The sequence below is a fragment of the Oncorhynchus tshawytscha genome, linkage group LG16, assembly GCF_018296145.1.
Source record: "Oncorhynchus tshawytscha isolate Ot180627B linkage group LG16, Otsh_v2.0, whole genome shotgun sequence".
NCBI classification, from domain to species: Eukaryota; Metazoa; Chordata; class Actinopteri; order Salmoniformes; family Salmonidae; genus Oncorhynchus; species Oncorhynchus tshawytscha.
The window spans coordinates 1,012,335-1,073,282 of NC_056444.1; the positions used below are offsets into that span (position 1 = coordinate 1,012,335).

Sequence of the window (60,948 nt, forward strand, 5' to 3'; positions counted from 1 at the left end):
GGCACGCATCCAATCTGGAGCACAATAAAACAGTTACTGTTGATATTTAAAGCTCTGGCTTTATGATTTAATATCCTGTTGCATTTCAAATAAGAGTGTTGGGCCTGTCACCGAAAGACTGTTGGTTGAAATCCCAGAGCCGACTAGGTAAAAGAAATCTGGTCTCAGCTTTCAATAGTGCAACAAGCCTAGCCCAGGCTATATGTAAAACGTGAATGAGAATGTCAGAGCAGCAAAGTCCTGTCTCAGCATTTTCTTAGTCTGGCAGTGAGCCATCACCGGGTGGTTGTTGACGCGTCTTACCTGGTTCTCTGTTGATCTCCACATCAAAGTAGCACTGAGGACGCTCCTTCACCCCCATCCTGACCACAGAGCAGACTGGGACACCTGCAAGGCAGAGTGAGAGAAGGGGGGAGTGAGAGCGAGCGAGAAAAGGGGGAGGGAGCGAGAGAAAGGGCATTACTACTATAGGCAGACCTTTACGTCAATAATATTTTTGCCATATTTGCACAGTTGAGGGAAATGTACGATCTCCCCGCATCTAACTTTCTTTGACATCTTCCGAAACTATGTGCCACTGAGGCAATTACACCTGCACGCGAATTGTATATTTTCATGTACCTCGCCCCTGGCTCCAAGAGTTTGATCTCTTTACAGCATATGACTCTGTATCCATACAACATTTGAAGGAGACCTGGGAGGAAGACCATGGTATGGTGATTACTGATGACTGTTGGGCTGATTGCCTTCGAGATATTCACTTGTGCTCCCGACACAAACAGTAGATCTGGTGTGCTCCCAAACAGTAGATCTGGTTACAAGGAAATGATAGCGGAGGTTCCCTGGTGGGATAAACCGGTATCGCGGCTTGGTGGACAAAAGGGGAGTGGGGGTCGACTGAGATACAAGACACTACCACGTGATAATTATAACAATTGAATGCTAATCCTTTGAACGCTCAATCATTCAGGAATAATTGCAATCAATATATATATTTATGCTCAGTGTGTCGTCGTGATCTCTGTTGGAGAGTTTGTCCGCCCTCCAGCTCTCTGCCGTGGTTAGAATGGATTGTTCAGAGTAACATTCAGCAATGTTGTTATAGAATAGATGTTTCAGCGGTTGTTGGTCTTCATGTTCAATGATACCGAATTCCTAGCTGCAGACTAGTAATTAGTATCAAGGATTTGTTCTTATTCTGTCGGTTCGATAGTCTCAGAGTTTAACCACGTGGTATGGATAGGAATTCAGCAATCGTCTGAAACCTTAGCCCTCTTGTAATTGAGAGAAGCATGGTCTCCAGATAACCCCACCTTGGGAATTTATATTCAGAAGAGCAGAAAGGGGCTGTACTATGACGCCAGATCAATGTCTGTGCTCATGGGGCGGACCTATGATTTAGTTAAACTCCAAAGGGAATTGGAGTTTCCTTCATTAAACAGTTTAAAATCACATTACATAATTTCACAAATATTTTCATTAATCTTTACTCATTCATTTTTATACAACAATTAGATGCGATCCTCACAACTGAGACTCATGTATAAACAGGGTTATGGTAATGTGGCTGTACTGTCTCTGAGTTTCACAAAATTGTACCAAACGGACAAGTTCGTAGCTGGCTACTTCACCGACCGTTTATACATTCTCCAAAACATGAATATTGTTCAGTTCAACAAGTTCTGTGAGGTGGAAGAAGTTACTTTGTTCGCTCTATGAAAACTCTCTCTCTAGACTGTCTGGCCATGAGGAAGAATCTCCTCCAGGAATGTATGACCTGCCTAACAGAGTCTGGTGTAGGGGGAAAGAGAGAGAGGGGTGGTGCAGAGAGAGGGGGATGGTGCTCGCTGTACCCAAAGAGGGCAACGTCATGACACTCCACTATTCCTGTACCAAATTACACACATTCTACTGAAAATCTGCAGAGGGTACCCTGGGTCACCTCTTCTGGTCATGCCCCAAACTGCACACATTCTGGCAGGATATTTATATAAGTGTTTCTCATTAGTATACAGCTGTAACCTCATACCAGCCCCGGATACTGCTGTTTTAGGAAGGTCACAGCACCTAACGACTTTAACCAACTGAGAACAGAAAACATTACAATATGGCATGTTTATTGGAAAAATAAAAATTTTGAGCCTTTGGAATAAGGAGACTGTACCGGTTTTTAATACCTGGTTAGCTGAAGTCACTAGCTTGCTACATGTAGAAAGGATTCGACATGGCAGATCTAATACATTTGTTAACTTCTCTAGGATAGGGAGCAGCATTCAGAATTTTGGATGAAAAGCATGCCCAAATTCAACTGCCTGCTACTCATCCCCAGAAGATAAGATATGCATATTATTAGTAGATTTGGATAGAAAACACTCTGAAGTTTCTAAAACTGTTTGAATCATGTCTGTGAGTATAACAGAACTTATGTAGCAGGTGAAACCCAGAGGACAAACCATTCAGATGTTTTTGTTTTTGAGGTCACTCTCTTTTCAATGGGAATCCAAATTTGTAAGGGATCTTCTTGCAGTTCCTACTGCTTCCACTGGATGTCAACAGTCTTTAGAAATTGGTTAAGATTTTTCCTTTGTGTAATGAAGAAGTACAGCCATCCAGAACGAGGGTAATTTGAAGTGTACTGTTAGATAGAGGCGCGTGACCAGAAAGCTAGCTACAGTTTGTTTTCTTCCTGTATTGAACACAGATCCTCCCATCTTCAATTTTATCGATTATTTACGTAAAAAATACCTAAAGTTGTATTACAAAAGTAGCTTGAAATGTTTTGGCAAAGTTTACAGTTAACTTTTGAGATATTTTGTAGTCACGTTGCGCAAGTTGGAACCAGTGTTTTTCTGGATCAAACGCGCCAAATAAAATGGACATTTTGGATACAACAAACAGGTCACTGACCATCTCGAATCCCACCGTACCTTCTCCGCTGTACAATCTGGTTTCCGAGCCGGTCACGGGTGCACCTCAGCCACGCTCAAGGTACTAAACGATATCATAACCGCCATCGATAAAAGACAGTACTGTGCAGCCGTCTTCATCGACCTTGCCAAGGCTTTCGACTCTGTCAATCACCATATTCTTATCGGCAGACTCAGTAGCCTCGGTTTTTCGGATGACTGCCTTGCCTGGTTCACCAATTACTTTGCAGACAGAGTTCAGTGTGTCAAATCGGAGGGCATGCTGTCCGGTCCTCTGGCAGTCTCTATGGGGGTGCCACAGGGTTCAATCCTCGGGCCGACTCTTTTCTCTGTATATATCAATGATGTTGCTCTTGCTGCGGGCGATTCCCTGATCCACCTCTACGCAGACGACACCATTCTATATACTTCCGGCCCGTCCTTGGACACTGTGCTATCTAACCTCCAAACGAGCTTCAATGCCATACAACACTTCTTCCGTGGCCTCCAACTGCTCTTAAACGCTAGTAAAACCAAATGCATGCTTTTCAACCGTTCGCTGCCTGCACCCGCACGCCTGACCAGCATCACCACCCTGGATGGTTCCGACCTTGAATATGTGGACATCTATAAGTACCTAGGTGTCTGGCTAGACTGTAAACTCTCCTTCCAGACTCATATCAAACATCTCCAATCGAAAATCAAATCAAGAATCGGCTTTCTATTCCGCAACAAAGCCTCCTTCACTCACGCCGCCAAACTTACCCTAGTAAAAATGACTATCCTACCGATCCTCGACTTCGCCGATGTCATCTACAAAATTGCTTCCAACACTCTACTCAGCAAACTGGATGCAGTTTATCACAGTGCCATCCGTTTTGTCACTAAAGCACCTTATACCACCCACCACTGCGACTTGTATGCTCTAGTCGGCTGGCCCTCGCTACATATTCGTCGCCAGACCCACTGGCTCCAGGTCATCTACAAGTCCATGCTAGGTAAAGCTCCGCCTTATCTCAGGTCACTGGTCACGATGGCAACACCCATCCGTAGCACACGCTCCAGCAGGTGTATCTCACTGATCATCCCCTAGCCAACACCTTATTTGGCCGCCTTTCGTTCCAGTTCTCTGCTGCCTGTGACTGGAACGAATTGCAAAAATCGCTGAAGTTGGAGACTTTTATCTCCCTCACCAACTTCAAACATCTGCAATCTGAGCAGTTAACCGATCGCTGCAGCTGTACATAGTCTATCGGTAAATAGCCCACCCATTTTTACCTACCTCATCCCCATACTGTTTTTATTTATTTACTTTTCTGCTCTTTTGCACACCAATATCTCTACCTGTACATGACCATCTGATCATTTATCACTCCAGTGTTATTAATCTGCAAAATTGTAATTATTCGCCTACCTCCTCATGCCTTTTGCACACAATGTATATATACTCCCCCTTTTTTTTTCTCTACTGTGTTATTGACTTGTTAATTGTTTACTCCATGTGTAACTCTGTGTTGTCTGTTCACACTGCTATGCTTTATCTTGGCCAGGTCGCAGTTGCAAATGAGAACTTGTTTTCAACTAGCCTACCTGGTTAAATAAAGGTGAAATAAAAAATAAATAAAATAGACGGAATTAATCAAACAAAAGGACCAATTGTGATGTTTATGGGACATATTGGAGTGCCAACAAAAGAAGCTCGTCAAAGGTAAGGCATGAATTATATTTTTATTTCTGCGTTTTGTGTCACGCCTGCAGGGTTGAAATATGCCTCTCTCTCTCTGTTTACTATGGTGCTATGCTCAGATAATAGCATTGTTTGCTTTCGCCGAAAAGCATTTTTGAAATCTGACAAGTTGGCTAGATTCACAACAAGTGCAGCTTTAATTTGGTGTCTCGCATGTGTGATTTCATGAATGTTTGATTTTTATAGTAATTTATTTGAATTTGGCGCTCTGCATTTTCACTGGCTTTTGGCCAGGTGCTAGCATCCCACATATCCCAGAGAGGTTAAGACATGGCAGCCGTTTATCACGCATCTTTCACGTGATGATGGGAAACAACAAACAACCAACCCTGATCCACAGTAATTATTTTTAATGCAGGGCATAGTACTTACACTGTCAAATATCAATGAAGCAAGGTGCCAATCCCTTAATGCGGGCAAACTTAAATCAGTTTTACTAATAATTGAGACAGTAGATCTAGCTGGTCTGTCATTATATAATAGAGACAGTAGATCTAGCTGGTCTGTCATTATATAACAGAGACAGTAGATCTAGCTGGTCTGTCATAATATAACAGAGACAGTAGATCTAGCTGGTCTGTCATAATATAACAGAGACAGTAGATCTAGCTGGTCTGTCATAATATAACAGAGACAGTAGATCTAGCTGGTCTGTCATAATATAACAGAGACAGTAGATCTAGCTGGTCTGTCATAATATAACAGAGACAGTAGATCTAGCTGGTCTGTCATAATATAACAGAGACAGTAGATCTAGCTGGTCTGTCATAATATAACAGAGACAGTAGATCTAGCTGGTCTGTCATAATATAATAGAGACAGTAGATCTAGCTGGTCTGTCATAATATAGCAGAGACAGTAGATCTAGCTGGTCTGTCATAATATAACAGAGACAGTAGATCTAGCTGGTCTGTCATAATATAACAGAGACAGTAGATCTAGCTGGTCTGTCATAATATAATAGAGACAGTAGATCTAGCTGGTCTGTCATAATATAATAGAGACAGTATATCTACCTGGTCTGTCATAATATAACAGAGACAGTAGATCTAGCTGGTCTGTCATAATATAACAGAGACAGTAGATCAAGCTGGTCTGTCATAATATAACAGAGACAGTAGATCTAGCTGGTCTGTCATAATATAACAGAGACAGTAGATCTAGCTGGTCTGTCATAATATAATAGAGACAGTAGATCTAGCTGGTCTGTCATAATATAATAGAGACAGTATATCTACCTGGTCTCTCATAATATTATAGAGACAGTAGATCTAGCTGGTCGGTCATTATATAATAGAGACAGTAGATCTAGCTGTCATATTACAGTTCGTAGAAACATGTCAAACGATGTATAGAATCAATCTTTAGGATGTTTTTATCATACATTTTCAATAATGTTCCAACCAGATTTCCTTTGTCTTCAGAAATGCAATGGAACACAAGCTAACTCTCTCGTGAACGCGCGTGACCAGCTCATGCCACTCAAATCAAATCAAATCAAATCACATGCCTCTTGTGTCTGAGCCGTTGAATTGAGATTCTACTTTGTCTCTGTACTGACGCTTAGCTTGTTTAATGGCCTTGCGGAGGGAATAGCTGCACTGTTTGTATTCAGTCATGTCACCAGACACCTTGCCCTGATTAAAAGCAGTGGTTCGCGCTTTCAGTTTCACACGAATGCTGCCATCAATCCACGGTTTCTGGTTAGGGAATGTTTTAATCGTTGCTATGGGAACGACATCTTCAACGCACGTTCTAATGAACTCGCACACCGAATCAGCGTATTCGTCAATGTTGTTGTCTGACGCAATACGAAACATCTCCCAGTCCACGTGATGGAAGCAGTCTTGGAGTGTGGAGTCAGCTTGGTCAGACCAGCGTTGAACAGACCTCAGCGTGGGAGCTTCTTGTTTTAGTTTCTGTCTGTAGGCAGGGATCAACTAAATGGAGTCGTGGTCAGCTTTTCCAAAAGTGGGGCGGGGCAGGGCCTTATATGCGTCGCGGAAGTTAGAGTAACAATGATCCAAGGTCTTTCCACCCCTGGTTGCGCAATCGATATGCTGATAAAATTTAGGGAGTCTTGTTTTCAGATTAGCCTTGTTAAAATCCCCAGCTACAATGAATGCAGCCTCCGGATAAATCGTTTCCAGTTTGCAGAGAGTTAAATAAAGTTCGTTCAGAGCCATCGATGTGTCTGCTTGGGGGATATATACGGCTGTGATTATAATCGAAGAGAATTCTCTTGGTAGATAATGCGGTCTGCATTTGATTGTGAGGAATTCTAAATCAGGTGAACAGAAGGATTTGAGTTCCTGTATGTTTCTTTCATCACACCATGCCACGTTAGTCATAAGGCATACGCCCCCGCCCCTCTTCTTACCAGAAAGATGTTTGTTTCTGTCGGCGCAATGCGTGGAGAAACCCGCTGGCTGCACCGCCTCGGATAGCGTCTCTCCAGTGAGCCATGTTTCCGTGAAGCAGACCTCTGACTCATTCAGCTCCCATTCCCCCCTTCTTCACAGTAGAAGCATCAAACAAAGTTCTAAAGACTGTTGACATCTAGTGGAAGCCATATGAAGTGCAATTTGACCCCATAGACACTATTTTTGATAGAAATTAGTTGAAAAACTACAAACCTCAGATTTCCCAATTCCTGGTTTGATTTTTCTCAGGTTTTCGCTTGCCATATGAGTTCTGTTTTACTCACAGACATCATTCAGTCTTAGAAACTTCAGTGTTTTCTACCCACATCTACTAATAATATGCATATATTTGCAACGGTGCATGAATAGCAGGCATTTTACTCTGGGCACGCTTTTCATCCAAATGTGAAAATGCTGCCCCCTATCCCAAACAGGTAAAAGTCCCCAGCCACTAGACACGCCGCTTCTGGGTGAGCATTTTCTTCTTTGCTTATGGCCTTATAGAGTTGGTTGAGAGCGGTCTTAGTGCCAGCTTCGTTCTGTGGTGGTAAATAGACGACTACGAATAATATAGATGAGAGCACTTGGTAGATAGTGTGGTCTACAGCTTATCATATGGTACTCTACCTCAGTATGTCAAGAGTTCTTTAATATTATATAACACGCACCGGCTGTTATGACAAATAGACACACACCCCCACCCCTCATCTTACCAGAGGTAGTGTCTCTGTTCTGCCGGTGCATGGAAAATACTGCTAGCTCTATATTGTTCGTATCGTCGTTCAGCCACATCTCGGTAAAACATAAGCCGTTAGGACGTTACAATTTTTGATGTCCCGTTGGTATGATAATCTTAATCATAGGGCATCAACTTTATTTTCCAATGATTGCACGTTAGCAAGAAGAACTGATGGCAGTGCGAGCTTACTCTACGGATTCTCAGAAGGCTGTCCCATCTGTGGCCCCTTTTCCTGCGTATTTTCTTCACACAAAAGGTGTGGATCTGGGCCTGTTCCAGTGAAAGCAGGATATCCTTCTCGTCTGACTCGTTTAAGGAAACAGTTTAATCCAGTCCGCAGTTGAAACCAATGCATTGAACGGTATTTTTTGCAAAAGCGTTAGTCTAAATCATGACTATCCAATCTACTCATCACAGTATGAATAGTAGGCTATCTTACATAGGTCTGCAAACACAATGATGCATGGACTGCTTTATTATAAAGGTGCATTGTTATGGTGAAAATGTGCTTCCCCAAACTCACACACAGCCTATGCATAGGTTAGTGATTTTGCCATTTGTTACTTTTCTTATTGGCCGAGGAAAATTAAATGTGGGGGACCCCCACTGTCAACAGCAGCAGCCAGATCACCCCACCCAAACAGAGTGACACCCCACCCAAAATGGGCAGGGTTTGAGGACAAGGAAATTGATTTGAATACCAGGGAGGACCCACAGTGTCTACTTTGTTGTATTTAACTAGTCCATAGCCTATTGAAAGTCTGCTAGATTGGTAGGGAAAACACTTTGCCACGTTACATGACACCATAGGCCCTTTTTGAACTGGGCAAATGTGTTTGATCAAATTGTCGACCCTAGCCCAATTAAGGAGTAAAGTTAGGCTCCTTTGGCAGCCAAAAACGCCATCTAAACACGAATGAATTCTCAATTGCTTTAAGGTTCATGAAGCCCTCTACTTTCATATTGTATCAAAAAATAATTTCACAAACGCAAAATACATTTACTGTACATGGTTTTAACATTTGCAGCAGACGGTACTTCAGTGACAACGCATTTGTGGCATCCATCTTCCGCTTACACACGTGTTCAGAGATGCAGATGTTAATTACCGTCTGTTTTCCGTGAACAAGCGCTGTAACATGAAAATATGGCCGTGTGGGAACCCCAACCCCGTAAAAAGCTGCAATAACTGAACCTTGTTTTTATTAGTTCTCGCTAATATCAACGACATGTTCCTTGTTTCCAAAACCGTAACGCGAGCGATGCGTTTAGATTTAGAGCAAGCGTTGAGGCACTCAACTCAACGACCGGAAAATACCATCTTCATTAAACACTAAAGATAGTTACAGTCGCGCCCATTGTTGACCTACTTTCACTTTCAGTTAGGATATTGTCTGTAGCTACTGCTAAGTACTGAGCCATGGTTGCGAGGTTAACTTGTGTTGGAGTTTGAACAATTATAGTACCAGCACATAGTATGCCTGCTAATCGACATATCCGCCGTGACTTGATATGCAATGTTTACTTGGCTGTGATCTGGCTATCTGACTTGTTGTTGACTGATCTGGCTACCTGACTTGTTGTTGACTGATCTGGCTATCTGACTTGTTGTTGACTGATCTGGCTATCTGAGTTGTTGTTGACTGATCTGGCTATCTGACTTGTTGTTGACTGATCTGGCTGCTGCTGTTGACTGAACTGGCTGCTGTTGTTGACTGATCTGGCTGCTGCTGTTGACTGATCTGGCTGCTGCTGTTGACTGATCTGGCTGCTGTTGTTGACTGATCTGGCTGCTGTTGTTGACTGATCTGGCTGCTGTTGTTGACTGAACTGGCTATCTGACTGTTGTTGTTGACTGACTCCATGGCGTTTGTCAGTGTGTTACCATCTAGCTCTGTTGGAAAGGCACAATACATAAGATACAAATGTGTTTTATCAAGCTGGTTTTATACGCCAACAAGCTAAAGACTCCGTAGTAGGCTACTAGCACACGTTCATTAGCTAGCTAACGTTAGCAATCTCAATTTAACACGTTAGTTAGCAAGCCAGCTAACCTTGCGATGTCCAGGCCGTTTGTTGAGCTAAACAAACAACATCGGTTGTTTATTGATTCCCAGAGGTTGACAAGAAGCCACCATTAATTTAAAAAATAATAATAATAAACAATACCGTTTCGATGAAGCAACCTACGCAGGCTTTACCTACCTGTGATCTGCGCACCGTAGCTGGACGCTGTATGAATGCAACAGCCGTGTGCCAGGATCAAAACCGCAATGTATCATGGGTAATTTGTCTGACTGATCAACAAATAATGAGCTGTTATTTGATGCAAGGTGATTTGTAGATCAGTCAATCGACCGTCGCCTGTGTCATGTTAAAAAGGTCCGTGCTAAAAATCTTCCCAGCGTGATATTAGTTCCGAGGCGTTCTGATCGTGACGACATGTTGTAACTTTTTACATGACACCATGCAGCGGTTTCGATGCCTTCTAACACTGTATGGTGAATGCAGCTAAAATAAGATGTATTTCCCGCTCGAGTTCGTTAGGGATGAGCCTTTCGAGTATTTTCTGTGAGCCGGCTCATTTGGTTAGTTCACATTAAAGAGCAGGGACTTAGTTCAAAATCGACCTAGAACCATGAACAAAATTGCAAATCTCCAATGTTAAACACAGAAGGTGGGCTACCATGATGTCAGATCGTGAAAAAATACAAATACATTTTTACCTGGCCAAATTAATATAAAATAATAATACAGAAACGCACACACAAAAAAAGAATCAGCGTGGACGAGATTGAGGTGCTCTCCCCACCATTTATTCTTTCTTTAGATATTTACTGTGTAACTTATCTGCAGAAAAACGTTGTTCTGAACTCAGAAAGCAGTACTAGCGGTATGCAAATCAGGGAGCCAAATGAACGGCTATTTGACCGACGAAATTCGGTTCCCGACTTTAACCAAAAATATAATTTAAAAAAGAGCCGAACGACCCATCAATAGATCCCGTAGGAAACAAACTCTTCACAATAGAAAATAACAAATCAATCAAAGCGGCTACCAGCCTTTGGAATAAAAGTCTCAGAGGAAGCACTGTAAACTACTGAAGTACAGTATAAAAATAACTGAATAATGCGTCCAAGATGTCTGACCATTGTTTAAGGTGATCTACTCACACTCGCATACACCATTCATGGACTGTCTACATCCAAATCAAATTGTATTTGTCACATACACATGGTTAGCAGATGTTAATGCGAGTGTAGCGAAATGCTTGTGCTTCTAGTTCCGACAATGCAGTAATAACCAACAAGTAATCTAACTAACAATTCCAAAACTACTGTCTTATACACAGTGTAAGGGGATAAAGAATATAGTTCCGACAATGCAGTAATAACCAACAAGTAATCTAACTAACAATTCCAAAACCACTGTCTTATACACAGTGTAAGGGGATAAAGAATATGTACATAAGGATATATGAATGAGTGATGGTACAGAGCAGCATAGGCAAGATACAGTAGATGGTATCGAGTACAGTATGTACATATGAAATGAGTATGTAAACAAAGTGGCATAGTTAAATTGGCTAGTGATACATGTATTACATAAGGATACAGTCGATGATATAGAGTACAGTATATACGTATGCATATGAGATTAATAATGTAGGGTAAGTAACATTATATAAGGTAGCATTGTTTAAAGTGGCTAGTGATATATTTACATCATTTCCCATCAATTCCCATTATTAAAGTGGCTGGAGTTGAGTCAGTGTCAGTGTGTTGGCAGCAACCACTCAATGTTAGTGGTGGCTGTTTAACAGTCTGATGGCCTTGAGATAGAAGCTGTTTTTCAGTCTCTCGGTCCCAGCTTTGATGCACCTGTACTGACCTCGCCTTCTGGATGATAGCGGGGTGAACAGGCAGTGGCTCGGGTGGTTGTTATCCTTGATGATCTTTATGGCCTTCCTGTGACATCGGGTGGTGTAGGTGTCCTGGAGGGCAGGTAGTTTGCCCCCGGTGATGCGTTGTGCAGACCTCACTACCCTCTGGAGAGCCTTACGGTTGTGGGTGGGTGGACCAATTCAGTTTGTCTGTGATGTGTACGCCGAGGACCTTAAAACTTACTACCCTCTCCACTACTGTCCCATCGATGTGGATAGGGGGGTGTTCCCTCTGCTGTTTCCTGAAGTCCACAATCATCTCCTTAGTTTTGTTGACGTTGAGTGTGAGGTTATTTATTTTCCTGACACCACACTCCGGGGGCCCTCACCTCCTCCCTGTAGGCCGTCTCGTCGTTGTTGGTAATCAAGCCTACCACTGTTGTGTCGTCCGCAAACTTGATGATTGAGTTGGAGGCGTGCGTGGCCACGCAGTCGTGGGTGAACAGGGAGTACAGGAGAGGGCTCAGAACGCACCGTTGTGGGGCCCGAGTGTTGAGGATCAGCGGGGAGGAGATGTTGTTGCCTACCCTCACCACCTGGGGGCGGCCCGTCAGGAAGTCCAGTACCCAGTTGCATAGGGCGGGGTCGAGACCCAGGGTCTCGAGCTTGATGACGAGCTTGGAGGGTACTATGGTGTTGAATGCCGAGCTGTAGTCAATGAACAGCATTCTCACATAGGTATTCCTCTTGTCCAGATGGGTTAGGGCAGTGTGCAGTGTGGTTGAGATTGCATCGTCTGTGGACCTATTTGGGCGGTAAGCAAATTGGAGTGGGTCTAGGGTGTCAGGTAGGGTGGAGGTGATATGGTCCTTGACTAGTCTCTCAAAGCACTTCATGATGACGGAAGTGAGTGCTACGGGGCGGTAGTCGTTTAGCTCAGTTACCTTAGCTTGGGACAGGAACAATGGTGGCCCTCTTGAAGCATGTGGGAGCAGCAGACTGGTATAGGGATTGATTGAATATGTCCGTAAACACACCGGCCAGCTGGTCTGCGCCAATGCTCTGAGGGCGCGGCTGGGGATGCCGTCTGGGCCTGCAGCCTTGCGAGGGTTAACACGTTTAAATGTCTTACTCACCTCGGCTGCAGTGAAGGAGAGACCGCATGTTTTCGTTGCAGGCCGTGTCAGTGGCACTGTATTGTCCTCAAAGCGGGCAAAAAAGTGATTTAGTCTGCCTGGGAGCAAGACATCCTGGTCCGTGACTGGACTGGATTTCTTCCTGTAGTCCGTGATTGACTGTAGACCCTGCCACATGCCTCTTGTGTCTGAGCCGTTGAATTGAGATTCTACTTTGTCTCTGTACTGACGCTTAGCTTGTTTGATAGCCTTGCGGAGGGAATAGCTGCACTGTTTGTATTCGGTCATGTTCCCAGACACCTTGCCCTGATTAAAAGCAGTGGTTCACGCTTTCAGTTTCACGTGAATGCTGCCATCAATCCACAGTTTCTGGTTAGGGAATGTTTTAATCGTTGCTATGGGAACGACATCTTCAACGCACGTTCTAATGAACTCGCACACCGAATCAGCGTATTCGTCAATATTGTTATCTGACGCAATACGAAACATCTCCCAGTCCACTTGATGGAAGCAGTCTTGGAGTGTGGAGTCAGCTTGGTCGGACCAGCGTTGGACAGATCTCAGCGTGGGAGCCTCTTGTTTTAGTTTCTGTCTGTAGGCAGGGATCAACAAAATGGAGTCGTGGTCAGCTTTTCCGAAAGGGGGGCAGGGCAGGGCCTTATATGCGTCGCGGAAGTTAGAGTAACAATGATCCAAGGTCTTTCCACCCCTGGTTGCGCAATCGATATGCTGATAAAATTTAGGGAGTCTTGTTTTCAGATTAGCCTTGTTAAAATCCCCAGCTACAATGAATGCAGCCTCCGGATAAATCGTTTCCAGTTTGCAAAGAGTTAAATAAAGTTCGTTCAGAGCCATCGATGTGTCTGCTTGGGGGGGGATATATACAGCTGTGATTATAATCTAAGAGAGTTCTCTTGGTAGATAATGCGGTCTACATTTGATTGTGAGGAATTCTAAATCAGGTGAACAGAAGGATTTGAGTTCCTGTATGTTTCTTTCATCACACCATGTCACGTTAGCCATAAGGCATACGCCCCCGCCCCTCTTCTTACCAGAAAGATGTTTGTTTCTGTCGGCGCGATGCGTGGAGAAACCCGTTGGCTGCACCGCCTCGGATAGCGTCTCTCCAGTGAGCCATGTTTCCGTGAAGCAAAGAACGTTACAGTCTCATCCAGGTTGCAGCCGGTGTATACATGCCAACTTCACATGTGTACTCAGGGAGCAGCGATGACGTCATCCAAAAACATGGCAAACATTGGTTGAATATAAAATGTTAATATCCTCCTAACTGTGAGTCATTAAATAAATAAAAATAATCTGCTTCGCAGCAATTATTTGAATAATTTAATTTATGTTTTGAACACAAAGGTGATGACTAAAGTGTGTTATTAGGAATTATCCAAATCTGACTTCTCTATGGAAATTGTCTTTCTGGGCCGGGCGTCAGTTAAACGGCAGTACCAAAGCAAAACTATAGGATCAGTCGAAACTGCTTGCTTCGAGACTGAAACCCTGGCCCCTTGCTGTAAAAGCATTTATATACACACTAGATGACAAATAGGGGGCGCTATGTTGAAGCTGTAGTGCCTCCATCTTGGCACTCCCCTCACCGTTGTAAATAATATTTTGGAAGCTATAGAAATCCATTTATTAATGTCTACATTTGTTTTATACCATGTGTATTATATTATAGACACCTCAGTGCATACTGTAATGAAACAGCAGGGAGCAGGTCTCGAACCCTCAACCTTCTAGCTTGAGGTCCGGCGCGCTATCGACTCTGCCGCAAAAGCGTGCTCGTGTGTGGCAGGGTCGATTTCCACGCTTATAAACCCAGGGTAGTTACAATACTTTGACATATTATGTGAGCTAAACATAAAAATAAAATACATCAAAACATTTTCTTAACATTTTTTGACATTAGTAATGTTACTGGCCCCACTACAAAAAAATAACTTAAATACATGTAATTTTGTCATTGAAACATTTAATTGAAATACTGTAGAATTCCATTCATTCCTATGGGGAGTGCCAATATGGCCGACATGTGGGTTCAAAGCCTCTCAATGGCCAATACATAGCATCAGCAATACAGGGTTTATATACTGTATCATTTGTGTAAACATTGAAGCATTGAGTTTATAAAGAAGAGAAGGCTGGTAGCAGCAGCCAGAGTGTGGGTGAGTGGGTGTGTCGAAGAGCGTGTGAAAAGTTGTGGGTGTGTGGAACAGGCTCTAGCAGTCAAACAAGGAAATGGTTCCAATCGTTTTTCCACCATTCATTTTTTTCCATAGGGGATTTTAGAAACATGAAATAAAAGCTGTGTTTTGTGTACACTAGGCAAAGGTAATCTCTGGATTCACTAATGTTAGCTAAATTTAGTAATGAATAAATTGACTAAATGTCTTTGAATTGACAATTCTATGAACTGTATTGTGCATGCTTTAAATTGACACAATACCTGTTAGCAAAGGTGTCAGCAAGAGATAACATGCAGGAGCTGGCAGGGATTTGTAGTCTTGCATGATGCCTACTTTGATGCTAATTAGTATTTTCGAATCAGAGTAGAGCCTACACAAAACACAGCCCTTGTTTTAAGTGTTTCTAACATTCCCTATGGGAAAAACGATTGGAACAATTTCCCTGTTTGACCGCTAGGTTTTATGACACCTTCACTGTGGGGCTTTATAGGTTAGATGGTTTTGATCGAGCAGTGTTTTTTATTTTATTTTATTTACCACGCGACTACCACAGAGTTTCTAAACCCAGAGGCTAAAAGTCACGAAACTTCCGGGAACGCTTGTGAAACAGACCAAGCAGACCAGGCTGAGGTTTGGGAAATCAATAGCCGTGTTTGAGAGCATCAAATACATGATGCATTGTGGGCAAATGACTGAAGGATCGATCTACAAATAATAATGAATATTTATTTATGATCCAAAGTTATATGTAGATCGTCAGTCCCCTGCAATGTCGGCTGTAATGTCGAGCAAGCCCATTGAGAGAAGTAAAAAAATAACAATCTGAAAATGCATAACCTAGATTTGAGCCAATTGGCGTGTGACTGACTGATCTACAAATAATATTGAGTAGTTATTTAGGAAGCAAGGTCATTTGAATATCAGTGAGTCTCAACTCGCCTTTAAAGTCAGGTGCAATGTCAAATGCGTCAAATGTCTTAAGTAGTTGAACATGTTATTACTCCAACCTAGTGAAAGTGACAAACTGACACTTTTTTAGTTGTTGTTAAAAACAACTTTATACTGTATATCGGAGTGCCTTTGATTTGACGGCCCATACATTCGCAATTCGGTGCGAGATGACTGTTTCTGTGCATGAGTTTAGCTAGCCGTTGCCACATTCAAAACAACTGGGAACTCTGAAATCTTCAACTTCCAACTTTTGGACAATTGGGAACTTGAGGGGAAAAATTAGCTCAGACTGGGAAAAATCGTTTTGAACAGTCATCCAACTCAACTCGTTTTTTTCCCCAGTTGTCTTGAAAGCACCATTAGGCAAAGTTGGATAGCTAATCTCATGTGCAGAAACACATCATCGGGTCTAACGGTCGTCTCACACCAAACTGCGCATGTGCAGGCCATCAAAATCACTTGTTCCAAATCAAGTCGTTTTTGACAAATTAAAACGTGTCAGTTTATCTCTTTCACAACGTTTGAGTAATAACATGTTTAACTTCTTAAGACATTGGGCTCGTTTGAATAGTGAGGTAAAAGCAACCGACTGTTGACGAAAGTCTAGGAGAGTAGTTGGGGCTAGAGCAATATGACTAGGTCCCTGGTATACAGAAAAAACCCGAGCCCTGAAGCTTGTCTTCATGCCTGCTTCGCTGACTTGCTTCCTCATATCGTTACCGCTCTGCTTTAGCTGCCTCCAGTTCCTCCCTTGGACGGCGATACTCCCCAGCCTGTCTCCAGAGTCCCTTTCACCACGCTGCTTGGTCCTTTGGTGGTGGGAAGTTCTGTCACGGCCGTCGAAAGCAGTGTGGTGAGCGTACATTTTTCCTTCATTTAAAATGACGCCAATAAAACAATAAACCATACAAAACGACCGTGAAGCTTAAGGGCAAAAGTGACACAAACAAAGACAACTTCCCACACAGAAAGGAGGGAAAAGGGCTACCTAAGTGTGGTTCCCAATCAGAGACAACGATAGACAGCTGTCCCTGATTGTTTTGGCCGGGTATGGTTCTCAAAGTAATACAAAAACATAGAAAATAGAACATAGAATGCCTAACCAAATCACACCCTGACCAAACCCAAAATAGAGACATAAAATGCTCTAAGGTCAGGGTGTGACAGTTACTGACTTTCCATTTGCATTCATTATCCAAAGTTGTTCTAACAAATGGTCTTGGTAGGGGTCATATTGCATTGTGCAGTGGTACTCTGATTTTGCTCTGCCAGCTTGAGGTATATGAGCCTGAATAAACCTACCCCACTTCCCTATGGTTCTATTCACTTCTTCCTCACTGCTGCTCGCTCATCCTATTTTCCCAACTTAGTTGAGGGGAATAAAGAACAATACAACATTTTATTTTTGATACTGTCGCAAACCTAACTAAAAAGCAGCATTCCCCAAGAGAGGATGGTTTTCACTTCAGCAGTGATACATTCACGAAATTCTTTGACGGAAAGATCATGATCATTAGAAAGCAAATTACGGACTCCTCTTTAAATCTGCATATTTCTCCAAAGCTTAGCACAACACTGCCAGGACCTAGGATCAAGGGTGACACTCAAGTTTTTAAATACTAGATCACTAGACACATTGATGAAAACAGTCTTAGCCTCTAAACCTTCAAGCTGCATACGAGAGCTTATTCCAACTAAACTACTGAAAGAGCTGCTTCCTGTGATTGGCCCTCCTATGTTGAACAAAATAAACGGCTCCCTATCCACTGGATGTGTGCCAAACTCACTAAAAATGGCAGTAATAAAGCCTCTCTTGAAAAAGCCAAACATTGAAAATATTTTTAAAAAACTATTGGCCTATATCAAATCTCCCATTTCTCTCAAAAATCTTTGAAAAAGCTGTTGCGCAGCTGCCTTCCAAAAAACAATGCATACAAAATACTTCAGTCTGGTTTTAGACGCCCATCATAGTACTGAGACTGTACTCGTGAAGGTGGTAAATTACCTTTTAATGGCGTCAGACCGAGGCTCTGCATCTGTCCTCGTGCTCCTAGACCTTAGTGCTGCTTTTGATACCATCAATCACCACACTCTTTTGGAGAGATTGGAAGCCCAAATTGGTCGACACGGACAAGTTCTGGTCTGGTATAGATCTTATCTGTCGGAAAGATATCAGTTTGTCTCTATGGATGGTTTGTTCTCTGACAAATCAACTGTAAATTTCGGTGTTCCTCAAGGTTCCGTTTTAGGACCATTATTGTTTTCACTATATATATTTTACCTCTTGGTGATGTCATTCGAAAACATAATGTTAACTTTCACTGCTCTGCGGACGATTCACAGCTGTACATTTCGATGAAACATGGTGAAGCCCCAAAATTGCCCTCCCTGGAAGCCTGTGTTTCAGACATAAGGAAGTGGATAGCGGCAAATGTTATACTTTTAAACTCTGACAAAACAGAGATGCTAGTTCTAGGTCCCAAAAAACAAAGATATCTTCTGTTAGATCTGACAATTAATCTTGATGGTTGTACAGTCATCACAAATAAAACTGTGAAGGACCTCGGCGTTACTCTGGACCCTGATCTCGCTTTAGACGAACATATCAAGAATATTTAAAGGACGCGCACCGATGACGTCGTCCCCACAGTGACTGTACGTACATATCCCAAACAGAAGCCATGGATTACAGGCAACATCCGCATCGAGCTAAAGGCTAGAGCTGCAGCTTTCAAGGAGCGGGAGACTAATCCGGACGCTTATAAGAAATCCCGCTATTCCCTCAGACTAACCATCATAAAAGCGTAAACAAAGCCTCCTGTATTCCCCCTGTCCACCCACGACTGTGTGGCCAAACACGACTCCAACACCATCATTAAGTTTGCCGATGACACAACAGTGCCAGGACCAACAACCTCTCCTTCAATGTGAGCAAGAGAAAGGAGCTGATCGTGGACTACAGGAAAAGGCGGGCCAAACAGGCCCCCATTAACATCAACGGGCTGTAGTGGAGCGGGCCGAGAGTTTTAAGTTCCTTGGTGTGCACATCAACGAACTCTCGTGGTCCAAACATACCAAGACAGTCTTGAAGAGAGCACAACAAAACCCCTTTCCCCCTAAGGAGACTGAAAATATTTGGCATGGGTCCTCAGAAGGTTCTACATCTGCACCATCGAGAGCATCCTGACCGGTTGCATCACCACCTGGTATGGCAACTGCTCGGCATCTGACCGTAAGCCGCTACAGAGGGTATTGCGAATGGCCCAGTATATCACTGGGGCCAAGCTTCCTGCCATCCAAGACCTACAGTTGAAGTCGGAAGTTTACATACACTTAGGTTGGAGTCATTAAAACTCGTTTTTCAACCAATCCACATATTTCTTGTTATTAAACTATAGTTTAGGCAAGTCGGTTAGGACATCTACTTTGTGCATGACACAAGTAAATTTTCCAACAATTGTTTACAGACAGATTATTTCACTGTATCACAATTTCAGCAGGTCAGAAGTTTACATACAATCAGTTGACTGTGCCTTTAAACAGCTTGGAAAATTCCAGAAAATGATGTCATTGCATTAGAAGCTTCTGATAGGCTAATTGACATCATTTGAGTCAATAGGAAGTGTACCTGTGGATGTATTTCAAGGCCTACCTTCAAACTCAGTGCCTCTTTGCTTGACATCATGGGAAAATCAAAAGAAATCAGCCAAGACCTCAGAAAAAAATTGTAGACGTCCACAAGTCTGGTTCCTCCTTGGGAGTAATTTCCAAACTCCTGAAGGTACCACGTTCATCTGTACAAACAGTAGTACGCAAGTATAAACACCATGGGACCACGCTACCGCTCAGGAAGGAGACGCGTTCGGTCTCCTAGAGATGAACCTACTTTAGTGCGAAAAGTGCATATCAATCCCAGAACAACAGCAAAGGACCTTGTGAAGATGCTGGAGGAAACGGGTACAAAAGTATCTATATCCACAGTAAAACGAGCCCTATATCAAAATCAAATCAAATTTGATCAAATGCGAGTGTAGCGAAATGCTTGTGCTTCTAGTTCCGACAATGCAGTAATAACCAACAAGTAATCTAGCTAACAATTCCAAAACTACTACATTATAGACACAAGGGGATAAAGAATATGTACATAAAGATATATGAATGAGTGATGGTACAGAGCGGCATAGGCAAGATACAGTAGATGGTATTGAGTACAGTATATACATATGAGATGAGTATGTAAACAAAGTGGCATAGTTAAAGTGGCGAGTGATACATGTATTACATAAGGATGCAGTAGATGATGTAGAGTACAGTATATACGTATACATATGAGATGAATAATGTAGGGTATGTAAACATTATATTAGGTAGCATTGTTTAAAGTGGCTAGTGATATATTTTACATCATTTCCCATCAATTCCCATATCGACATCATCATCATGAATCAAGTCGCCAATCTACTGGCAAATTATTTTCAATCCTTGTCATATATAGAGAAAATATAGATAAAACGTACCGGTGCTCATCAGCCATAAACATTACACAAGTTGGAAATTGCAAATTCAACAATGAGTGGTTTGGATGGAATCAGTGGCTAACTGCAAGCATTGCAATGCAAGCACTAGCCTGCTATTCAGTGGAGTGGGTGTGTGGTCCAAGTCTGCGTTTAAGAGTTTCTTTTCCAAGCTTAAAAAGGATAGACAATCAACATTGGCCATGCTGTCAATCCAGCATGACTTCTGTGGTGGAAATTCAGAAATGGGAAATCTCAGACTTCAGTGAGTTCTTGACAAGTGGAAACTCCGAACAAAACAAGCTCCGACTGGGAAAATAAGTTTTGAACGGTCATCCAACTCAGAATTCCAAGTTAGGAACTTGGGCCTCTTTCTAGAGCTCCGACCTGAAGATCACTGACGTCCTGATTCGTCCTTGTTTTTTTCCCCGAGTTCCCAGTTGTCTTGAAAGCACCATAAATCCAGAGAATTTGATGACAAAATTTGCCCACAAAGTCCAAAAATGTCTTGTACGCTGCTGTATAAATGATGTAATATGCCAGGGCGATATGGATAATGTAGCTAAGAAAGTAATACTAAGTATTTTGTGTAGTAAGCTGTTAGTAGCCCATGTGCTTTACCCAAATAATTTGGTCCCTTTTCCTCTCCTAATTTAGCCTACTGTTCTGACTTGGTGGTGCACATGTAGCCTGTAGCCTGTTTTAGAGAAATGTCATAGAATATTGTAAGAGCTTTCATTGTCTGCTTATATGCCCCCTTTATTTATCCTACGGTTCTGACTTGGTGTACAGTGAGAATACTGTAAAAACGGCCCATGTTCTGAATTATGTCCCTGTACATTTCAAAAGTGCTGAACAAATAGTTATATGGACTATGTCAGTCCAGGCTCGCTAATTAATGTCTTATTTAAAAATTACGGATTCCCTCATGCCGTAGTTTGTACATATCAATTGTCAGGACTATGGGAGGCACACAGTACTACATAGAGCCATGACTAGATGGAACTCTATTCCACATCAAATAACTGACGCAAGCAGTGAAATTATATTTCAAAAACAGATTTTTTTTAAAACACCTGTGAAGCAACACAAACATTGGCACAGACACACACGATAACATACGCACAATACATAGACATGGATTTAGTTCTGTAGATCTGTGTTAGTGGTGGAGTAGGGGCCTGAAGGCACACAGTGAGCTGTAAATCTGTGAATGTATTGAAATGTTTTAAAATTGTATAACCTAATTTTGCTGGACACCAGGAAGAGTAGTTGCTGCTTTGGCAGCAGCTAATGAGGATCCAGAATAAATACAAATGAGGCTGAATTAACTGTTTCATTGTGATGCGGTAGCACAAAAAGGACTCTGAGGACACCTCCTTTGCTGGGTCCGTACACACCTTCACCACCGGCTCCGCCTCTTAAGTGGGAGCAAAATAACTGGTTCGATGAGATACCTTACTTTCACGTACCGCACCCAGATGAGAAAGAAGGCGAGTCATTGACAAAACAAGAAAAAGCTAAACCAAGAGTAGAATATGATTGGGTTAACCTGATGCAAGATTTGGGCTTAAAGGATGCATAGACACTGTCACTGTGGATAGTTTCACAGTGACATTTCACAGTGACATTTTCCCAGTGACAGCTTGCCGCATCTAAAAATGTGTCGGTGTGATGTGCCAGTGACATGTCAAACTGACCCTTTTCCAGGAAAGCCGCAAGATTAGAATGTGCCTCAGAGCATGGGTTGACTTGGTCCTGAAGAAAGAGTATATAGGAAGCATGCTTTCAATGGAAAGGTGTGATAGTGCTACTTGACTTATCACTGGCAGACAGCTCGTGATACTTCAACTATCATCAACCTAAAAGGTAATATCTGACTTTCATACTCTAGAACAATCGTAACTTTTGATTTCTGGATCTTGTAAAGAGACAAACAGAGCCCATTACCCAGTACATTCCTATTGCCTACATAATCCACCCCGTAACTGGAGGAGATACACAGCATCAGTGGAGATACAAAGGGTCTTGATCTCGACACAGCCTTTTAACAAGATTCAGCGAATCATAGTTCAACTTCTAGTAGGAGAAACAGATACTGAGTGATTGGATAAGCCTCTGGAGAAATTGTGAGTGGAAGAACATACTCTTTGGGGACCAACCAGGTCAACATGCTCTAAGGTAATTAACCGCTTGTTGTAATACATATATAAGGCATTAGTAGTAAGTGTTTTGATGATTGTTGATGTTATAGATTAAGGAACAAAAATAAACTGTAATAACGTGTACAACTATGTGAATTGCAAACATTGAATAAAAAGTAGAAACTAGACCCAAAACCCTAGGGGAGAGAACACCTCTGACACTCCCGTTCTAGGGGAACAAGTCTAGTTTCTACACTAAAGACAATATGATGGTTTGGACAGAATAATAATTTTATTGTAACAGGTATCCTCTATATTAATACTCAAGTAGTATTAGTCGACGGACACTATAAATCGTAACTAAGGTATAACTTGTGTGAGTCTAGATATAAGAGTATACAAAGGGAAAGCGAAAGTAAAGCAAGAGGTACTCTAAGTCTGATTGATATTATCTAAGATCCAGAAACAAGCCTAACGGCATCACACAAGGCTAATCTCCGAATAAAAGGGCAGGATACATACAGTGGGGCAAAAAAGCATTTAGTCAGCCACCAATTGTGCAAGTTCTCCCACTTAAAAAGATGAGATAGGCCTGTAATTTTCATCATAGGTACACTTCAACTATGACAGACAAAATGAGAAAAAAAATCCAGAAAATCACATTGTAGGATTTTTAATGAATTTATTTGCAAATTATGGTGGAAAATAAGTATTTGGTCAATAACAAAAGTTGATCTCAATACTTTGTTATATACCCTTTGTTGGCAATGACAGAGGTCAAACGTTTTCTGTAAGTCATCACACACTGTTGCTGGTATTTTGGCCCATTCCTCCATGCAGATCTCCTCTAGAGCAGTGATGTTTTGGGGCTGTTGCTAGGCAACACGGACTTTCAACTCCCTCCAAAGATTTTCTATGGGGTTGAGATCTGGAGACTGGATAGGCCACTCCAGGACCTTGAAATGCTTCTTACGAAGCCACTCCTTCGTTGCCCGGGCGGTGTGTTTGGGATCATTGTCATGCTGAAAGACCCAGCCACGTTTCATCTTCAATGCCCTTGCTGATGGAAGGAGGTTTTCACTCAAAATCTCACAATACATTCATTCTTTCCTTTACACGGATCAGTCGTCCTGGTCCCTTTGCAGAAAAACAGCCCCAAAGCATGATGTTTCCACCCCCATGCTTCACAGTAGGTATGGTGTTCTTTGGATGCAACTCAGCATTCTTTATCCTCCAAACACGACGAGTTGAGTTTTTACCAAAAAGTTATATTTTGGTTTCATCTGACCAATCTTCTTCTGGATCATCCAAATGCTCTCTAGCAAACTTCAGATGGGCCTGGACATGTACTGGCTTAAGCAGGGGGACACGTCTGGCACTGCAGGATTTGAGTCTCTGGCGGCGTAGTGTGTTACTGAAGGTAGGCTTTGTTACTTTGGTCCCAGTTCTCTGCAGGTCATTCACTAGGTCCCCCCCTTATGGTTCTGGGATTTTTGCTCACTGTTCTTGTGATCATTTTGACCCCACGGGGTGAGATCTTGCATGGAGCCCCAGATTGAGGGAGATTATCAGTGGACTTGTATGTCTTCCATTTCCTAATAATTGCTCCCACAGTTGATTTCTTCAAACCAAGCTGCTTACCTATTGCAGATTCAGTCTTCCCAGCCTGCTGCAGGTCTACAATTTTGTTTCTGGTGTCCTTTGACAGCTCTTTGGTCTTGGCCATAGTGGAGTTTGGAGTGTGACTGAGGTTGTGGACAGGTGTCTTTTATACTGATAACAAGTTCAAACAGGTGCCATTAATACAGGCAATGAGTGGAGGACAGAGGAGCCTCTTAAAGAATAAGTTACAGGTCTGTGAGAGCCAGAAATCTTGCTTGTTTGTAGGTGACCAAATACTTATTTTCCACCATAATTTGCAAATAAATTCATTAAAAATCCTACAATGTGATTTTCTGGATTTTTTCCCCCTCATTTTGTCTGTCATAGTTGAAGTGTACCTATGATGAAAATGACAGGCCTCTCATCTTTTTAAGTGGGTGAACTTGCACAATTGGTGGCTAACGAAATACTTTTTTGCCCCACTGTAACCAGGCCAGTCCGGCGGGCCTGTGAGTCAGCTGTTAGCCGGGTGACATAAGAACTTGTATCACTCTCGACGGGGGTACCTTAACGGTCCTATAGCAAAATCCCTTACCGCGACAATTGCCAGACAAGGCTCCGCTGATAGCCAGGTGTAGCAGTGGTAAGGTGTTGGGACAGGTTTATTAGGCCCCTGGGCACTGTTTAATCGCACTATAACGGTGACACTGTATTGTTTAGTGGTTTTGCTGGCATGCATCTAAAAAAAAAATGGGGAGTATGCCAACCAAGATTTACATGCTAAAATCGCCACTCTGTTGATCCATGGAGTTAAATAAGTGTTCTTGTATTTATTTCCTCAGCTGCTCATATTAAACGCGTTCCGCTATAAAACCAAAGTAGCCTACAAAACGGATCATTGGGAAGAGCACAGCCTCCATTCGCTATTCGAGTGCATACAGATGACATTTTTCCCCTGCCCCTGTCCATTTGATAATGGACCATTCTAAATCAAAACTAATTTGACATAGTAAAGACATGATTAAATTGAGAATAGTCTTGATGGGTGAAAATATGCTCATATGATGAGAGAACAGCTGTGCAGCCTGAGGTAATGAACAGATGACAAGCTTTACTTGCAATTTTCTCAGATCAATAGCTTATAGTCACACCAATGCAGGATATAGTCACACCACGCAGCACATATATGTTTTGATTTGTAACACATTCCTAGATTTGTGTCATTCACAACTAAAGTTGCCAAACAATTATAAATCAAGTGACCATCTGATCATTTATCACTCCAGTGTTAATCTGCAAAATAGTAATTATTCGCCTACCACCTCATGCCTTTTGCACACAATGTATATAGACTCCCCTTTTTTTTCTACTGTGTTATTGACTTGTTAATTGTTTACTCCATGTGTAACTCTGTGTTGTCTGTTCACACTGCTATGCTTTATCTTGGCCAGGTCGCAGTTGCAAATGAGAACTTGTTCTCAACTAGCCTACCTGGTTAAATAAAGGTGAAATAAAATAAAATAAAAGTATAAGGACTGGTTTCAGATTATCCCTTTTACACTCAACATAGCCACTTCATATGCGCTCCGTAATGGGAAACATATCGTTTCTCTTTTAAGTTGTTACTGTTTATTTAGAATCTAACGGAAAACTAGGAAAAGCTCAAACCAAGTTTATTCACCTACTGCGTCAAACAGCTGCAAAGACAAACATATATTTACACAAGCACTGGTACTTAAACCTTCCTCCTATGCAGTCTCCTCCTTCCACATCTGGACAGCCACTACATCTCTGTTGCTGGACAAGACTTTAGTGATTCCTGTTCTTTCTCACTTCATCTGACCTGACCTCGGCCCAAATTCCTCCCTCCTCAATGTTCTGACAGAATGTAAACTCTCTGCATTCCACATCTCCCTCATGTGAATAAGGACATTTCATTTTTCAATTTTGGAAGTCAGCAGAATAAAATAGTGATGGGTACTAAGTTAATTTATATTCTTACTATTAAATCATATAAAATAATGGCACAGGACTTATACGCATATCTTGTCAGCTAAATGAACAAGCCTACAGCATGAAGCATAGCCAGATAACATAGTTGATAACAACTCAATCTGTTCTTCTGAAATTCATTTTCTTCATATCATGTTTCTTTAAACCTGACTAAATTAAAGAAATTGATTTGTGATGGTGTATATTATATTGACTTTAAAAAAAAATATGTTCCAAAAGGCGCTTGTATGCCTGGAGATGCTAAACGGGTTTGTTTATTATCTGTCAATTACCGTGAATCCGGGAAAGAATTTTGTTTGACAATAACCGGCTGACAAAATTTCAGGACGGCCACAGTCCTAATCATGCCTCCATTTGGTTTCTCCCCTCCGAAAGGCAGAAACTCAAAACAGGAAGCACCTGTGGTAAGGACTGTTCAACGTTGGTCTGACCAATCTATGCTTCAAGATTGTGTGTACACACACACACAACCCTAAAAACTATGGTCTATACACACACCATCCTGTCTATGCTCAGCAGGGGTGGCAGGTAGCCTAGTGGTTAGAGCGTTGGGCAAATAACCGAAAGGTCGTTGGATTGAATCCCCAAGCTGACCAGGTAAAAATCTGTCATTCTGCCCCTGAGCAAGACAGTTAACAGTAGTTATATAGGATGGTGTGGATGTTGATTAAGGCAGCCCCCTGGGTTAAATGCAGAAGACACATTTCAGTTGAAGGCATTCAGTTGTGCAACTGACTAGGTTATCCCACTTTCCCTATATAACTACTGTCCACACACACACACACACCATTCTACACTGCTCAAAAAAATAAAGGGAACACTTAAACAACACAATGTAACTCCAAGTCAATCACACTTCTGTGAATTCAAACTGTCCACTTAGGAAGCAACACTGATTGACAATAAATGTCACATGCTGTTGTGCACATGGAATAGACAACAGGTGGAAATTATAGGCAATTAGCAAGACACCCCCAATAAAGGAGTGGTTCTGCAGGTGGTGACCACAGACCACTTCTCAGTTCCTATGCTTCCTGGCTGATGTTTGAGTCACTTTTGAATGCTGGCGGTGCTTTCACTCTAGTGGTAGCATGAGGCGGAGTCTACAACCCCCACAAGTGGCTCAGGTAGTGCAGCTCTCCAGGATGGCACATCATTGCGAGCTGTGGCAGGAAGGTTTGCTGTGTCTGTCAGCGTAGAGTCCAGAGCATTGAGGCGCTACCAGGAGACAGGCCAGTACATCAGGAGACGTGGAGGAGGCCGTAGGAGGGCAACAACCCAGCAGCAGGACCGCTACCTCCCCATTTTGTGCACGAGGAGCAGGAGGAGCACTGCCAGAGCCCTGCAAATTGACTTCCAACAGGCCACAAATGTGCATGTGTCTGCTCAAACGGTCAGAAACAGACTCCATGAGGGTGGTATGAGGGCCCGACGTCCACAGGTGGGGGTTGTGCTTACAGCCCAACACCGTGCAGGACGTTTGGCATTTGCCAGAGAACACCAAGATTGGCGAATTCGCCACTGGCGCACTGTGCTCTTCACAGATGAAAGCAGGTTCACTCTGAGCACATGTTACAGATGCGACAGAGTCTGGAGACGCCGTGGAGAACGTTCTGCTGCCTGCAACATCCTCCAGCATGACCGGTTTGGCGGTGGGTCAGTCATGGTGTGGGATGGCATTTCTTTGGGGGGCCGCACAGCCCTCCATGTGCTCGCCAGAGGTAGCCTGACTGCCATTAGGTACCGAGATGAGATCCTCAGACCCCTTGTGAGACCATGTGCTGGTGCGGTTGGCCCTGGGTTCCTCCTAATGCAAGACAATGCTAGACCTCATGTGGCAGGAGTGTGTCAGCAGTTCCTGCAAGAGGAAAGCATTGATGCTATGGACCGCCCGTTCCCCAGAACTGAATCCAATTGAGCACATCTGAGACATCATGTCTTGCTCCATCCACCAATGCCACGTTGCACCAGACTGTCCAGGAGTTGGCGGATGCTTTATTCCAGGTCTGGGAGGAGATCCCTCAGGAGACCATCCGCCACCTCATCAGGAGCATGCCCAGGCGTTGTAGGGAGGTCATACAGGCACGTGGAGGCCACACACACTACTGAGCCTCATTTTGACTTGTTTTAAGGACATTACATCAAAGTTGGATCAGCCTGCAGTGTGGTTTTCCACTTTAATTTTGAGTGTGACTCCAAATCCAGACCCCCATAGGTTGATAAATTTCATTTCCATTGATAATTCGTGTGTGATTGTGTTGTCAGCACATTCAACTATGTAAAGAAAAAGTATTTAATAAGAATATTTCATTCATTCAGATCTAGGATGTGTTATTTTAGTGTTCCCTTTATTTTTTTGGAGCAGTGTATATAACTGTCTATACACACACCATCCTAAATAACTACTGTCCATTGTTTTTTTACTCATAATTAGAAACTAACTAAGTTTATTCTGCCCCGAGGATCAATACAGCTGCATTAGACAAAACATGTTTGAGGGGAGGATGGATGGGGCCATGTACAGTGCCTTGCGAAAGTATTCGGCCCCCTTGAACTTTGCGACCTTTTGCCACATTTCAGGCTTCAAACATAAAGATATAAAACTGTATTTTTTTGTGAAGAATCAACAACAAGTGGGACACAATCATGAAGTGGAACGACATTTATTGGATATTTCAAACTTTTTTAACAAATCAAAAACTGAAAAATTGGGCGTGCAAAATTATTCAGCCCCCTTAAGTTAATACTTTGTAGCGCCACCTTTTGCTGCGATTACAGCCGTAAGTCGCTTGGGGTATGTCTCTATCAGTTTTGCACATCGAGAGACTGACATTTTTTCCCATTCCTCCTTCCAAAACAGCTCGAGCTCAGTGAGGTTGGATGGAGAGCATTTGTGAACAGCAGTTTTCAGTTCTCTCCACAGATTCTCGATTGGATTCAGGTCTGGACTTTGACTTGGGCATTCTAACACCTGGATATGTTTATTTTTGAACCATTCCATTGTAGATTTTGCTTTATGTTTTGGATCATTGTCTTGTTGGAAGACAAATCTCTGTCCCAGGCTCAGGTCTTTTGCAGACTCCATCAGGTTCTCTTCCAGAATGGTCCTGTATTTGGCTCCATCCATCTTCCCATCAATTTTAACCATCTTCCCTGTCCCTGCTGAAGAAAAGCAGGCCCAAACCATGATGCTGCCACCACCATGTTTGACAGTGGGGATGGTGTGTTCAGGGTGATGAGCTGTGTTGCTTTTACGCCAAACATAACGTTTTGCATTGTTGCCAAAAAGTTCAATTTTGGTTTCATCTGACCAGAGCACCTTCTTCCACATGTTTGGTGTGTCTCCCAGGTGGCTTGTGGCAAACTTTAAACAACACTTTTTATGGATATCTTTAAGAAATGGCTTTCTTCTTGCCACTCTTCCATAAAGGCCAGATTTGTGCAATAAACGACTGATTGTTGTCCTATGGACAGAGTCTCCCACCTCAGCTGTAGATCTCTGCAGTTCATCCAGCGTGATCATGGGCCTCTTGGCTGCATCTCTGATCAGTCTTCTCCTTGTATGAGCTGAAAGTTTAGAGGGACGGCCAGGTCTTGGTAGATTTGCAGTGGTCTGATACTCCTTCCATTTCAATATTATCGCTTGCACAGTGCTCCTTGGGATGTTTAAAGCTTGGGAAATCTTTTTGTATCCAAATCCGGCTTTAAACTTCTTCACAACAGTATCTCGGACCTGCCTGGTGTGTTCCTTGTTCTTCATGATGCTCTCTGCGCTTTTAACGGACCTCTGAGACCATCACAGTGCAGGTGCATTTATACGGAGACTTGATTACACACAGGTGGATTGTATTTATCATCATTAGTCATTTAGGTCAACATTGGATCATTCAGAGATCCTCACAGAACTTCTGGAGAGAGTTTGCTGCACTGAAAGTAAAGGGGCTGAATAATTTTGCACGCCCAATTTTTCAGTTTTTGATTTGTTAAAAAAGTTTGAAATATCCAATAAATGTCGTTCCACTTCATGATTGTGTCCCACTTGTTGATTCTTCATAAAAAAAATACAGTTTTATATCTTTATGTTTGAAGCCTGAAATGTGGCAAAAGGTCGCAAAGTTCAAGGGGGACGAATACTTTCGCAAGGCACTGTATCGCGAGATCTTGGCCAACAACCTACTTCCCTCAGTAAGAGCATTGAAGATGGGTCGTGGCTGTGAGAGCCGGAATTCTTACTGGTTGGTAGATGATCAAATACTTATGTCATGCAATAAAATGCAAATTAATTAATTAAAAATCATACGTGATTTTTGTTTTAGATTCCGTCTCACAGTTGAAGTGTACCTATGATAAAAATAACAGACCTCTACATGCTTTGTAAGTAGGAAAACCTGCAGTGTATCAAATACTTGTTCTCCCCACCGTATACTCCAAATTAGGCACTCCTCTCCAATCCTTACAGGTTTCATGGTTCGACAGGAAGACAAAGCGATAAGGGAGAAACAATGGTTTATTAGCCTAAGGTGATCTGACCGCAACCCCCTTGATGCCTAATCCAAAGACCTCCACCCGTATCGCTTCTAGCACTCCTAATCCAAAAACCTCCACCTGTATCACCTCCAGCACTGCTATTCCAAAGACCTCCACCCGTGTATCCCCTCTAGCAATCCTGCGACTTCCTCCCACCCACCCAATACATTCCAAAGCCATCAGGCCCCTACAGATAACCATTAACTTCTGGTGTAGACCCTCTAAACCTCAGCACTCCATCAGTGACATGAATAAGTAGATATCCTAATCTCAGAACAACACCATCCTAAATAAAACTACTGTCTACACACACACACACACACACACAAGCTTATAGAACTAGTCTATACATACACCATCATTTATATTCTGGAAACTGATATCTCATTCTGATATTTCTTGGTATTTGTGTGTATTAAGTATTACTGCACTATTGGAGCTAAAAAAAAAGGCATTTCGCTGCACCTGCAAAATATGGGTACGCGACATGGTTCGGACAGGTCCGTCTGTTTGAGCTCTCATCCTGACCATCCATTGGTCAAGACACTGTGCGCTGATGCATTTAGATCAAGAAAACAACTTGCAGGTACAGTCTATTGTATAATGGGTTGGAAAGTCATCCAGAATCTCTCTCCGGTGTGTGAGACCCTCTTACCCAAGTGCAGCTTCTATTAAATATAGACTTTAGTGTCCATAGACCCAGTGTGCAGTTCCTTCCATCTCCTAACAGTACAGATCGGGCTCCCTAAAAACACAGGACACCAGTTAAATGAGACATTGTGATATTTAATCCATTAATTTAAAAGGAAAACAACTTTTCGGTGTGAGGTTATCTTAAGAAAACAAAGAACCAGACATATAAAAGAAATACAGCTGCGAGCAATATGGGCTGTTAACTACTATACTGAAATCCTAATTACTGATTGGAGGAAATAGTCCTATGGTACTAGAGATCGAGGTTGAGTAGCTGGGTACAGCAGCGGCAGAACCACTGTTGGTCCAGTCGGGGAGTTCTTATAGTGTGACCATAGAGGTAGATAGAGGACGCATCTTTGTATCTGTGCCATTATAGCGTATGTGACAGAATGAGCAGTGCCATTGAGGCCATATCCATTTTAAAGTAGTACATTTTCTTATTGGCCAATTGCTCTCCACTCAGTTGACTACTTTAAAATGGTGTAAGCCTTCTATGGCAATGTCCATGCTAAAATGGGTTTTATCCATGAGGAGTCCTCTCTCTACAGAGTGTGACAGACAGGAAGAGTCAAGTGCGAGAGCTTTTCCAGAGTGACACAGGAGGGTGTCTTCCTCAAGAAGTCTTCTCAACAGCAGCAGCCTCCTCCCTCTCCATCTTGGCCTCCTGCCTCCATCTTGCTTTCTTTTCCATGTTCTGAGCTGTTAGAGACTCATGCCTGCCGGCAGCCTGGGGAACACACACAATTGGTCAGTCGATCCTTCTCACCACACACACCTGGGGCAGCGAAACGATTGCCAGGATTCAATTCCAGGCACATTATAGCAGACAATTTATGCTTGAGCCGACATGCACAGCATTTTCCTGTGAATGCGCACTCCGAGAACGTAAGGGAAATTACTTTTAGAAAGGGGCATTGCTGGCTGTCCAGTGTATTTATTACGGATTAGGGCTGTTGCAGTAACCGTATTACCGCCACACTGGCAGTCACGAGTCATGAAGGCAGTAAAATGCCACATGACCTTTTAGTCACGGTAATTAGGCTTCTCCAAGCTCGGATGCTGCTGATGGGCATTATACCGTCCCTCTAATCACTCTGATATCAATTCAAATGTAAACAAAAACCTAATCAAACACTTCATGAGAGCCCATGTTGCACAACATCTCTATTTAAGATGACATGGATTTTTTCCCCGCTGCCCATTTCGATACAGGTGCATAATGATCCATTTTAAAACCAAAACAAATGTCACATTATTTAGTATGTAAAGACAAGAATAAATACAACTGTTTTTTTTTTACTTGTCTGATGGTGACAACCTATCACTTGTGAATTACCAAACAAAAAAAACATCCTCTCACTGTCAACTGCGTTTATTTTCAGCAAACTTAACATGTGTAAATATTTGTATGAAGAGCAGTTTCAACAAAAGCCAAACTGACGAACAAGTTTCACAGACATGTGACTAACAGAAATTGAATAATGTGTCCCTGAACAAAGAGGGGGGGTCAAAATCAAAAGTAACAGTCAGTATCTGGTGTGGCCACCAGCTGCATTAAGTACTGCAGTGCATCTCCTCCTCATGGACTGCACCAGATGTAACAGTTATTGCTGTGAGATGTTACCCCCCCTCATCCACCAAGGAACCTGCAAGTTCTGACATTTCTGGGGGGAATGGCCCTAGCCCTCACCCTCCGATCCAACATGTCCCAGACGTGCTCAATGGGATTGAGATCGGGCCTCTTCGCTGGCCATGGTAGAACACTGACGTTCCTGTCCTGCAGGAAATCCCGCACAGGACTAGCAGTATGGCATTGTCACTCTGGAGGGTCATGTCAGGATGAGCCTACAGGAAGGTTACCACGTGAGGGAGGAGGATGTCTTCCCTGTAACGCACAGTGTTGAGATTGCCTGAAATGACAACAAGCTCAGTCCGATGATGCTGTGAAACACCGCCCCCGACCATGAGGGACCCTCCACCTCGATCCCGCTCCAGAGTACAGACCTCAGTGTAATGCTCATTCCTTCAATGATAAACCCAAATCCAGGTATTAGACAGGTATTTGCCTCTCCATGGTTGAAGGATCTTGTCTATTTTTACAAGTTTTGTATTGAAATTCATTGTGGAGAGCTTATTTATATATTTTGTGTTATGAATACCAAGTATGTCTACTTCACCATCAGCCCATTTTATAGGTAAACTGCAGGGTAATGTAAAATGTGTATTTTAAGGATCCAATACGTATTATTGTACACTTATCATAATTAACTTTTCTGTACTCTCTGGACTAAAACCTATCTAGATCTTCAATGAGACATGGTATCTAGCTAGCGGACTTAATAAAAACTAGTCATCGGCATACATGGACACCATTGTTTTTAAGCCTTGGATTTCAAATCCTCTAATGTTATTGGATCTGATTTTAATAGCTATCATTTTGATGGCCATAACGAATAGATATGGTGACAGCGGACACCCTTGTTTAACTCCTCTTGATGATTCAAAACTCTGAGAAGTAGCCGTTATTTACTATTTTACACCTGGGATTGCTATACATTATTAATACCCATTTTAAAAGAGAATTACCGAAATTAAAAAATTAATTAAAAATCAGGTAATATAAATAACATCCAGTCTTACTTTATCAAATGCCTTTTCAAAAGCCACTATAAATACCATTCCTGGCTTCTTATACGTTTCACAATGTTTTATTAGTTCTAGTAGTGGTCGTATATTATCTCCAATGTATCGTCCATGTAAAAAACCTGTCTGATCAGGATGAACAATACTTGGTAAAAATCCTTTTAATTCTGAGTGCTATGCATTTTGCGAGTATTTTAGCATCACAACATGTGTAAGGGACCTCCAGTTTATAGATAGATTGAGTCTTTATATTTTCCATCTGGGTCTTGTTTTAATAGAGAAATCAGACCTTCCTGCTGAGTACCTGAGACTATCATTTCTATAGGTGTAGTTAAAACAGTATATAAAAAAATACTTGATATACCATCAAGCCCTGGGTTTTTTAATCCCAGACTGAAAGGATTTTAATAGCCTCAAGAAGTTATTCCTCTAATTTTGCCTTCGCATTGATCTTTCTGTACATTTTAGTTGATTTTACTTTAAAAAAAATATTATTTAGAAAGAATTCCTGACCGTAATCTTCATTCAGTGGGAGGGGATGAAAGAGATCTACCTAAAATAATTAGCTTCCTCTTAAAATATCATTCTGAGAATCATAGATGACTCCGTCTTCAATAACGAGTTTCTGCAAATTATTTTTGTTAGCGTTCCTGTATTGGGGATTCAGGAAGAATTGTGTGCATTTTTCTCCATATTCAATCCAGTTTGCTTTATTTTTGTAATAGGTTACATTAGATCGTTCTGGAATAAGTTCCTCAAGTTCTTTTTGTTTTTCCTCTAACTTATTTTGCATCTCTGTAGTATCGTTTTTGTTGCTATCTACCTGTACTATTAGTTCATAGATTTCCCTGGTTAGTCTTGTCTCTTTAGCCAGAAACTGCTTTTTTATTATTGATGAATATTGAATGACCCCTGAAGGTACATTTATTTAAAAGGTATTCCAAACAATAAAAGGGGATTTTCTGAACCTATATTATAATGAAAAAAAATTCTGTTATAAATGATTTTGTCTTAGTTTACTGGATGACAACTTATTTTTAACTTTGATTAAATTTCCAATATCCCCCATCCACGTGGAACATATATAAGAATTATGTGAATGCCAATTAGATGATCCGATCGCATTGGATTGAATTCCGGGGTATATGTCCCACCATATAGATGTATATAGGATTCTAGTGACCAAAAGTATTTTTAGCATGGGCTGAAGTAGACAACTGGGTGGGACTTCCTATGGGTTAAGGAAGGATCACATGATGCCATCCAGGTCATCAGGAGGGATCAGCCAATGAATTATACTGCTGAGCAAACATTCGTAACTCCAGGGGGCAGTAAATCACCAACCTTTGGTTTATACCCATTCTTCCCCAGGATGACAGTGAACAGGCAGGCTGTAATGATACTCACCCTCTTCCCCAGGATGACAGTTAACAGGCAGGCTGCAATGGTGACAATCATCATCCCGTAACATGCTTTCACTCTCACCCTGTTCCTGGCTGCATCTAGCATCTCAAACCTGCAACACACAAACACAAATAGTCACGGTGACTGAATTAATCATGAAGTGTATATGGGGAGGTTGTCCCCACAGACTATTGAAAAAAAACACAAAGAAACATTTGAGCGAAACAAAGGGAAAACCACAGCATTTAACCCCAGCAAGGTGACTGGGAATATGGTTGAATATAAACAGTGTAGCTATTCCTTCCGCAAGACAATCAAACAGGCACAATGTTTGTCTCTGTACTATGATGGACTACCAAGGGAAAACCACATCGCAGACACCGAAGTCTTGCTCACGGACAAGCTCAATACAGTCGCCCTCTGAGGAAAACCGTGCCACAGACACAGCCCTCCCCCAAAGACTGTGGGCTCTCGTTCTCCGCAGCCGACGTGAGTAAGACATTTAAGTGCGTTAACCCTCGCAAGGCTGCTGTCCGAGATCCCGAGCTGCTTTTAGATGTGTGCAAAATAAAATAAAATTGTATTTGTCACATACACATGGTTAGCAGATGTTAATGTGAGTGTAGCGAAATGCTTGTGTTTCTAGTTCAGACAACGCAGTAATAACCAACGAGTAATCTAACGTAACAATATCACAACAACTACCTTATACACACACACACACACACAAGTGAAAAGGGATGAAGAATATGTACCTAAAGATATATGAATGAGTGATGGTACAGAACGGCATAGGTAAGACGCAGTAGATGGTATCTAGTACAGTATATACATATGAGATGAGTAATGTAAGGTATGTAAACATTATATTAAGTGGCATTGTTTAAAGTAGCTAGTGATACATTTATTACATCAATTTTCCATTATTAAAGTGGCTGGAGTTGAGTCAGTATGTTGGCAGCAGCCACTCAATGTTAGTGGTGGCTGTTTAACAGTCTGATGGCCTTGAGATAGAAGCTGTTTTTCAGTCTCTCGGTCCCAGCTTTGATGCACCTGTACTGACCTCGCCTTCTGGATGATAGCGGGGTGAACAGGCAGTGGCTCGGGTGATTGTTGTCCTTGATGATCTTTTTGGCCTTCCTGTGACATCGGGTGGTGTAGGTGTCCTGGAGGGCAGGTAGTTTGTGGCCTGTCAGGAAGTCCAGTACCCAGTTGCACAGGGCGGGTTCGAGACCCAGGGTCTCGAGCTTGATGACGAGTTGAGGGTACCGTGGTGTTAAATGCTGAGCTGTAGTCGATGAACAGCATTCTGACATAGGTATTCCTCTTGTCCAGATGTGTTAGGGCCGTGTGCAGTGTGGTTGAGATTGCGTCGTCTGTGGACCTATTTGGGCGGTAAGCAAATTGGAGTGGGTCTAGGGTGTCAGGTAGGGTGGAGGTGGTATGGTCCTTGACTAGTCTCTCAAAGCACTTCATGATGACGGAAGTGAGTGCTCCGGGGCGGTAGTCGTTTAGCTCAGTTACCTTAGCTTTCTTGGGAACAGGAACAATGGTGGCCCTCGTGAAGCATGTGGGAACAGCAGACTGGGATAAGGCTTGATTAAATATGTCCGTACACACCAGCCAGCTGGTCTGCGCATGCTCTGAGGACGCGGCTGGGGATGCCGTCTGGGCCTGCAGCCTTGCGAGGGTTAACACGTTTAAATGTTTTACTCACGTCGGCTGCAGTGAAGGAGAGTCCGCAGGTTTTGGTAGCGGGCCGTGTCAGTGGCACTGTATTGTCCTCAAAGCGAGCAAAGAAGTTGTTTAGTCTGCCTGGGAGCAAGACATCCTGGTCCGCGACTGGTTTTCTTTTTGTAATCCGCGATTGATGGAAGACCCTGCCACATACCTCTCGTGTCTGAGCCGTTGAATTGCGACTGTCTCTATTCTGACGCTTAGCTTGTTTGATTGTCTTGCGGAGGGAATAGCTACACCCTATTTGGTCATGTTTCTGGTCACCTTGCTCTGGTTAAAAGCAGTGGTTTGCGCTTTCAGTTTCGCGCGAATGCTGCCATCAATCCACGGTTTCTGGTTGGGGAATGTTTTAATAGTTGCTGTGGGTACGACATCATCGATGCACTTGCTAATAAACTCACTAACTGAATCAGCGTATTCATCAATGTTATTTGACGCAATGCGGAACACATCCCAATCCACGTGATCGAAGCAATCTTGAAGCGTGGAATCAGATTGGTCGGACCAGCGTTGAACAGACCTGAGCGCGGGAGCTTCTTGTTTTAGTTTCTGTCTGTAGGCAGGGAGCAACCAAATGGAGTCGTGGTCAGCTTTTCCCAAAGGAGGGCGGGGGGAGGGCCTTCTATGCGTCACGGAAGTTGGAATAACAATGATTGCGCAATCGATATGCTGATACAATTCAGGGAGTCTTGTTTTTCAGAGTAGCCTTGTTAAAATCCCCAGCTACAATGAATGCAGCCTCAGGATATGTGGTTTCCAGTTTACATTGAGTCAAATGAAGTTTGTTCAGGGCTATATATATATATATATATATAAAACCAGGCAGGACATTTCAAAACTCTACACGAGTTTTCCTGTTGGAGTGACCATGTTAAAGAGGGATCCTTGTGAGGGTGATTAAGTGTATTGGACAGAGGGGTGTGTGTGCGTGCGTACGTACGTGCCAGTGTGCTACTTCTGCTTCATATCAAACCAGCAGATCATTTCTCAGATGTCAGGAACCCGAACCACAGCAATTACTTAAAACATTACCTGCTACAGAGACACACACCTGAAAGAGTGAGAGAGGCAGAGAGACCTCATTTGAACTATTAAGAGCCAATCAGGGGCGGGTGTGTTGGGAGGTCTGTTTGTAAACAGGAAGTGTCCACTTACGACACTAGCTCTGGGATCTGGTCAGGGGTCTTGAAGCGTCCAGACCAGACCAGGATCCTCCGGTCCATGGGAGAGGGTCTGTAGCCAGGGAGTTTAAAGGCTGGACGGGGATCTGGGAAAGGACACAACAATCAATGCACAGACAAGGTCACGAAAACCATGTGATCCTGGATGGCCAGATAGCGAACAACAATGAAAAGAAACTGCCACGTGGGGAATCTAGGTGGCTCGTTTTAGCTTGTTCTTGATATCATGTCTTGTTTTGAGGTGTTTGACTGATGTCTATGCCAATATGGCTAAAATTCACTCATTATGCAAATGTATTAATGTTTCAATAAACATTGAAGAAATGTAGTTTACGTGTCGTCTATCTAAACCAACCTTGTCTGTTTTGCCCCAACGAACTAACTTCAGCAGTTTGGTTGTGCATCATGAATTCAGCATAGCAAGTTTGAATGAAGGTCTGGTTATTAAATGGGTAAATAGTTTAAGCCATTCTCCGGAAGCCCTGTCTGAGCCAGAACAGCCCATAGGACAGGACCCCATCCCCTGTTTCTGTAGCAAGTCAGCTTGATGTACTGTATGTACACCTCCTGGACAGGGCTATAGTTAATTGTATAGAGACTAGAGGTAGACCGATTATGTTTTTTCAACGCAGATTCCGTTTATTGAAGGACCAAAAAAAGCCCATACCTATTAAACCGGTCTATCTATATCTATATCTATATATCTCTATCTATCTATATATATAATAATGACAATTACAACACTGAATGAATACTTATTTTAAATTAATACGTAAATAAAAATCTACTTAGCCTCAAATAAATAATATGTTCAATTTGAGTGTAAAATAATGCAAAAAGTGTTGAAGAAGAAAGTAAAAGTCCAATATGTGCCATGTAAAAAGCTAATGTTTAAGTTCCTTGCTCAGAACATGAGAAAGCTGGTGGTTTCTTTTAACAAAGAGTCTTCTATATTCCAGTTAAGAAGTTTTAGGTTGTAGTTATTATAGGACTATTTCTCTCTATACCATTTGTATTTCATATTATACCTTTGACTATTAGATGTTCTTATAGGCACAATAGTATTGCCAGCCTAATCTCAGGAGTTGATAGACTTGAAGTCAAACAGCGCTGTGAAGCAAGCATTGCAAAGAGCTGCTGGCAAACGCACGCAACTGTTTGAATGAATGCTTACGAGCCTGCTGCTGCCTACCACCGCTCAGTCAGACTGCTCTATCAAATCATAGACTTAATTATAATAAGCACAGAAATACGAGCCTTTGGTAATTAATATGGTCAAATCCAGAAACTATCACTCTGAAAACAAAATGTCTATTCTTTCAGTGAAATATGGAACAGTTCAATATTTTAGCGAACGGGTGGCATCCATACGTCTAAATTTTGCTGTTACATTGCACAACATTCAATGTTGTGTCATAATTATGTAAAATTCTGGCAAATTAATTACGGTCTTTGTTAGGAAGAAATGGTCTTCACACAGTTCGCAACGAGCCAGGCGGCCTAAACTGCTGCATATACCCCACTCGGTTTGCACAGAACGCAAGAGAAGTGGCTAACATTAATTTCTTTTAACCTAACATGCAAGTTAAATATTATATATATATATATATATATACTTGCGTATTGATTTTAAGAAAGGCATTAATGTTTATGGTTAGGTACAATGAGTGCTTTTTTCACGAATACGCTTGTTAAATCATCCCCCGTTTGGCGGTAGGCTGCGATTCGATAATAAATGATCAGGCACAGTATTTATTAATTGCAACGAGGGACAAGCTAGTAAAACTAGTAATATCAACCATGTGTAGTTAACTAATGATTATGTTAAGATTGATTGTTATAAGATATGTTTAATGCTAGCTAGCAACTTAACTTGGTGCCTTGCTGCACTCGTGTAACAGGTGGTCAGCCTGACACGCAGTCTCCTCGTGGAGTGCAATGTAATCATCCATAATGGGCACCCAAAAATGCTGATTAACGATTTTCAAGTTTTCATTACATCTGCCCTAATTGAGTCGGCCATGCCGATTAATCATTCAACCTCTAATAGAGACAGTTAAGAGTCAGATTTAGGAATCATTGAATTTCACACACTCCGGCTGTTAGCGTCGACCTACATGGTTACATCCCTTCCCTGATTCTCAGGAGTGAACTTTCTCCCAGTTTCTATGGCTACTAAATGTCAGGCACCCCTGTGGCTTAAGACTAGACTGAGATCAGATAATTAATGAAGATATTATTACTGAGATATGAATGAAGAGTTGGCTCAGTGATTTACTAACAGATAACTCCAGTACACAGCTGATGTTGACATGACTAGCTGTGCTATCTTTTGGAGGAACCTCTTCCGCCACATAAGTATTTATTTTTTTATGTACTGTGGGTCCACTGGGAACAAAAAGACTCTGGAATGACTTCCTGACTGAGCACACAGCCAAAGGCTGGAGAACAAAACAGACAGGGTCAGAGGCTGGAGAACAGGATCAGGATAATTAAATCAGCTGAACTCCTCCCTCACAAGGGAATCAGGTGTGTGTTCCTACCATGTGCTGGGACTGCAGGTGCTGCATGCGGAGGTTCTGGGTTTCCTGTCTGAGGTTTACTGCACATCCTCCTCTGTCCCCCCAGCTCAGCCAGAGCTCTGCTCCGTCCCCCCATCTGTCCCACCTGTCTGCACCATTGACCTGTGAGAGAGACCACCACATCAGTCAGAAGAGACCTTTAACCTCCACAACAGAAAGAGAGCAGCATCAGCTTCAATGAGAACAGTCTAAGTCTCGAGTAGCTCAGCAGTCTAAGGCACTTCATCACTACAGAACCCAGTTCGAGCCCAGGCTGTGTCACAACCTCCCTTCACAGGGAGTCCTATAGGGCAGCGCACAATTGGCCCAGGGTTGTCTGGATTAAGGGAGGGTTTGGCCAGGTGGCTTTACTGGGCCCAACGCACTCCAGCTACTCCTTGTGGCGGGCCGGGCGCCAGCAGGCAGACTTCAGTCATCAGTTGACCGGTGTTTACTCCGACACATTGGTGTAGCTGGCTTCCGGGTTAAGCGGGCTGGTGTTAAGAAGCGCGGTTTGGTGGGTCATGTTTCGGAGGACGCACGACTCGACCTTCACCTCTCCCGAGCCCGTTGGAGAGTTGCAGCGAAGAGACAAGATCGGAGGAAACACTGCCGAACTGACAACCAATACCAGTCCTCCTGAGTGGTGCCTCAGCACTGCCTTAGACCGCAGCGCCACTCAGGAGGCCCGGATTACATTTTTTTTTTTTTTAAATAGATAAATCAGGTATTAGCTAGGAACATCCAACAGCAGGTGACAACATACCCAAACCACAAATTGTGTCATATTTCTACTGCGCTACTCACTGTGTTCACTAGTTTACCGACCTCTTGCACAGTTAAAAGTTGCTTTGAGATTCGATATTCCCATCTTCACATGTCAATAGCTCGCAAACAACTAAGTCCGGGTCTGAGGAGCCATTTGGCGTAGATGCTAGCCTAGCTGCCCATCACCCTAGCAGGGTTTTCTTGATGGCATGAACACAGCCCGCAACGCGGTTAGCCCTTGAGGCTGGGCCTGAGGATTGTCTCGGGTCAGTGGCTGTCTAGATCCCTGCTGTTTTCAATCTTCTCTGACGTGCCCTGTCTGGAACTGAAGCCACTCCGACATCGTCTTGGCTGTGTGCTTAGGGTCGTTGTGCTGTTGGAAGGTGAACCTTAGGAATTCAGACTGGGGCTGAGTGCTCTGGAGCAGGTTATCATCAAGGATCTCTGTACTTTTTCTCTTCTTTCATCTTTCCCCTCGATCCTGACTAATTATAGAGTAACCAGCCTCAAATTGCAGCCCAAATAAATGCTTCAGCGTTCAAATAAACAGACACATCAACTGTTCAGGCGTGACTCAGGCCTTCATGGTAAAATTACTGCAAAGAAAGGACACCAATAAAGAGACATCCTTGGGCCAAGAAACACAAGCAATGGACCATTGGAAATTTGTCCTTTGGTCTGGAGGCACAATTGGAGATTTTTGGTTCCAACCGCCGTGTCTTCGTGAGACGCAGAATAGGTGAACATATGATCTTCGCATGCGTGGTTCCGACCGTCTAAGCATGGAGGAGTTGTGATGGTGCTCTGCTGGTGACAAGGTCTGATTTATTTAGAATTCAATGCACACTTAACCAGCATGGCTACCACAGTATTCTGCAGCGATACGCCATTCCATCTGGTTTGCGCTTCGTGGGAGTATCATTTGTTTTTCAACAGGACAATGACCCAAACACACCTCCAAGGCTGTGTAAGGGCCGTTTGACGAAGGAGAGTAATGGAGTGCTGCATCAGATGACCTGGCCTCCACAATCCCCCAACCTCAACCAAATTGAGATGGTTTGGGATGAGTTGGGCCGCAGAGTGAAGGAAAAGCAGCCAACAAGTGCTCAGCATGTGGGAACGCCTTCTAGAAACTGTTGGAAAAGCATTACAGGTGAAGCTGGTTGACAGAAAGCCAAGAGTGTGCAAAGCTGTCATCAAGTCAAAGGTTGGCTACTCTGAAGAATCTCAAATATATTTAGATTTGTTTAACACTTTTTTGGTTACTATGATTCCATAGGTGTTATTTCATAGTTTTGATGTCTTCAATATTATTCTACACTGTAAAAAAAAATTGTACAAATAAAAGGAAAACCCTTGAATGAGTAGGTGTTCTAAAGCTTTTGACCGGTATGTATGCATGTATACACACAAATGTTGGAATAGTTTTCTGTGCAGACTAAATTGTGTGCAACTTGCCTCCTTATCTAAGAGATAATTACCAACATTCTACTCCCTTTGCGGAGTTAATTTTTCCAAGGTAATGTACAGAACTGAGGCGTTTATCCCGCTTATACTACAGCTGCCAAAGAAAACAATATGAAAGCACACATTTAACGGTAGAAATGTATGTTCACTGATATCTTCATTTATAAGCAAATTTCATACTTTCTCATCTTTTGGTATATTATTGCATCATGATTGCAAGGTACCCCAATATCTGGTTATAATGTCCATTCTCGAATGCCCTTCCAGCCAATCAGAAATTAGTATTCAACAATATCGTGGTATAAATAAGTAAGAGCTTAGAAGAGCTACAGAAATTGTAATGTTTCAAATATTTATATAAAAGTGTGCAAGTGCTTTATGGGAAACCCAAAGGGTGTGCAATGCATTTCCCTACGCTGTGAACAATCTAATGTTGGTTTGATGTGCCTAGGTCATGTGATCAAGAAGCTATTGAAATTAGTCAAACTAAAACTAACAAAATTAAGGTCAAAGAAATTCATGCATTTTTCAGAAAACCAAAGGTTATGTGATGTTTGTTCCTACCATTTGAACAGTTCAAAGTTAGTTTGGGTGTGTCACATGGTCAAGGAGATTAAAAAGGGGTGCGCAACATACTGAGGTTGCTAGGTCACATGGCTGAAGTGAAATTTTGAATACCGAAATTGTAAAAAGTTCCAGATATAATTGTATAAGTGCTTTATGGGAAAACGAAAAGGTGTGCAGCATGTGTCCCTCCCTTCTGAACAGTTTAAAGTTGTTTGAATTTTCTCGAGGTGGTCAGAGTGATTGAAATTTGAATATTTTAATTATGCAATTTGTTGACGGTACCTAACTAGTTGCATTAGACCGTGGGCCAGGCTGCCTACTCCATGCCGTGTGATACTGAAACTCAAGTCGGAATCGGGAAAATAAGAAGTGTCCAATGTTGTACACCATTTTTCCTAACCTGAATACTGTACTTCAAATCGTTTACGAGCTATTTAAGTTTGAAACTCCAAATGTCTGGTGAATATCGAATCTCAAACCATCTATCACGGTTCTCGACCGTCTGTCGTACGTGATAGTTGTCCCACAATGTTCTTCAAACACCGACATGCCATACTCACCTATGGTCGTGCCAAGGGCATTGTAGGGTCTGATGATGTTCATGTTAAAAGATCTTAAATAAGATGCGACCTTTTTATGCCATGAAAACGTAACAAAAATTGTATTCGACAGTTCCCTTCAGCTGTTGAAAGTCACGCAGCACAATACATGTACGACCCAACATATATAACTGCGACCGCGAAGGGGGTGGAGAAGGCTCTTCACTAGTTACCACAACCACAAAGTCAGAATCATGTCTAAACCACGCTTATTTCTACAATGTATCTCTTTAAAACCTGATTCTAAACATAACCACACTGCTAACATTATGCCCAACGTAGACCAAAAAGCAAATGTTAGTTTTCATGAAGTTTTACGATATTGCCAATGTTGACTTTGTGGCTGTGGTAACTAGGGACAAATGCGTTGCAGGGAAATAAGAAGGACCCTACATGAGCGCAGGGGGCCTTTACTATCGCCTGCTCAATAAAACATGTTATACAAAGATATTGTAAGGACCCTGGGTTTATAAACGCGGATATCGACTCTGCTGCTTTTGCGGCACAGTAGACAGCGCGCTGGACTTCGGGCTTAAAAGGTCGAGGATTCGAGGCCTGCTCCCTGCCTGTTTCATTACAATACATATTTCAGAAATGTTATAAAAATTAAACAATGCTATTCAGTGTCTTTGATGGTACTTCAGACAGAGCTCAGCTGGTAACTTAGTACCTGTTCTGTTCTTCTTCTGTGGATTTTATATGGCGGTTGGCAACCAACTTCAAGGTGCATTTACAGTCACGACTTTCAATGTAATATTTAGCGTTGTGTGTCTCAGCCGTGTGACTACACTTACCTTCCTACTCTCTCGGCCTGAGGACCTCCCTGTCCCCACTTTTTCCTGGATCTTATACAGGTGTCTTCACAACTCTTATACAGGTGTTCCACAACTCTTGCCACTTATTTTTAATCACGGTTCTACCTGTACTGTACATTGACATGGGGCTTGAAAGAGGCACCTTTCAGAATTAAGTGCCATGTTAATTCGGCGAATCTTTGGTGCAAAATTATGAACGGACATTTCTTTATCATATCGTAATATTGCATGTTAATTGGTTTGTTATTTCAGTAAATATCGTTTTTATCATTTGGATGTGCTTATTATGTTCAGGCAATCGGACAGGGCACGTATTTCATGTGTTGCACATGTAGGACCTGCGGGAGGACCTTGTAGTCCACAATGGCGGCGCCCGACGGAACTTTAAACTGTGAGGACTTTTCAATGTTTCAGGTAATACTCGTGTCATCTTTTTGTTTTCCATGAATAGCATTTTAGTATGACATTCACGACAACCGATAAACACGGATAATTGTGAAGCTCTGTGTCGTGATCGGATTGAATGAGTGACACCTGTATGGACCTAGCTCTCAAACTTGTGCAACCCCGTATTATCGGTATATTCAACAACGTTTAAGAAATCTATTATTTTCAACGGTATTATCCTGCGATCAAAAAATGTTAGCTAACCGGTTAGCAATTAGCATGCTTGACATTTCAGTGGAAATACTAATATTATCAGCTTTTTTGAAAGGCGGTTTAGCAAAGAAAATACATCCCGTATCGGCATACGGTCCCCAGTTATTGGCCACCATACAATTGTGTTCAATTACAATATCTATTTAATTGTTTAAAAAAAGAGAGACTAACCTCGTCTCCGAAGTGTTTACTATACTGAATACAAATATTAACGTACCTGAGGGTGGTGGCGTGACAGGTTGCTGTTGGAGGTTTTCCTTTTCTGTGCTGCATGTTTTGTGCCCCTGAGAGCCAGCACCTTCTGCCTGTTGCGGTCGCTATGGCTGGTGCAGTAGATACAGTGCTGCAACAGAATTTGCCTCTGTTGCAAGCAATGTGGGGGATCCACTGCGACAACCATTGGTCACCTGGCCACTCAGCCTGTCTGCCAGGGTCTGCCGAGGTACACCATGCACCTTGGTAGATAAGAATAGAAATACTTGTGGTATTCTCCTAAAAACAAAAAACATCCCTGCCCCGCAGTCATCCATGGCTTGGCACATGAACATGTCCACCTGACTAACCTTGGCAGCCCGGTGGATAGCCATCCCTGCCCCGGACAGACAACTCCAATTTTGATACGGTAAAGCTTGACAACAATCAAATCAAATTTTATTTCTCACATGTGCCGAATACCGTCAAATGCTTACTTACAAGCCCTTAACCAAGAGTGCCGTTTTAAGAATGAAAATTAAGAGTTCAAATAACAATAAGGAGGCTATATACAGGGGGTACCAATACCAAGTCAATGTGCGGGGATACAGGTTAGTCGAGGTAACTGAGGTAATATGTACACGTAGGTAGGGGTAAAGTGACTATGCAAAGATAAAACAGCGAGTAGCAGCAGCATGCAAAAAAAAGGGTTGGGGTTAATGCAGATAGTTTGGGTTGCCATTTGATTAGCTGTTCAGCATTATTACGGTTTGGGGGTAGAAGCTGTTCAGAATTCTTTTCTGAACAGCACTTTGAGATATCAGCTGATGTACGAAGGGCTATATAAATACATTTGATTTGATTTTTGGACCTAGACTTGGCACTCCGGTACCGCTTGCCGTGTGGTAGCAGATAGAACAGTCTATGACTTGGGTGGCTGTAGTCTTTGGCAATTTTTAGGGAATTCCTCTGACACCAACTGGTATAGAGGCCCCAGTGATGTACTGGGCCCTACGTTCTACCCTCTGTAGCGGTCGGAGGCCGAGCAGTTGCCATACCAGGTGGTGATGCAACCAGTCAGGATGCTCTCGATGGTGCAGCTGTCAAATGTTTTGGGGATCTGAGGACCCATTCCAGATCTCTTCAGTTTCCTGAGGGGGAATAGGCTTTGTTGTGCCATCTTCACGACTGTCTTGGTGTGTTTGGACCATGATGATTTGTTGGTGATGTGGACACCAAGGAACTTGAAGATCTCAACCTGCTCCACTACATCCCTGTTGATGAGAATGGGGGCATGCTCGTCTCTCCTTTTCCTGTAGTCCACAATCCTCTCCTATGTCTTGATCACGTTGTGGGAGAGGTTGTTGTCTTGGCACCACACTTCCAGGCCTCTGACCTCCTCCCTAGAGGCGGTCTCATCATTGTCAGTGATCAGGCCTACCACTGTTGTTGTCTACAAACTTAATGAGTCGTGCTTGGTCATGCAGTCATGGGTGAACAGGGAGTGCAGGAGGGTACTAAGCACGCACCCCTGAGGGGCCACCGTGTTGAGGATCTGTTAGGGTGGTATGCAAATTGGAATGGGTCTAGGGTTTCTGGGATGATGGTGTTGTGAGCCATGACCAGCCTTTCAAAGCACTTCATGGCTACAGACGTGAGTGCTACGGGTTGAAAGTAATTTAGGCAGGTTACCTTGGTGTTCTTGGGCACAGGGACTGTGGTGGTCTGCTTGAAACATGTAGGTATTAGAGACTCGGCCAGGGACAGGTTGAAAATGTCAGTGAAGACATTTGACAGATGGTCGGCGCATGCTCAGAGTCCACGTCCTGGTAATCCATTTGGCCCTGCGGCCTTGTGAATGATGACCTGTTTAAAGGTCTTACTCAAATTGGCAAGCATGATCACACAGTCGTCTAGAACAGCTGGTGCTCTCATGCATGCCTCAATGTTGCTTGCCTCGAAGCGAGCATAGAAGTCATTTAGCTCGTCTGGTAGGCTTGTCACTGGGCAGCTCATGGCTGTGCTTCCCTTTGTAGTGCCCTCAATCTCACACAAATTATCAAGGAACCCACCAGGTACAACCCTAAATCCGTAAACATGGGCACCCTCAGACATTATCCTGACCAACTTGCCTTCCAAATACACCTCCGCTGTGTTCAATCAGAATCTCAGAGATCACTGCCTCATTGCCTGTATCCGCTACGGTTCCGCGGTCAAACGACCACCCCTCATCACTGTCAAACGCTCCCTAAAACACTTCTGTGAGCAGGCCATCCTAATCGACCTGGCCCGGGTATCCTGGAGGGGTGCCTGGTCATTCTTTAAAAGTAACTTCCTCACCATCTTAGATAAGCATGCTCCGTTCAAAAAATGCAGAACTCCCCCCCCATATCAAACATCTCCAATCCAAAATCAAATCTAGAGTCGGCTTTCTATTTCGCAACAAAGCCTCCTTCATTCACGCCGCCAAACTTACCCTAGTAAAACTGACTATCCTACCGATCCTCGACTTCGGCGATGTCATCTACAAAATGGCTTCCAATACTCTACTCAGCAAACTACAGTGGGGCAAAAAAGTATTTAGTCAGCCACCAATTGTTCAAGTTCTCCCACTTAAAAAGATGAGAGGCCTGTAATTTTCATCATAGGTACACTTCAACTATGACAGACAAAATGAGAAAAAAAAATCACATTGTAGGATTTTTTAATGAATTTATTTGCAAATTATGTTGGAAAATAAAAATCTTATCATTTGCAAGCCCTGCCACATCCGACGAGCATTGGAGCCAGTGTAGTAGTATTCAATCTTAGTCCTGAATTGACACCTGTTTGATGGTTCATCTGAGGGCATAGCATGATTTCTTATAAGCGTCTGGGTTAGTGTCCCGCTCCTTGAAAGCGCCACAGCTAGCTAGAAGGGGTGTATTTAGTCTTAGAACTTACTGTTCTTTTCCAGTCCATTAAAATGTTTAGCTTGAGGTGATTTAGTACTCCAGTTGGGAGGAAATTAGCTCGGCGGCATTCTGCCTTCCCCCTACAGTTCTCAGCCATTAGCTTCGCCCACGACGGCCTCATGTGAACTATAACCCAGACGCTGTGTTTTAACTTTTAGAAACGTGAATAATCATCGCTTGCGATACGACTTTTGAAAGATATGGCCTTGATCTTTTATCAGCAAGAAAGAATCCTTTGAATAAAAAAAGATACAGTTACAGATACATACAGCTATGGAGCCTCCATCTACACTTCCGCTACAGTTGGAGTTGCTTACGAACTGGTGTTCAGACCAGATTGCAGAATAATAGTGAAGACATATAAACTATGAAATAACACATATGTAATCATATAGTAACCAAAAAAGTGTTAAACAAATCAAAATATTTTATATTTGACATTCTTCAAAGTAGCCACACTCTGCCTTGATGACAGCTTTGCACACTCTTGGCATTCTCTCAACCAGCTTCATGAGGTAGTCACCTGGAATGGATTTCAGGTGACTACTGTCGGCGATGGAAACACATTGAACTTTAGATTGTTACTCGGTACATGAAAACTTAAGCAAAAAATAAAATGTGTGCACTACATCATCGCGCACTGATTTTTATCCACAAGTCAGTTTGGTGGAAACACACCACTGTTGGGAAAATTTGCATATTTTCTTTATGTGGATTTTAGAATACTCGCATGAAAATCTGTCACAGATTGGATGGAAACCTAGCTAGTGACGCCAAATTCACTCTGCTTCTTCCATAGCCCGAATACCTGACTTGAATTTCATTCACGACCTCTACAAGCCTGAATGTTGAAGAAAATTATATTTTAACGTACTTTACCGGTTGTCTGTGTGGTTGGTCCTTATGCAGGTAGGAATGTGAGACAATACTGTATATCCACAGGAAAGTATAATTACATCAACTTTTCAAAGCGCTGGTTGTGTGTTCAGATTTTTAATACATGCGCACATACTTGACGAGCTGGTGCACGTGTTTACATGGTTCCGCACATGCTTTAGGTGTTAGAAATCTGAATGCACTACCAGGTTATTTAATTATACTTTCCTGTGGATATTTTCCTACCTGCAAAAGGACCAACCACACGGACAACCCGTAAAGTAAGTTCAAATGTAATTTTATTCTACATTCTGGCTTCTAGAGCTTGAGAGGAAATCTTGCAAAATAATGTATGGCATTAATTTGACTGTGAACCAGAAATGCATAAACCAGAGGTATCACAGTCTGATGTCAGGCAACATCTTCACTTGCATTGAATGCTGAATGTACTCTGCTGTTTTAGCAATCATACTATTTCCCCTGGCTTAGATTGTGCAACGTGCATAACAGAATGCTCAGGTGACACCTATTGTTTACGCACGTAATACTGTGTTACAGTTAGCTAGCTAAATATGTAGCCTAATGTCTATGTCAGTTAGCTATGAGTTCTACACATTCATTCATGCTTTTAAAGAAGAGATAGCTAGGGTCAATGGATGTTTCACACCCCATATGTAGTTAGCGCTTGACAACCTTTTGCTTGTGGTCTAAGCAGGGGTGGACTGGGACCAAAAATCAGCCCTAACACAACTTTTTCTTCTTCTTTGAAGCCCCAATTTTTTTTGCCAGAAAATAATGATTTTGCACAACAACAAAAAACAAATTATACAGGCCCACTGAGCTAAAGATGCCCGAAGTACCAGATGGCCAGTCCGCCCCTGGGTCTAAGGACAGTGTCTCTGCCTCAGTTGGCCTCTCAGAAGATCTGCACTCTTCTATATTGTCAGTAGACTGTGTCTATTTTGTCAGTAAACTCTGTCAATAAACTGTCAGGGTCTGTCTGTCAGTAACGATCTGTCTGTCTGTCCCTCCCTAATCCCCAGGATGTTCTGAAGGTGATGCGTAACATAGATGACCGTATTGTCCATTCTCTCAACACCACCGTGCCGACTGTCTCCTTCTCAGGCAGAGTGGACGCCTCCCAGACATGCAGACAGCTCTATGAGTCTGTGAGTCACAGCTTTAACCTTTAACCTCTCCCTCCACACAGTATACCTTTTAACCTTTCCTCCACACCAGTATACCTTAAGCCTGTGATATCTGGCATGCTGTAGCCTTTGCATTGGATAGTGCTAGATTCTAAATAAACAGTAAAACTCACGGACGACTAAGAAAAGCTCAAACCAAGTTTATTCACCCACTGTGTCAAGCAGCTGAAAAGACGAAGATATGTTTCCACAAGTATATATATTTATACCCTCTACTGGGTGGAGTCAACTAGCCAATACATCTCTGTTGCTAGGCAGGAAATTAATATGGTCAAATCCAGAAACGATAATTTCGAAAACAAAACGTTTTTTCGTTCAGTGAAATACGGAACCGTTCCGTATTTTATCTAACGGGTGGCAGCCATAAGTAAATATTCCTGTTACATTGCACAACTTTCAATGTTATGTCATAATTACGTAAAATTCTGGCAAATTAGTTCACAACGAGCCAGGCGGCCCAAACTGTTGCATATTTCCTGACTCTGCGTGTAATGAAAGCAAGAGAAGTGACACAATTTCCTTAGTTTAATATTGCCTGCTAACATTAATTTCTTTTAACTAAATATGCAGGTTTAAAAAAATATACTTCTGTGTATTGATTTTAAGAAAGTCATTGATGTTTATGGTTAGGTACAGTCGTGCAACGATTATGATTTTTTCACAAATGCGCTTCTGTTAACTTCTTGCGTCGAGCCATCCCGGATCCGGGATCGTGAATACAGCCTCAAGCTCATTACCATAACGCAACCTTAACTATTCATGAAAATCGCAAATGAAATGAAATTAATATGCTAGCTCTCAAGCTTAGCCTTTTGATAACAACACTGTCATCTTAGATTTTCAAAATATGCTTCTCAACCATAGCAAAACAAGCATTTGTGTAACAGCTAGCGCAGCTAGCGTAGCATTTAGCGTTAGCAACAGCAGGCAACATTTTCACAAAAACCAGAAAATCATTCAAATAAAATCATTACCTTTGAAGAACTTCAGATGTTTTCAATGAGGAGACTCTCAGATAGATAGCAAATGCTCAGTTTTTCCTGAAAGATTATTTGTTTAGGAGAAATTGCTCCGTTTGGTGCGTCACGTTTGGCTACCAAAAAAAAACGAAAATTCAGTCTTCAAAACGCCGAACTTTTTTCCAAATTAACTCCATAATATCGACTGAAACATGGTAAACGTTGTTTAGAATCAATCCTCAAGGTGTTTTTCACATATCTCTTCAGGATATATCGTTCGTTGAAAGCCTCCTCTCCTCTCAATCACTGGATGACTGCGTGCAGCTTGTAGATTACACACCAATTTAGACAAAGGACACCGGGCGGACCCCTGGTAAATGTAGTCTCTTATGGCCAATCTTCCAATGATATGCCTACAAATACGTCACAATGCTGCAGACACCTTGGAGAAACGATAGAAAGGGCAGGCTCATTCCCGGCGCATTCACAGCCATATAAGGAGACAATGGAAAACAGAGCTTCAAAAATTCTGCAAATTTCCAGGTTGAAGTTTCATCTTGGTTTTGCCTGTAGCATGAGTTCTGTGGCACTCACAGATAATATCTTTGCAGTTTTGGAAACCTTAGTGTTTTCTTTCCAAAGCTGCCAATTATATGCATAGTCGAGCATCTTTTCATGACAAAATATTGCGCTTAAAACGGGCACGTTTTTTTATCCATAAATTAAAAGAGCGCCCCCTATATCCAATAAGTTAAATCATCCCCCATTTGGAGAAGTTGGCTGTCTTTGTCAGGAAGAAATAGTCTTCACAGTTCGCAACGAACCAGGCAGCCCAAACTGCTGCATATACCCTGACTTTGTTGCACAGAATGCAAGAGAAGTAACAACATTTCCCTAGTTAAAATAAATTCACGTTAGCAGGCAATATTAACTAAATATGCAGGTTTAAAAATATATACTTGTGTATTGATTTTTAAGAAAGGCGTTGATGTTTGTTAGGTACACATTGGTGCAAGTACAGTGTTTTTTTTGCGAATGCGCTTGTTAAATCACCCGTTTGGCGAAGTAGGCTATGATTCAATGATAAATTAACAGGCACAGCATCGATTTATATGCAACGAGGACAAGCTAGATAAACTAGTAATATCATCAACCATGTGTAGTTAACTAGTGATTATGTTAAGATTGATAGTTTTTTACAAGATAAGTTTAATGCTAGCTAGCACCTTACCTTGGCTCCTTGCTGCACTTGCATAACAGGTAGTCAGCCTGCCATGCAGTCTCCTCGTGGAGTGCAATGTAATCGGCCATGATCGGTGTCCAAAAAAGCAGATTACTGATTGTTATGAGAACTTGAAATCAGCCATTCCGATTAATCGGTCGACCTCTGGTTTGTGGTGTTGGCGGTCTGTGGTGCTGTGTTTGTGGAGGTGTGATTTTTGTGTTTTATGTTTGTTGTGTATTTGTGGTGTTGTGTACAGTTGAAGTCGGAAGTTTACATACACTTACTTAGGTTGGAGTCATTAAAACTCGTTTTTCAACCACTCCACAAATTTCTTGTATACCGACTTGCCAAAACTATAGTTTGTTATGACATCTACTTTGTGCATGACAATTTTCCAACAATTGTTTACAGACAGATTATTTCACTTATAATTCACTGTATCACAATTCTAATAGGTTACAAGTTTACATACACTGAGTTGACTGTGCTTTAAACAGAAAATAATATCATGGCATTAGAAGCTTATGATAGTGCCTCTTTGCTTGACATCATGGGAAAATCAAAAGAAATCAGCCAAGACCTCAGAAAAACAATTATAGACCTCCAAAAGTCTGGTTCATCCTTTAGAGCAATTTCCAAATGCCTGAAGGTACCACGTTCATCTGTACAAACAATACTATGCAAGTATAAACACCATGGGACCACGCAGCCGTCATACCACTCAGGAAGGAGACGCATTCCGTTTCCTAGAGATTAACGTACTATGGTGCGAAAAGTGCAAATCAATCTCAGAACAACAGCAAAGGACCCTGTAAAGATTCTGGAGGAAACAGGTACAAAAGTATCTATATCCACAGTAAAACGAGTCCTATATCGACATAATCTGAAAGACCGCTCAGCAAGGAAGAAGCAACTGCTCCAAAACTGCATAAAAAAGCCAGACTACAGTTTGCAACTGCACATGGGGACAAAGATCATACTTTTTGGAGAAACGTGCTCTGGTCTGATGAACCAAAAATAGAACTGTTTGGTCATAGTGACCATCGTTATGTTTGAAGGAAAAAGGAGGAGGCTTGCAAGCCGAAGAACATCATCCCAACAGTGAAGCACGGGGGTGGCAGCATCATGTTGTGGGGGTATTTTGCTGCAGGAGGGACTGGTGCACTTCACAAAATAGATGGCTTCATGAGGATGGAAAATTATGTGGATACATTGAAGCAACATCTCAAGACATCAGTCAGGAAGTTAAAGCTTGGTTGCAAATGGGTCTTCCAAATGGACAATGACCCAAAGCATACTTCCAAAGTTGTGGCAAAATGGCTTAAGGACAACAAAGTCAAGGTATTGGAGTGGCTATCACAAAGCCCTGACCTCAGTTCTATGGAAAATATGTGGGCAGAACTGAAAACGTGTGTGTGTGTGTGTGTGTGTGTGTGTGTGTGTGTGTGTGTGTGTGTTGTGTGTTTGTGTGTGTGTGTGTGTGTGTTTGTTTTCAAGGAGGCTGACAAACCTGACTGTTACACCAGCTTTGTCAGGAGGAATGGGCCAAAACACCCAACTTATTGTGGGAAGCTTGTGGAAGGCTACCCGAAACGCTTGACCCAAGTTAAACAATTTAAAGGCAATGCTACGAAATACTAATTGAGTGTATGTAAACTTCTGACCCACTGGGAATGTGATGAAAGAAAGAAAAGCTGAATAAATAATTCTCTCTACTACTATTCTGACATTTCACATTCTTAAATTAGAATCGCCACTTTAACTGATCTAAGACAGGGAATTTTTACTAGGAGTAAATGTCAGGAATTGTGAAAAACTGAGTTTAAATGTATTTGGCTAAGGTGTATGTAAATTTCAGACTTCAACTGTATGTGGTGTTTGTTGTATTTGATGTTGTGTATATGTGGTGTCATGTTTGGTGTTTTTGTGTATGTTGTGTTTGTGTTATGTTTGCTGATGTGTTTGTGGTGTTGTGTTGCAGCTGATGGAGGCCCACCTGAGCAGAGACCGAGCCATTAAGACGTGTATAGCCCAGACCTCTGAGGTGGTGGGCCAGCTGAGAGAGCAGAGGGCCAAGGACGGAGACAACATGACAACTGTCAAACTACTCAGGAAGGAACAGACTAAGGTAATACATTACCTATACTATGATCCACACTGTACCAAGGTAATACATGACCTATACTACACTATACTAAGCTACAGCCCTTCACGTAGCTGCCCCCACCCCCAAACATCTTCCCGCTACTATACCCCTCCATGGTAATGTCGGTAGACCGCTGCCATTTTTTTGACAACACAAGTTTATTTATCACGTACGCTGAATATAACCTTACAGTGACTTACTTACTTACAGGCTCTAACCAATAGGGCAAAACAGGTATTAGGTGCAACTCTATGTTGAAGCCAGCTAGCCAGGCTAGGTTTATAAGATTCTCTACATATTTTATAGATAAAAACAACTAAATTATATATGCATACAATGTTGTTTTCATTGTTGCTTGAACAGTCGCTAAGATTATTTGTTTTGATCCTTGCAAAATCCCTATTTTGGATGCAGCAGATGTTAGCTAAAATGCCAACACCTGACCACGACTAACGTGGAAAAGACACACGAGGAAAGACACAGGCTGAGGCTACATGCTAAATACATTACACAGTAGATTGAGGCGTCAAAGGTTATAAATGGCTATAAACTTAACCAAATAGAATAATATATATCTTAAACGAGGCATTTGTCAAACAGCATAAATGAGCTAGCATGGCTGGCCAACATCTTGGCTAGCAGGCTAGAAATGACATGACTCACATGGAACAGGAAAATTCCTTGTAAACATTATTAACATGGTAAAGTTCGCCATAACAATGGCTCCCTTAACAGCAATGAAGTAATGACCTAAAGAAGCAATAACAGTACTGACACTTCGATGCCCTAAAACACAGGTCAAACAGTCAGTCCATTCTGTCCACGATCTCACTCTGATGGCAGCAGCGAGGTTCAGTGAGGCACACTGGGAATGGCGAACTGTGATTGGCTGATAGAAGTGAGGTGACTTGTAGGTACCACTAATAAGAAAATAAGGAGTGATTGACAAGCAGAACAAACTACCAGTTCAGGGTTGCTAAAACTGCTAACTAGGAGATGGAATTCTTAACACTAGTCCTCAATAGTCTCCAGGTTTCTGTTGTTGGCAGTATTTGACTGTATTAGAAGCAGGGTTCAGTGTTACCTTGTTGTAGTGTGTCTGAGTGTCTGTCGGTCTTTTCTCCTCCAGTTAAAACTCATGCGGTCGGAGCTGAATGTTGAAGAGGTTGTTAATGACAGAAGTCTGAAGGTAAGAACATCACTCTGACCTCTCATCTCATGGCCTGTTTGACCTCTCAAGCACACTCCCAGGATCTCTCACACAGACACAGATATATGCACTTCAATGACCTCCTGTGCTGTTCCTTCTTCAGGTGTTCAGTGAACGGTGCCGGACCCACTACACGCCTCCTACGGTCAAGTGACTATCTGAGCTGCTCTGGTGAGAATAGCTGCAGATCCAGGTGGCTGCATCGGGATCAGAACCAGACCGAGCCATTGAGTCATCCGTGGACTTGACCTGAGGGACACCTGCCCTCCAGCCGACCACACTGTTATCATCCATGGGGACCGCTGTGTTGCCTCACAACAAGGCCACCTCTGTCAAGCAATCTGCTCTGTTTATTTTCATGATTGTAGTTTTTATTTGAATTTTTTTAAACAATTAAGTGTTTTCCAATGGCCCTCTGGTGTCTGACTTCTTTTTTTTTTAAACAATGAAGTGTTTCCCAATGCCCCCCTCCCCAGTTGAGGCGTAACTTAATGTCCTGCTACACTAGACTTGCTGAGCGTGAGACGCTCCTATTAATTTCAATGAAACCTGGGTGGAAATGTCTGCTCAATCTAAAATTACAACCAACTGATTGCAGCATTACTGCAAAAATTGAGAAGGAAAGGGGAGAAGGTAAGGAACTTCTGTCGGCCCTGCATTAAAGACCAAAATTGGCTAAAGATAATTGTGATGAATGGAGTTCACCAGTTTAATTTTTTTAAATTGACAGCCGTGCCATACATGTTGCAAAATAGTTGGGAGGAGATTTTCGATGTACTGATTACATGGTTTATGAACTGATACACAAAACGACTCCGGATTGAAATGATTATACAAAATTCTTGCAACCGATAATGTTATATACTGTGCAGTTGAAGTCGGAAGTTTACATACACTTAGGTTGGAGTCAATAAAACTTGTTTTTCAACCACTCCACAAATTTCTTGTTAACAAACTATAGTTTTGGCAAGTTGGTTAGGACATGTACTTTGTGCATGACACAAGTAATTTGTCCAACAATTGTTTACAGACAGATTATTTCACTTTTAATCACTGTATCACAATTCCAGTGGGTCAGAAGTTTACATACACTAAGTTGACTTTGCCTTTTAAACAGCTTGGAAAATTTCAGAAAATAATGTAATGGCTTTAGAAGCTTCTGATAGGCTAATTGACATCATTTGAGTCAGTTGGAGGTGTACCTGTGGATGTATTTCACAGCCTACCTTCAAACTCAGAACCTCTGCTTGACATCATGGGGAAATCAGCCAAGACCTCAGAACAAAAATTGTAGACCTCAAGTCTGGTTCATCCTTGGGAGCAATTTCCAAATGCCTGAAGGTAGCATGTTTATCTGAATGAACAATAGTACGCAAGTATAAACATCATGGGACCAAGCAGCCATCATACCACTCAGGAAGGAGATGTGTTCTGTCTCCTAGAGATTAACATACTTTGGTGCGAAAAGTGCAAATCAATCCCAGAACAACCGCAAAGGACCCTGTGAAAAAAAAATATACTTTTTCGTCTTTTGAGCTTCTAGTCATGAAATCTATGCAGCCTACTCAATCACTTTTTATAGCTACTGTTTACAGGCCTCCTGGGCCATATACAGCGTTCCTCACTGAGTTCCCTGAATTCCTATCGGACCTTGTAGTCATAGCAGATAATATTCTAATCTTTGGTGACTTTAATATTCACATGAAAAAGTCCACAGACCCACTCCAAAAGGCATTCGGAGCCATCATCGACTCAGTGGGTTTTGTCCAACATGTCTCTGGACCCACTCACTGTCACAGTCATACGCTGGACCTAGTTTTGTCCCATGGAATAAACGTTGTGGATCTTAATGTTTTTCCTCATAATCCTGGACTATCGGACCACTATTTTATTACGTTTGCAATTGCAACAAATAATCTGCTCAGACCTCAACCAAGGAACATCAAAAGTCGTGCTATAAATTCACAGACAACACAAAGATTCCTTAATGTCCTTCCAGATTCCCTCTGTCTACCCAAGGACGCCAGAGGACAAAAATCAGTTAACCACCTAACTGAGGAACTCAATTTAACCTTGCGCAATACCCTAGATGCAGTTGCACGCTAAAAACTAAAAACATTTCTCATAAGAAACTAGCTCCCTGGTACACAGAAAATACCCGAGCTCTGAAGCAAGCTTCCAGAAAATTGGAACGGAAATGGCGCCACACCAAACTGGAAGTCTTCCGACTAGCTTGGAAAGACAGTACCGTGCAGTACCGTAGAGCCCTTACTGCTGCTCGATCATCCTATTTTTCTAACTTAATTGAAGAAAATAAGAACAATCCAAAATTCCTTTTTGATACTGTCGCAAAGCTAACTAAAAAGCAGCATTCCCCAAGAGAGGATGACTTTCACTTTAGCAGTGATAAATTCATGAACTTCTTTGAGGAAAAGATTATGATTATTAGAAAGCAAATTACGGACTCCTCTTTAAATCTGCGTATTCCTTCAAAGCTCAGTTGTCCTGAGTCTGCACAACTCTCCCAGGACCTAGGATCAAGAGAGACGCTCAAGTGTTTTAGTACTATATCTCTTGACACAATGATGAAAATAATCATGGCCTCTAAACCTTCAAGCTGCATACTGGACCCTATTCCAACTAAACTACTGAAAGAGCTGCTTCCTGTGCTTGACCCTCCTATGTTGAACATAATAAACGGCTCTCTATCCACCGGAAGTGTACCAAACTCACTAAAAGTGGCAGTAATAAAGCCTCTCTTGAAAAAGCCAAACCTTGACCCAGAAAATATAAAAAGCCCTCGCAAGGCTGCAGGCCCAGACGGCATCCCCAGCCGCGCCCTCAGAGCATGCGCAGACCAGCTGGCCGGTGTGTTTACGGACATATTCAATCAATCCCTATACCAGTCTGCTGTTCCCACATGCTTCAAGAGGGCCACCATTGTTCCTGTTCCCAAGAAAGCTAAGGTAACTGAGCTAAACGACTACCGCCCCGTAGCACTCACATCCGTCATCATGAAGTGCTTTGAGAGACTAGTCAAGGACCATATCACCTCCACCCTACCTGACACCCTAGACCCACTCCAATTTGCTTACCGCCCAAATAGGTCCACAGACGATGCAATCTCAACCACACTGCACACTGCCCTAACCCATCTGGACAAGAGGAATACCTATGTGAGAATGCTGTTCATCGACTACAGCTCGGCATTCAACACCATAGTACCCTCCAAGCTCGTCATCAAGCTCGAGACCCTGGGTCTCGACCCCCGCCCTGTGCAACTGGGTACTGGACTTCCTGACGGGCCGCCCCCAGGTGGTGAGGGTAGGCAACAACATCTCCTCCCCGCTGATCCTCAACACTGGGGCCCCACAAGGGTGCGTTCTGAGCCCTCTCCTGTACTCCCTGTTCACCCACGACTGCGTGGCCACGCACGCCTCCAACTCAATCATCAAGTTTGCGGACGACACAACAGTGGTAGGCTTGATTACCAACAACGACGAGACAGCCTACAGGGAGGAGGTGAAGGCCCTCGGAGTGTGGTGTCAGGAAAATAACCTCACACTCAACGTCAACAAAACTAAGGAGATGACTGTGGACTTCAGGAAACAGCAGAGGGAACACCCCCCATCCACATCGATGGAACAGTAGTGGAGAGGGTAGCAAGTTTTAAGTTCCTCGGCATACACATCACAGACAAACTGAATTGGTCCACTCACACAGACAGCATCGTGAGGAAGGTGCAGCAGCGCCTCTTCAACCTCAAGAGGCTGAAGAAATTCGGCTTGTCACCAAAAGCACTCACAAACTTCTACAGATGCACAATCGAGAGCATCCTGGCGGGCTGTATCACCGCCTGGTATGGCAACTGCACCGCCCTCAACCGTAAGGCTCTCCAGAGGGTAGTGAGGTCTGCACAACGCATCACCGGGGGCAAACTACCTGCCCTCCAGGACACCTACACCACCCGATGCTACAGGAAGGCCATAAAGATCATCAAGGACATCAACCATCCGAGACACTGCCTGTTCACCCCGCTGTCATCCAGAAGGCGAGGTCAGCACAGGTGCATCAAAGCTGGGACCGAGACTGAAAAACAGCTTCTATCTCAAGGCCATCAGACTGTTAAACAGCCACCACTAACATTGAGTGGCTACTGCCAACACACTGTTAATGACACTGACTCTACTCCAGCCACTTTAATAATGGGAATTGATGGCAAATGATGTAAATATATCACTAGCCACTTTAAACAATGCTACCTTATATAATGTTACTTACCCTACATTATTCA

The 60,948-nt window shown here is 42.5% G+C and overlaps 3 protein-coding genes across 8 annotated transcripts in view; 1 reads left to right on the forward strand and 2 right to left on the reverse strand.

The window, feature by feature from the left end:
* nktr (natural killer cell triggering receptor) overlaps window positions 1-10,163 on the reverse strand; it is a 103,507-nt gene extending 93,344 nt beyond the window's left edge. For 4 of the 6 annotated variants that reach the window (XR_006079007.1, XM_042298666.1, XM_042298665.1 and 1 more), the window contains exons 1-2: window positions 10,021-10,163; window positions 304-387 (exon numbers count right to left, since the gene is read on the reverse strand). Coding sequence is in view for 5 of the 6 variants with exons in the window: in XM_042298666.1 (XP_042154600.1) it covers window positions 304-361 (58 nt within the window). In the remaining variant the exon portion in view is untranslated. The other 2 variants (XM_042298663.1, XM_042298664.1) reach the window with 2 other exon arrangements.
* Window positions 10,164-31,551: 21,388 nt separating this feature from the next.
* fam162a (family with sequence similarity 162 member A) lies at window positions 31,552-44,554 on the reverse strand. The gene is made up of 5 exons (XM_024406294.2): window positions 44,371-44,554; window positions 40,991-41,131; window positions 38,422-38,533; window positions 35,533-35,641; window positions 31,552-32,209 (listed from the first exon to the last, which is right to left on the reverse strand). The coding sequence occupies exons 1-5, from the start codon at window positions 44,411-44,413 to the stop codon at window positions 32,096-32,098; spliced, it is 519 nt and encodes a 172-aa protein (XP_024262062.1). The 5' UTR covers window positions 44,414-44,554; the 3' UTR covers window positions 31,552-32,095.
* A 416-nt stretch (window positions 44,555-44,970) lies between these two features.
* Window positions 44,971-57,067, forward strand: mix23 (mitochondrial matrix import factor 23). The gene is made up of 6 exons (XM_024406299.2): window positions 44,971-45,133; window positions 45,519-45,638; window positions 50,950-51,075; window positions 55,280-55,426; window positions 56,574-56,633; window positions 56,758-57,067. Exons 2-6 carry the CDS (start codon window positions 45,588-45,590, stop codon window positions 56,806-56,808), a joined length of 435 nt encoding a protein of 144 aa, XP_024262067.1. The 5' UTR covers window positions 44,971-45,133; window positions 45,519-45,587; the 3' UTR covers window positions 56,809-57,067.
* The last annotated feature ends 3,881 nt before the right edge of the window (window positions 57,068-60,948 follow it).

What these genes read in the sequence shown, in the direction of transcription:
- fam162a (XM_024406294.2), bottom strand. Translation starts at nt 44,413, where the DNA reads ATGAACATCATCAGACCCTACAATGCCCTTGGCACGACCATAG. An exon ending in ACCTGCAGTCCCAGCACATG is followed by an intron (nt 38,534 to 40,990) that starts GTAGGAACACAC and finishes GTCCTTTCCCAG; the next exon opens with ATCCCCGTCCAGCCTTTAAA. An exon ending in CTGTCATCCTGGGGAAGAGG is followed by an intron (nt 32,210 to 35,532) that starts GTGAGTATCATT and finishes TGTGTTCCCCAG; the next exon opens with GCTGCCGGCAGGCATGAGTC.
- mix23 (XM_024406299.2), top strand. Translation starts at nt 45,588, where the DNA reads ATGGCGGCGCCCGACGGAACTTTAAACTGTGAGGACTTTTCAATGTTT. An exon ending in TCAGGAAGGAACAGACTAAG is followed by an intron (nt 55,427 to 56,573) that starts GTAATACATTAC and finishes TTTCTCCTCCAG; the next exon opens with TTAAAACTCATGCGGTCGGA. An exon ending in TTAATGACAGAAGTCTGAAG is followed by an intron (nt 56,634 to 56,757) that starts GTAAGAACATCA and finishes TTCCTTCTTCAG; the next exon opens with GTGTTCAGTGAACGGTGCCG.